We start from the raw sequence: 72089 nt of genomic DNA on the forward strand, positions 1-72089 counted from the left end.
CCATGGCCCTGTCCACCTGCTGCTGAGTAAGGGGCATTCCTGCTACTGACCGAGGAGGACTGGAGAGAGGAAGTGCAAATCTGTTTGGGGTTGCATTGTGGATGTCAATCTCAGTGTTCTCAATTTGGTTATTGTGAAAAAAGGGGAGAAGGATACTCCTGGACTCACTGATACTACTGTGCCTCATCGCCTGGGGCCCAAAAGAGCCAGCAGAATCTGAAAGCTTTTTAATCTGTCAAGAGACAATGTCCACCAGTATGTTGTTAGAAAGCTCCTAAACAAAGAAGTTAAGAAACCTAAAACCAAAGCACCCAAGATTCAGCGTCTTGTTACTCAATGTGTCCTCCAACACAAACGTCGGCGTATTGCTTTGAAGAAACAGCATACTAAGAAAAATAAGGAAGAGGCTGCAGAATATGTTAAATTTTTGGCCAAGAGAAGGAAGGAGGCCAAAGAAAAACGCTAGGTACAAATTGCCAAGAGACGGAGGCTGTCCTCTCTGAGAGCTTCTACCTCTAAGTCTGAGTCCAGTCAAAAATGAGATTTTCTGAGAGTGACAAAATAAGTAAGATCAGACAACCAAAAAAAAGACAAAGTTCTGCTCTCAGGGAATTTGTATTACAAATAGACCAACACGCACATACACATACATACCTTAGAAAATATTTTAAAAAGAAGTAGAAACAAAATAATTTATTTGACATAGATGGTCAATGAAAAGCTCTTTGAGGAGGTGACATTTCACCTGAAAGCCAACTACAGGGGTACCTGGGTGGCTCAGTGGTTGAGTGTTTGCCTTTGGATTAGGTAGTGAACCCAGGGTTCCAGGATCAAGTCCCATATAGGGCTCCACGCAGGGAGCCTGCTTCTCCCTCTGCCTGTGTCTCTGCCTCTCTCTCTCTCTCTCTCTGTGTGTCTCTCATGAAGAAAGAAAGAAAGAAAGAAAGAAAGAAAGAAAGAAAGAAAGAAAGAAAGAAAGAGAAAGAAGAAAGAAAAAGAAAGAAAGAAAGAAGAAAGAAGAAAGAAAGAAAGAAAGAAAGAAAGAAAGAAAGAAGAAAGAAAAGAAAGAAAGAAAGAAAGAAGAAAGAAAGAAGAAAGAAAGAAAGAAAGAAAGAAAGAAAGAAAGAAAGAAAGAAAGAAGAAAGAAAGAAAGAAAAAGAAAGAAAGAAAGAAAGAAAGAAAGAAAGAAAGAAAGAAAGAAAGAGAAATCTTTTAAAAAGAAGAAGGAAAGAAGGAAACAGCAAGCAAGGAAGCTAGCCAGCTGACCTCAGGAAAGTATTTATTCTTCTGAATGGAGATCCTAGTATAGAAAGCAGAGGTAACATCTAATGCAAGATCTTAAGGCAAAGATGAACCTGACGTTTCAAAGAATAAAATAAGACAAGTGCTTGACCAGAATTGTATGAGCAAGGTAAAGGGGACCAGGAATAAGACAGGTTGCTTGATCATACCCAGACCTTGAATCCTGGATTTAGGAATTTATGCTCATTTTCAGTTATGAGAGGCTTAGTCAGAGGGTGAGTATATCCAACTAGCCCTATGGACTTCATGGCCCATGGGAAAAGACAGAGCTCAACCAGGACTAACGTAGGGTCCTCTACAGTACAAAGTCTAAGAAAGTGAATCTTCTTACCAATCTAAGAGTATAACCCCTGCCTACAAGGATTTCCTTCAAGTCTGGCTGAGGGAACAGTATCTTAAATACATGATAGAAAATTCTATTTTTTTAAAAGAAAATCCTTGTTAAGGAATATGCACATAATTGCTTGACCCATAAAAAAAATTACATGGGCTATAAAAAGGTTAGAAAGAATATTTACTTCACAGGTTATTCTAAAAAGACCCATGGCAAGACCTAATATGTATTATATTCCTTCCTTTAAAAATAATAAATGAAAATACATTATACAGCATGGAATAAGAATCACAAAAGAAGGTTTTACAAAATTGAGTCATTGCCTTCACTCCCCAAACCTATTCTTTAACACTACACTTGGATGTCTAGTTCCATCATTCCCTAGCTCTCTGTGTCTCTGGAATCCACACCTTACTATCAGAAACATGGATGTCAGCTTAATCTCTTTATATTACACATCTGTCCAATACTTCAGATCACACTTGCCAACATTAGTGTGAAATATCTATTTATGATTACATTTGTAAGATATGGATTCAATCTCCCTTTGATTATCAATTACAGCAGTAGTGTGATTGAAAAACTGCATGCCAAGAAAAGTTATCTAATTTATGGTATGTGTTCAAAGGCTAAAAAAAAATTCTTTATATTACACAGAGAAAATGAGTACAATTTTACAAAATAACAAAGACTAAAATTTTAATTTATATCAGGTAGTCATTCTTTTTATACTTAAAAATTCAAGCACATTATCATTGTAATTCAGTTTTTCTTGTTTTTAAAATTAAAAACAATTTGGGTTTTACATTCCTATTACTTTAAGATGAATGACTGATTCAAACATTTTTGTACCTTGAATCTTGTTTTACTCTTCTTGCTAGATTATCAAATCTTGAAACTTGTTTTACACTTCTTAGTAAACATCAAATGCTCTCTGAACCAAAATCACTGGTGAAAAACATGAACACTTGTTTTCCTTTCATAGTCTTCGTCTCCCATTCTCTATTATGTTTCTGATAGCAATGCTTCTCACTCTTCTCCCCACAAAAACCCACAAACACACATGACATAGAAACTATTTATAAATACACAAACAAATCATTTCCCTTCACTGTTCTGCAGACTAAAATAATAACTCATCAAGAACAGCTTAGACAAGCAGTTATTTGAAGGGCTCAAAGCATCATGTCTACTAAATGATGATGATTTCCTTATATCATGTAGAAATTCATTTTCAATTTTGCAGTGCTGGTATATCAATCAATATTTATTTAGTTTTGGGAAAAAGGAGCACAACAATCAAATAAATGTGTCCAGCAAATATTAACACCATATATATATATATATATATATATATATATATATATATCCATGATTATAGATGTTTATTCATTCAACAAATATGTATTAATCTCTTACTATGTTCTAAGTGCTTTATTGTACACTTGGGACAAGAAGCTATGTAAGACATAATGGTAGAGACAGCAGAAGGCTGAAAAGATTAACCATCTTACCGTTGCCGGGTGGAAGGCATCAGTGAAGATTTCATATAGGAGGTAAAACATAAAGACCACTGAGATATAAAGGAGAAATGGAAGGTTTACTGGTTTACAAAGAGAGAATAAACAATAAATGAGAACAGAACTGAGACTGAACAGAAATGTGTGAAATGCTCTCATGCAATCTGGTCCAGCAAGTGTTTTGGTTTTACTGAATCCTAGGTCTTTGTATAGTAATGATAGGAAATAGAGCTGAACACATTGGCAAAGGCCAATGGCTAAAGAATTTTTTTTTATTTATGCCAGATTAAAGTGTTTAAAGTTAACCTTGGCCATATGGAGAATTATTAAACTGTTCTAAGCAGAACTGTGGCTGGGAAAAACTCATCTGGAAACACCACAGAAGCTGAATTGATCAACAAAGAAATAACTCAGAAGGCTCCCCTAAAAAAAAAAAAAAGAAAAGAAAGCTCCCCTGCCTGACCACTAGAATACAGTTTACATCACAGGAGGGATAGGATGGACTCCAGAGACATAGAAAGTAGAACAAATCATGTTCCTAAACAGAAGTCCCAAAAGTTAGACAACGAAACCCCATTATTGGGTGTCCACACTGGGGGGTTTTATCAGTTTTTCCATGATAATGTCCCAGAGAAATGTTATTTTTTTTTGCCTCCATTCATACAGAGATTTTACATTATGGTTCCTACATAAGTCTCTACCATCGTTCAACCTCCCACATACATCTATGGCTCAAACACATTATTTCATAAAACTGTCATCCTTAGACCTTGAGACCATTTAGACATTGCCAGTTCTTTCATTTCTATGTCACAGAAAATATGCATAAGATTCCTAAATTGATTGCATAACCCTATCCTAGGTAGTGATCAGCATTCTGAACAACAGCAGTTTAGAAAAGAAGAGCGTCTCGACTGCTTGAATTAAAGGTTGCCTTTGTCCAGGTCGAGCCACATGTATGCTGGCTTTAAAAAACAAAAACAAAAACAAAAACTGCTAAATAAACAGATCTGGAGCAATCAGCACATGTCCAGTCAGCTGCACCTGATCCCCAAGAAAAGCCACTGTTTTTGAATTAATTCTATTCTATTTATAGACACCATATCACTACCTACCAAAGTATCAGTGATTAAAATAACATACTTTCTGTTTTACTAAATCTTCCCTGGGCATATCAGATAATCATATTTTAAAGTGGTTTAGCACTAACTATAGAGATACTATGTGTTACATGAATTGGATCAAGTTCTAATTGCACTAATTTTTATTTATAGCACTTGAAAAATATCTACAAATATGTGATTGTCATGCATATATATGCATATATAATACACATACATGTATATATGCTATAGATATTTTTAATACCAACTATAAATTTCATTTTTATTCTCTCAAACACAAAGCAAAGATTTATTTTTACCAGATAGTCTTATTCTATGGAAATTTTATTATTTTTTTGTCTTCCTGAAATGTTGCAAATAGCTAACAACAATTATTCCTCTTCCACTAGAACATCAGTTACATGGAATCATCTGGAAATATTTATTCTTCAACCATAAGTTTCTCTGTATCCATTAAGAGCCTATATTTTTACTTAAAAGGAAGCTTTAAAAAGCTTTTCCAACCTGTTTCTATAGTGGAAACTTTTCACTATCTTCCATAAAAAAAAAAAATCACCTGCTTACATAAAGTAAAATACCTTACTGTATATGAATAACCAAACCTCCTCATTGTCACCTGCCTCATCATATACATATATTTAGTTTGTTAGATTGATGACTGAATATGATTTAGATTGTGTTTAATCCATAAACCATATTCTTCTTTTCTTAAAGATTTTATTTATTTATTCATGAGACACAGAGAGAAGCAGAGACATAAGTAGAGGGAGAAGCAGGCTCTCTGCAGGGAGCCTGATGCAGGACTCGATCCTAGGACCCCGGGATCATGACCTGAGCTGAAGGCAGATGCTCAACCACTGAGCCACCCAAGTACCCCAAACCGTATTCTTCTTTTAATTAACTTATATCTGTATTATAACTTAGTGTTTCAGACCATAGATCTGTAATCAGACAATTGAAAACTTTGTGCCCCCACTTAGCCTTACTTGATTATGCTAATATTAGCTATTAATTTTCTAATTAATAATAAGTTAAATCCCTTGTCTGTTAAAAATGGAAATAATGAAAGTATCACCTTATGGAGTCATTATGAAAATTGAATAATTCATTGCATATAAAGCACTTAACACAGTGTTTTTCACATAGCAGGTGTTTATTAAATGTAAGCTATAATTCTTGTTACAGAAATGTGTGACCTGAGTGCCTTGGCATAATATGTATCTAAATGTGTCAGCTTCCGTTTTTCATTTTCTCTGATATTGAAAAGCTTTGGTGAACTGCTAGAGTTCACACAAAGACTGAAGGTTGTCAATGGATTCTATCATTTCATTAAATATTTAAAATAATTTCTAAGTATTCAAGTTCAAGTCATTACCTATTATTATGATTTAGTATTAATTTCACAAATACAAATGCTTATATTACTTACATAATGTGTTTTCTCAGTGTGTTCATTCTTCATCATTCTCAGCAAGACTTTGCAAACCAGCAAAGCCCAACTAAATATATATATATATATATATATATATATATATATATATATGCTTACCCAATGTATTATTTTCTATAGCTTTGCACATTGAAAGCCATTTTGGTTTACACAGCAATGTTTTCTGTAATGGAGAAATACAGATTAGAAAATTTAAAAATTATAATAATAAAAACCTGTAATACCTGCTTTAATTCTTCAGATTCTTTGATTCTATTCTCTCCATTTAGTATAAAGACAGACATATTGTCTCTGAATAACTGTAGCATCATAACGGTTTGACTTGGAACATGATGTGTTTCAAAAATACTTTCATTGTCATTATTTTCTTAGATTCCTAGAAAAATTGTCATAGAAGCTAATGGAACTTCTATTACTCCTCCACCACCTTGCCTCATCTTTGTCTTTTTTTCTTTATCCCTTTCTGACAATATTTAGTGGCTCATTTGGTAAATCTTAGTCACAGGCAGAACTTCCAACTACGGCTTAAAATTCTTAGTTCTCAAAGTCAAAGATTTTGCAGATTGTTCCAGAAGCTTTGGCATGGCACTGCTCCCCAAGAGGAGCTCAGGGGAACGCCACAAGAAGAAAGAGAACATCTTCCTCATTCAACTCTAAAGGTAAAGCCCACACCAAATTATCTTTAGTAGACTGAGTGAAGTCCTCAGATATTTTTCAAACCCATTCACATTACCTCTTGATTTAAAAGTATATATTCTTTACCATGTGAAACAGTATTTCCTAGTGTTTGCTCTTAAAGTCACACACTCCCATTTCCAATTAAAAAAAATAAAAACTTAAATTATTCTTTTAAAACTTTTGATTTTTAAAACTCTGTGAATTCGGTGGACCTAAGGTTCAAGAACTTACTCTTCCTCTGACCTGTGGTCAGATTTCTCATTACTCAAGACTCAATTTCTTCTCCCATTAAGAGAAAAAAATATATTCTGTTTTACATGCTTATTGGGAGAAAGTAAGTGAAGAAGGATACGTTTTTTAAAAGAACACACAAAATAACTATGAATATTAGAACATTTTTTTCATTCTAGAGCTGGGCTTCTTGATACAGTAGCCACAAGCCATTTAAACCTCAGTAATTTATGATGTATTTTCAACCGTCACCTTCAGAGATTCTTTGTAATTTTATTGTAGAGCACCCTTGCTCCCTTCTAACCTATTGCACATTGCTTGGCATGTCTTTTCATTTTTCTTATCTTCTGAAAACGCAGAAACCATAATAGTACACACCATTACAACAGGTGCATATGAGTAACTTATCCCTTACCAGCAGGGTAATAGTCTGTTTCCAGTGCCCTTTCTGATAATTGCCATACTTACACAGTCATGGGTAGAGCTGAAATGACTGGGGGAAAATTCGTTTGATTTAAAAGACGTTTCTTGATCCATTCAAGCCATTGTGCTGGGCCAAGCTATGCAATGACAGATCAGGACAACATAGCGATAATAAAGACTCAGCAGAGGCAAGGCAAATGTTCTAAGTGTGAACTATGAGCCAAGAATAGGAATCAATACCTCAGAGGCCTTTTTTAATGCATACAGTTTAAGTGTTTTATTTCTCACCACTTTACACTGCACTAGCTGCCTCTGAAACTCATCAGGTACTTTTCTGCTCACTCACCCAGATACTTAGGATATTCTTATAATTTATTCTTACAAGACTGATCCTGCATTTCTAAAAATCGGGCAAGGTCAAGTATAAACTCAGAGATCTCACTAGTGTCTCAGCCTACATGTAATGTAATTTCAAAGATATTTATTAATACTTATCCTCAAAAAAAAAATACTTATCCTCGATGTTTATAATTCTCTATAGAAACAAGTACAGCATTATAGCTATCCTTTACCTAATTCAATTGTCTCCATAAAAAAATCAACAAACAAAAGCTGCCCCATTCCACATATTCAATTTTTAAAATTTACCTTTAAGGAAAAGGATTGTAGCATATTTTTACAAGTATCATATATCCCAATCCATATTTATCTATGCACAGACATCCCTCCCCCACAGCCCTGCAAAATGGGTTAGGGGTAGACCCTTCTCTTGAGGAAACAACGTGATCTTCTATGTAATGAGTTAATACATCTAAATTCTAATAGGGTTCACAGAATTTGTTAGATAGCTATGGCTGAGAGAGGGCAATCCTCGGCATCAAATCTGCATGAGATTGAATCTTGGCTAAGGATTTATCAGATGACTATTTCAGAAAATCAGGAACATTCCTGATCATTTGCATCACCACATTAACAGATACATCACATCTTAAAATATTTCTCCTTTTTTTATTAACTTTCTTTTCTTTTCCTACAAGTTTGGTTTTTTTAAACCTAGTCTGCTTACTTTTACTGCTCTATTTTTAACAATTCATCTGTAATCATCCTATCAGTGGTCTCTAAACTTTGCCTTCCTGTTTCATGCATAGAATTTTCTCCATTCTTTAATTTATATAGATTTTTCTCCACTCTTTAATTTGTTGGAAATATTTAACTTATTCCCTCTTTCATGAACTCTTTCAGGTTCCTTAAGAAGCCTGCACACCGCTTCTGTCTGCTTTGCTACATCACTTGAAACCTGCTTCTTTGGCAACTGCTCTGAGATGCCCCCAGCAAGCAGCTGAGGTGGATGGCCCTCTTCCTTCAGTGACGGCCTAGTGACAAAGCCACCCTGCCCAGCAAGTTAAACTATTAAGAAGTGTTTTTATTTGAATTTCTTAGAGTCTCACATCATTCTTGAGAAATGGAGCAAAATGCAGTATAAAGAGCAAAACCCAAACGGTATGCTGTGTGGCCACTCTGCCTTAAATCAATTATTATTTTTCTTGAGTCTGTAACATTTCTTTGATAGAGTCCTTACGCCCAGTAGTGACAACTTTATAAAGATATTTACATTTTTAAAAATCCTGAAGGAGGAAGACTATACTTTCAGGGATCGTTTCTATAGTTTGTTACTAGAGAAGTTTCTCTGAACACATAGAGCACCCAAAATCTTTGTAGCTGCTAAAAAAAAAAAAAAAAGAAAAGAAAAATCCTGAAGGAAGGGTCCAAGTGAACTTTGACCTCCATAGCAAAGGGCTGTTTTCAAGGTCTTCCCATAATCTATCCTTAAAATGGTTCCTTTTGAAAAAAATCACCTGCATTTAGACCAACTCATACTTGACTAGATTTACTCAAATTCAATCATATTTTAGGTGGGTTATGGTCTTCCTTTGCATGCTTTATGAAACACTGGCTTAAATTTGTAGTAAATCCCATCTTACTTTTTCCACTCTTTAATACTGTCCCATGACCATTGCCCCACTACATATATCAGTGCTGGTTTTGCCCTGCACAACTCAAGAGAGCACTTTGGTTATAGAAAAAAAAAAAAAAAAATCTGTGTATCTTTGTCTATGGGCTTGGCATGGGCAGTAAAGCCATTCTCTTTATTTTTTTTTTCATAAATTGCCCTGACGTACCTCTCTAGCTCTACCTCCTTCTGCTTGTCCTCAATATACACTATATTTGTGCCACACTAAACTACTTTTTTCTAAATGTGTCATGCTTTAATGTTCCATGACTTTGCAGTACAGCATGCTGGAACTGTATGAAATGCTGCCATCATTTTATCTGCCATTTTCACTTGGTCTTTAAGTTTGACTCGTCTCCTCTGTAAAGAATTCTCTATAAAGATTAATAGTCTTTTCTCTCCTGATTATCTTATGCCTAAATCAAATTTGCATTTATCTCAGTGTTTGTTCAGTCTCTCCTCTAGATGTTAAGGCCTTCAAGAGTGGACTGTGCAACATTCATTTCTGACCCATAGTGTGTGGCATGGATCAGACACAAGGGCTGATTTGGCAACTTTAGGAAGCAGGCACCTTTGTTGGCTCCAGTCTCTCTCACTCACACTATTACTTAGTCAAATTACTTAACTTTTCCATGACACGTTTTCTTTAGTAGTAAAATGGAGTTTGCAATAGTATCTGCCATATAGGGTCACTGCAATTAGTAAAGGAGTTAATACATGTAACATGATTAGGATGGTGGCAATAATCAGCACATTTGACATTTCAATTATTAGTAATAATAGTGCTGTAATTATTACTTATTGTATTATTGTCTCTTTCATAATATTGCCAAAGTGTAGTTCTTAAAATCTGGCGTACATAAAAACTATTAGAGATAAGCTTTTAAAATTCAGAATGATGATCTTTAGAGTCCTGGGATTTGCAGTCTTACAAATAACTCATTTTTTAGACATGTTTCCAACACTGCGATGATTGGGAGGGCATAAAATGCCTTGAGTGATTCTAAAATTCTAAATTATCATACTTCTTATGGTGATTGATACACACATGCACATACACACCATTCAGATGAGAAATCCTTTTGATGTTCAAATTAAAACAAACTTTTTGTCCTAGATAATCCCCAATGTCAGGAATTTATATTTACCTGAATATGCATTCTCTTTCTTTACCATATTTGGTTATTTTAAAATCTATTTTTGGTATCTAGCATTTATAACATTAATAGTAACATCTTACATGCTTATTTGAAGCACTTTGCAATTTAAATTCACTGTTTTACTTGCTTTTTTAAGTGATATTAAACATCTTTCTATATAAATCCAGTCATTCAACTAAGCAACAACAAAATGAAATTAATTTTTGGAGTGTTAATGATTAAACATGCATGGAGAAATCAATAAAACATCACCATCTTGCAAGTTTTCTTTCATCATAGGTAGAAAATAAACTATCCTCCCCAATATTTGCATTTCAGTGAAGTTTTGGAAAGTTCTGTCTTCATCATTATTATATTCAAATCCAGGTTTGTTTGTTCTAAAATGCTATATTACCAAATGTTTAAGGGAGAGAGAATTTGTAAAGCCTGCAATTTTGAACAACTTTGGACAGAATTTCATATTGATATTTATTTGGCATATAAAATCCAGTATAAAACTCAGACAAGATATCCCCCCCCCAACAAGATATAGACACATACATCTGCAGTGTGTTATATGCTTATAGGAATAGCCAGTAAATAATTATGTAGAAAATACAAGGAAAAGAAAAATATAAGTTCACTATTAGGACTGAGAAGTACTATGTATTTCTGCAATATGTTGCTTTTGAGCCAAGACAACAATCCCAGGCCAATGTTTCTTCCTTCAGACCCTCTATGGTAGCCATATGCAGAAATGATGAGAAATTAGGGACTACAGGAGAAGTTAAAAAAAAAAAAAATCTTTATTAGGAAGAGATGGTCCAGACTTAATGTTAAGCTATGATTTTCTCTACATTGAATTTTAATTTAAAATTATCCATTTAATATCAAAGGCACAAATATCTAAGAGATATGAAATATAACATATAATATAAAGATATGTTAAAGATAATAATATAAAGATATGTTAATATAAAGATTATTTGTAAGTGGAACAAATTAATTTTCATAACATAACAGTTGGTTATATTGCTTAGCCTTCTATTTTAGATTCCACCTTATTTGGCTTTTGCTCCTAACAGCATCTTTTAAGGATCTATTAGAGTCTTTCTCCTTTTCAATACATATGTTTTCAGCAACCACTCCATGCTGAGCACCGCCGTAGGTGCTGAGAAAGAGGAAAAGCCGGAGGCCCTGCCATCATTGAGCTTATACTCCAGTGCTCGAAACACATGTCAACATAAGGATACCTGAAAATAAATCAGATTCCATGAAAAATGCTATGAAGGAAACTAATTCAGAGTAATGAGATGAGGGAAGGATAGCAGACAAGAGAGGGGAGTATGGACCATCCCCCCAAAAATGTCATTTTATTGGAGTTAAAAAAAAAAAAAAAGAAAGGAAAGGAATTGGTCTTGTAACCATTTGCGAGAATAGAGACTGAAGCCATGAGACTATGTGCAAGGAGGCGGACTAGCAAGGTGCAAAGGCCTGAAGGAGACATATGTTTATGAAATTCAAACTTTGGACTTCTCCATTTGCTGCCTCTGGCCACCCTAACTACTTGGATACTTGGACACATTAATCATCTTCTAGTTTTACACTTTTTGTCTCAAAGGCCTAAATTTTATCTTCTTTTTTCTTTTTAATAATTTGCCAAAAATAATACAAAATCACCACATGACTTCTGGTAAAAATTAAAATTATGTAACAAAGTTCCCCTTTGTCCTAGGCCCATTTCATCTCCCATTTTATAAGTAAACACTTTGCCTACTTTCTATACTTTGTTACCTCTCATTATTTTTTCCTTGCATGGATATGCATACCTATACATACCACAATATATCTGGAAGGTTTCTGTGTGTTTTGGATAAATATGGCCTTATTTTTTAATATCTAAGTCTCTATCTATGTCAGATCCCTCAAGCTATGTATACTCTAGAATTAGCAGTCATTTCTATTCAAAGTCAAGTAAGAAAAATAAATCCTACTGCTCAGACCCTATTATTTCTATCTTGTTTGTTTAAACATTGAATTTACCATATTTATTCCAAATAGGTGCGAAAATTGAATCTCTAATTATATATACCTATGAAAAACTTTATTGTGGGTGTACTACCATTGTGATCCCCCTCTGTTCATCTTGCCTTCTGACTCTAATTACTAAATCTCTGTTAAAATATTTCCTATCAGAAAATATCTGCATGTTCATGATGCTTCATGTGGTATGATCTCATGACCCCACATGCTATGATTTTCTCTTTCTACTAACTAGTAAACACTGCCTTGTATTAGACTCCATCGGCATTATTTCTACAATCAACCCAAAGCAGCCAGTTTTGTTTTATTTTGATGGTTACAGGCTTGAGAACAACAAAATAATTTTGCATCTTTTGTTTGCTTGGCTCTTTAAACTGCCCAAGGCTTTGCAAAACAATTTTAAAATATAGTTATGGTGGTTCTCTCAAAGCATATTTTAACGTTTCTCATAAATAGTTTTTCAGATTGTTCCACCTGACTACTACAGAGAATCAAAAAGCAAGGGATCATTTTTTAAACTTCCATGATGAAAAAGTTTTAGGTTTTAGTAGGCCAAAGGATTCTAAAGAATTATTTTTCTTCCAGTTTCATGTGCAACTTACAAAAGGCTCCTACAGTATTATAAATAATGCTTACAATTTCTTTTTTTTAAATTTTTTTTTTAATTTTTATTTATTTATGATAGTCACAGAGAGAGAGAGACAGGCGCAGAGACACAGGCAGAGGGAGAAGCAGGCTCCATGCACCGGGAGCCCGACGTGGGATTCGATCCCGGGTCTCCAGGATCGCGCCCCGGGCCAAAGGCAGGCGCCAAACCGCTGCGCCACCCAGGGATCCCAATGCTTACAATTTCTTCCCACAACTAAATGAAATACAAAACTTGTACCCACAAGCACCCACAATGACCACGGAATGATGATGAAGTGGCCTATGGTCAACAGTGATTCATTATCCCTAAAATGTTTGCAATTAAGCTTAATGGAGGGGAAATAGGCCTCTGTTTATAAGCAATTGTCCCCTTTTCCCCCCACTGATTCAACCACATTATTAAACACAAATAAGAATACATTTTCCCTAAAATTCACAATTTGATTCAAGTGTCTGTTAACTCAGGTTAACCCAAATTAACTCAACTGTCTATTTTCAGCAATATTTAGAGAAATAAAAAAAAATAGCTGTTGTTGATTTAGATTTTTTAAAACTGAAAGATATTAATATGGAATAGAGTGGAAAAAATCAGGATGAAGGTACAACCCAGCAGAAAAGAAGCTATAATTATCTAAACACACTGTGGCAAATCCAGTTCCAAATTATCATCATAGACACCATAAAATATAATTGTTTACAGTCTTTGAATAGAAGTGCTATGATCAGACATTCCTGTACATACTTTAAAGAATAGGAAATTGAAAGAAAAACAAAATCAATAGAGTAGAATATTCACCCATAAACAATATCAAGAAATAATCAATTAGGCTGACCGTCATAATTTTTATCAAGACTTTAGGCTAACAAAGTTCCCATGAAACCAGAAAATAGACATAAACCACACCTCTGCTGCCAGTATCTTCTTCTGCTCTCCTTTGTTTTCCGTTACACATGACATGAAAGGACCACAGAATGTACTAATAAGTTGTATACTTCTTAGATATGTAAAGTGAACAAACAAGTTTCCCTTTATACCCAGATCACACACAAAGAAAAATTCCTGTTGCATTTATTCAAAAGTAAGAACATGGAAAAAGTGTCACTCTTTTGGTCTCATTATTGGATTCTCACTGCTACCTTAAATTCTAAGAATTTAGGGGATCCCTGGGTGGCTCAGTGGTTTAGTGCCTGCCTTTGGTCCACAGTGAGATCCTGGAGTCCCATGATCGAGTCCCACATCGAGCTCCCTGCTTGGAGCCTGCTTCTCCCTCTGCCTATGTCTCTGCCTCTCTCACTCTGTTTCTTTCTCTGTGTCTCTCATGAATAAATAAAATATTTTTTAAAAATTCTAAGAATTTAGAATAAATACTTTTCAGAATATAGAGTAGGAGTCTGCCATTATTTTATAGTACAGTCAACTGTATCCCCAGAAGAGAATATTTAATCTGAAAATTACTGAGTTCTCTGAACAAGGGAGAAAACAAAAAGCAAAGATAGTTTATAAGTTTTTCAGTTCATATTTGCAAATATGCAAGAGTAATTTTCTGCAGTTGAATTAAGTTAAGGACTTTAATAATTTAAGTACCTAATATGATATCAGAAATACTTTACTCATAAAATTTTAGAGTTTTTGTGAATTTTTAATATAATTTTGTTATAATTTTGTATGATACAGACATCTTAAAATATTCAAGACAGAATACCTTAGACAAGCTTTCATACAAAAGCAATACAAAGGTTCCTCCAGCTGGTAGGAAGAGTCAGAATGGATTCTCATATCATCTAAGATTACCTGCTTTTTTTTTTTTTTTAAATATCAAGCATCTGTTATTTCAACTTTTATCTTTTTTTTTTTTTGTAGTTGATACACAAAGTTACATTAGTTTCAGGTGTTAAGATTACATTCTTCATCTTCCCTTTTTCTTTGGCTATTCTGTTATGCTTTTCTAGTATCTTTATTTATTTCATTTGCATGTTGAACAAATATTTACCCAAGACACATATCTTGCACCCTGCACTGTTCAAGCATCTGGACATGTAATATAAGACAAGAGTTTCTGTCACTACATTTTAATGTAACAAAATGAAACATATATTGTGTGGTATTGTCAGAAGCTGATAAGTGTCAGAAAACTAAATCATGAGTTTGGATAGGAGGTGCAGAAGAAGGAGTTGACTAATTATAATTAGTGGTCTAAGGATACTCTTTGTTTCATGGGGCCAAAGGATTGGTTAGTCAGCTAAGAGTAACTAAACATTCTTCTGTGGTCATAGGCCGGCACTTGAGCAGATCCATTTCACCTTTAGTAGTACACAGACATGGATATTTATCCCACACGGCTGTTAATTACATGTGGCTTTCCCCATAATTAATTAAATATGGCCTTGACCTTTGTCTTTTCTTTGCTTCATGTTACAATCTTTACACCAAGCCAAACCATTTTTTTTAATGGATTCTTAATCTCCCTTTGGTACTCTTGGTGGTATTCAATTACATTTTTCAATCTTCTTGTTTTGCTCCTTTTGGTGACAGACATGTAGCACTAATGTGAATTCACTATTTGAAAAATCATCCATTTTCTTATCCAATCTCCTATAGCTAATGAGTTGTCCCATTTTCCAGTAGAACACATGATTCTACAAAGTTGAGAAACTAGAATGAGCCTTTTGCTCAAAGTGAGCCACTAATGCCAGCATAATCTGGGAACATCTCAAAAACACAGAAAAGTGGGCACTATCCTAGACTTATGGAGTCTGAATCTGCATTTTTAACAAGATTCTCAGTGATCTTTATGCATATTAAACTTTAAAAAGCACTGTTCTAGATAATACTCTTCCATTCTAGAGATAAAGTAATCAGGAATATAGAAAGATAATTTGCCTATAGTTGGCACAGCTAACTATGAGAAAGCTGGATTTCACTTTGCCACATATGTTCTTTATCACAAAGGACTGGCAATTTTGTAAGTGATAGGAACCTTGATACGAATTGGAAAAAAAAAATCTCTGCATGAACTAATTAAAAAGAATGTATATTACTGTCAAATAAGAATTATGAAATATTTTAAAATAAATATCATGTTATAGATCAAAAGACCCTGAATAATTAATACTGGTAATAATTTGGTTCTACTCTTAAGAATATACAGAAATTTGCTTGTTTTAAAGATCTTGTACAAACCTTTAAAAACACTTATGTCAATCAAGTTTTCTCAAGTAGACTCTCATATCCTATTTCTTTTGCTTAGTTTTACTTGGTTAATCTTTTTATCAGAAATTGAATAAACATTTTTGTAGCTATTAAGTATCATAAATTCCGAAGCGGTAGAGTTGGCTTTAATGCTATTTTACTCTTCTGGAAAGCTATTTGACTGATGTTAAAACATTTGGATGTAGTTAGGGCATACAGCATGTTATCAAAACCTTTATTCACCAAAGAAATGTCTGGAAGAATTCTTAGCCTAATCTATCCCCACCCAGCTCCATTTATTACCAAAGCAAAGATCTCTGAGCAGGTAGTTTTGTTAATAACAACTGGCTCTAACACTTTTCTGTGGGAATTTCAGCTCCTTTATCTTTAAGGAGAAATGATGGCTACATCTCACCCACTACCCCAACCAAGAAAAATGTGAAAAATCTATTTTCAAGGTACAGAACTCTAAATATTTAGGTTAGGTAACTACATTTAAAATGAGGTAGTTCTGTCACTTATAATTCAAAATTATAATAAAATGTCCTCATATGAAGGCAAAGTGTTACAGTCTATGACATATCAGTATTTTCTTTTTAAATGTTGAATCATTATTAATTTAAGTAAGCAATTATTTGGATCCTAATTTAGTGTTGTAAATTTTCATTTTTTTTCTCCAGTGAACCTTAAGAAATAATTGTTCTCTAAGATAGTGTCATTCTTGTCTTATTTGAACTATTATCACCTTCACTGATTTTAGGTGAACTTTCTTTTTAACAGTTACACCTATGTCAAATTAATTTCACATCAAACATGTTTCCCTGAAATCACATTTTTCATCCATATCCTTTACTGTAGGTTTATATGGTTTTTGTCATAATTTACTCTTCACTTGACTCTTAGAAGATTTTTTTCTCATTTTCACAATCAAGTTATGTTTTATTGTTTAAATCTAAGAATCCTTTTAAACTGTTTCTAAGTCACAGGTTGCAGATCAGAACTGTTTGTGTGAATTCAGAACAAGCATAAAATTTCCCTAAGGAAAAAAACTGACTCTTCAGGAGATAATGAACACAGCTTCCTACTTGTACTAATACATTTGAAATCTCAAACTTGAAATTGAGATCTAAATTTTGTCCAATATTTTTTTAAGATTTTTTATTTATTTATGAGAGACACAGAGAGAGAAGCAGAGATATAGGCAGAGGGAGAAGCAGGCTCCCCACACGGAGCCTGATGCAGGACTTGATCCCAGGACCCCGGGATCACAACCTGAGATGAAGGCAGACGCTCAATCACTGAGCCATGTAGGCATCTCTGTCCAGGGATTTATTTTTATTTTAAAAATAAAAATGCATATAAACAGTTTTGATATGCAAGCTGTCACTTTAAAAACAGCTTGAAAAAATTTCACTGCTTTTCCTCAATAGTAGCCCTTTGCTAACTATAGAATAAAGGGGAACAGGATGGAGAAATGGAAAGAGAAGGATAGATTTGTGGAGGATAGGAGACAGGTAAAAGGTAGGGGTTGGGCAGGTAACATTTCAAAATGGGAAAAGTTTAATAGTTAGAAGTGTACATTAGCCAAATATAAATTTCCTTTGATTACTGTGAATAGGAGAAAGGGGGATGCTTTAAACATCTCTGCTTACATATAACGACCCACACAAACTACATTAAAAGAACATTACAGCTGTTTCAGGAAATTCACAGTTAAGGGTGAAATATACCATATGTCCCCGATACCTACACACAACGGGGTGCATTAAGATAGCTATTAGGCTGACTCCCTGTCGTGCCTAGGTACAGGAGGACATATGGTGCCTTTCACCCTTGACTAACGTTTCCTTCCTTTCATTGTTTCCTGCAGCAACTTGAGCGTTTTCTGAATGTTCTTCAGTTGAAGGCAATTGAGTCTTCACCAACAACTATCCCCCACTACAATACACATATATGCATAAGCATCTTTTTTGCCCAGAATGATTTTTCTCTATATAATATACTGTACTATACTTGGCAATACATACCCGTGACTAATCAATCTGGGAACAAGTTAAACATATAATGATGACAATATTTCTATGTGTGGGCTACAAAATAGAACAAGGTATAATCTCTAAATTAAAGATGGAAACATCATAGATACTGAGAGAAGAAACAAACAAGATGTGGTTAACCAAGAAGGATTAGCAGGAATGAAATATAAGTAATTCAGTATTTTCTTCACCACTTGAAACAAAATGCATTTTCTCAAATTCATTCCTAATGTTCAAGAAGCTACTTTCCATGAGCCTGCTGAATCTAACAATTTAATAATCGTCTCTTTTTTCCCCCTCAGGCAAACAAATACTATATATACACATACTCATGAGTTTCAGCAGGAATGACAACAGGAAAAAAACAAACTAATATGGAAACAAATTCAAATTCTCTAGTAGTCATTGTTATGTTCCTATACAATGGGTATTTGTCCTTCTTCCCTGTTTACTGACACAGATACAGTTTATATGTCTCTCAGGGAGTGTGGTCTCATCCCAACCTCAAGATTCAATCTATTTTATTTAATTGTGAGCATGGAATGTGATACAGGCCAATAAGGTCTTAGGGTTTCTGCAGACACTGCTCCTGGAAAAGGTTGCCTCACCAAAAAAAATAAGTCCAAGCAGATCAGTCTCCTGTGCTGCAGCATGTTGCCATGCCTGAGAAATTCCTGGAACTCTGGCAGTCAACTTGAAACAGGACAGACGTCAAAGCAGAAAGAAGAAAACAGGCCAAAACAATCTCACTTTGATCCTTGCAGACATTGTTGAGGCTCCAATCAAATCAAATCTAGAACTTCCTATTAAATTGCATGACACATATTCAAATCAGTTTAATGATATTGTGATTTTTTTCCTTCGAAAGAAATACTAAGGGATATGAGAATATCTTCTGACAATATTTGTTGAGGCCTAAAGTTTAATATAAAGTTTATGTAAACACAAACTTCCCCCAAATACCCATAGCTTGAAATGTTTATATTTCTATGCATATTCAGAGTGAGAAATAGTGTATAATTCTACTTGGTTTCTTGGTATGTGAGACTAGGCTAATCCATTTCTTTTTGTTCACTTCTTTTACTCACAACTGGGAGATTTATATAAAGAAATAAGACATAAGCTTTACTCTTTTTAAATAACATTTTAGGATAGTACATTTATCAGATTTTTAACCACTTGGCTTTCAGAAACACTGCAAAACTACAATCAATCATGTTCATTTTGGTCGGTGAGAAAGAAAAGAAAAACTAAAATATTTCAGCTTTCTGCCCTCACTTACTTACCCAATGATCTAGTCCTGACTCGTTTTACTTTCACTAAATCTCTAAAGAAATAGTACTAAATGGAGAAAGTATAGAGAAAAGAGAAAAGAGTAAAAAAAAAAGGGAAAGGTGGCAAGAAAAGAAATTGAAAAATAAGTAGACCAATGGGACGGGTGAGAAAAGGAACTGCATGTCTTCAGGGAGACACGACTGCATACTGTAGATTACCTGTGCATGGTCACCCAGGAAGAAGTCCCAGGGACACTGAAAGACAACTAAGAATATGTGTTTTAAGAAAGAGCCCTGGTGGGGATGGAAGAAGGCAGCTTATAGCAGAACGCACGACACTTGGAGGAAAAGGAATGAGTTGAAGTCAAAGTGCTGCTATTTTTTTCTCCATCTGCGTGTGGTCTTGGCCAATTGACTTAACCTAATCTTCAACTGCTTATGAAGAATCTTACATAGGAAGAATCATACTTAAAGCAGAGCACTGTGGGAAGATAAAACAAGATCACCCACTTGAAACACATATTGAAATGCATAATTCACATGTTCAGCACACCCTCCAATCTTCCGTCTCAGCAGCCCTGAGACTCACCATTTCCTGGGAGCTGGTGAAGGTTTCCAGCTGGGCTGCAAAGACTCTCTTGCCAGGACTGGTCCTGAGTATTTACTAAGAGAAAATGAAAATGAAAATATACTAAGTTTATTTAACTATCTTGACTTTCCAAAATATGTATTTTTTCCATGTCATATATGACTTATTCCTAAGCCATCAGGAGTCCTCTAAACCAGATACCCCCACGCACACCCTTTCAAAGCAGAACCCAGTCATGAGAAACCAGGATCCTATTTTAAGCAATCTACATATTGACTGAGAAAGAATTAGAGCCCCATCAGCTAATTCTCAGGTCAGAAAAGATTCAATACATATTTTCAAGTGGGCAGAGGGAGCTAATTTGAGTCACTGATATAGAAATATATCAACCTCACTTTTGCCAAATTATCCATTCAGTAACTGTCAACTTTCATTACTGTCATTCACATGAGGTGATTAGAGGCAGGTGAGCACTATATCTCCTCTTCCCCATAGCCTCGTTATCAAAAAGTACATGAGCCCAGGCTATACCTGAGTTAGAAGAAGAAACAGAAAAAGAATAGGAAAAGCCTAAATCTCAGGGGCTAAAATAACAAAGGCTTATGTCCCCTGGAGGTTGACTAAGGGCTGTGACCTTATGATCGTAGTTCTTACTTGGAGACCTAGACGGAGAGACAGCAACTAAAAGAAACATTGCGGGATCCCTGGGTGGCGCAGCGGTTTAGCGCCTGCCTTTGGCCCAGGGCGCGATCCTGGAGACCCGGGATCGAATCCCACGTCGGGCTCCCGGTGCATAGAGCCTGCTTCTCCCTCTGCCTGTGTCTCTGCCTCTCTCTCTCACTGTGTGCCTATCATAAAAAATTAAAAAAGAAGAAAATAAAATAAATAAATAAATAAATAAATAAATAAATAAATAAAAGAAACATTGCCAAGGGCCATCACAGAGAGTAAAGGGAAAGAGTCCTAGAAGGTTGTGTAGCAGCAACTGAATGCTCAGTCAAGAAGTGACTTTCACCGCTTACTAACCATGAACATCAGAATTATAAAGTCCTACGGAAGATGAAAAGCCAGAAGCATTCAGTGCAAAGCGGTAGTGATTATCTCCAAATTTCACAATGAAATCAAATCTTAGAATAATTGGCCAAATAGGCAAAACAAGCACAAAATGAGTCATATGATAATTTTTTATATTCAACCTTTTCTTTTGGTGGGGAGAGGCGGGGGGTAATTCAGTCAATTCTACAGTCAGGTCAAAAAACGTATTCCTGCATGAAGTAGGGAGAACATTGAACCAATGAATCTCTAGACCTGATTAAAGCTATTTACATGCTGAGCTAGCTGGAATATCTGAGTGGTCTGACCCAAATAATTATGGGGGCAGAGCCAATGATCTATCATAAACATTATTAATTTCATCCATTAAAATGTTATTTCTAGAAAACCATATACTAATTACCAAATTCTCTGTTGTAGATTTCTACAACAATCTTTAAAAATCAGTAGCCCCCTCTGGCAGAGGATTTATGCCTGACACACATCAAATGCAGACAGTTCTTTTGCTGCAAAACAAGTTGCCTTAAGTGTCAGTAGCATACAACAATAAACTAGTATCTGTTATGCATCTATAAAGTTCAGCTCATCTCCAGTGAGTTCTTCATTTACCTGTGGGTTGGCTCTGCTCCACCGTTCTCTTTCTACAGAGTTATAAATGGCCAGGAACGTCCTTCTCTGCCTATGGCAGAAGCACAAATACTCAGTTAAGAAACATGAGAAGTCTTGCAGCCTAGGCTAAGAATGGCACATAGTTACTTCTACCTCCTTCAGTGGACCAAAGCAAGTTACATGGCTAATGCCAGAGCAAAAAGGTGAAGTTCTCCTGAGTCACAGTGGGAGGTTATTATAAAGTCACACACCAAAGCCATCGATACGAGCATGGGTGCAGAATACTTACAGTCATTACTGCAATCTAACACATGCCCCAACTGAACAGATACATCACTTTGTTTTCATACTAGTTTTTAAGTTTCAAAATTCCTACTGCCTCAAGCGTGGTTCTGATATGTACAGAACACCCACAATATGACTCCTAGCCAGGGTCTCTAACAATTATTGCTTTAGTAAAAATTGGTAATTTCTGATAGTTCTAAAATCTGTTTCAGCAGAACAAAGGAAAGGAATTAGACCAACCTTCAAGCAACTTGAAGCAGAATAAGGACTCAAGATAAAGGACTTAATTCTATAGCTATTTTGAGTTAAAAGACAGTCAATTCTCAGAATGTGAAACAAAAAGTGATATGCCTTTTTGTCCCTTTCATGTATAAAATTATACAGATGACTCACATTTGTTTGACCATACACCTGCAGTTCTTGCTTTGCAGAGATGAGGTTAATAGAGAGAGAGAGAGAAAAAAAAAAAGGTTCTCTGTAAGATGTTTAAAAATCAGTGAGCTGGAATGATGCTAGAGAGTACATAAATTTCAGAAAGAATAAAAAGAATCTAAAGAGAATTTTAACTTTGCCTGATATCTGGTCAAATTGTCATAAGAGCCTGCTGGTGTGGAGAGGGTTATGGGGAGTGACAAGGTGCTAAGTTCTCTTGAGCCCTGAGTCTCAGGATAAACGAGAATAAAGCATGTGGTTATCTTGAAAACTGTAAGACGTATCATCATTTTCTTTGAATTTTATTAAGCAATTTTAAAGTTTACTGGCAGCAGATAAAAGCTGATATCACAACCTGGTCCATGCTGGTTTCTGCCAGGCAGAGATCTAACAGTGATTTTGTACAGGAAGCATATGCCCTCTTAATTACACAAAGCATTAAGTTACTTACAGAAGATTCGGGAACCATATGGCCCATTAGAATCAGAAGTCAGAAGGTAATAGAGAATAGGATTTCTGTGCTTTCTAAATAAACGAGGATGCTATGCAATAGGAAGTTCTTGTCACAAACTAGGAACCAGTACAGAATTTCATCTTTTCATTTGACTCATTCAAAAGCTCTTTGCATTATTCTAAGACTGGCCGTGAGAGTGCAACACCCACCTTGATTGTTCTGACCTAATTTGTCACATTTCTGGAACAGCACTTACTAGATCACATCCTGAAGTCACTGTTTATTTGCTCACAGAAGCCTGGGCTCTTCTAAGTCAACCGCTGCAGCTTATGCAGCTGGGTTTATACATACTCACTCAGCAAATTCTTACTCAAAGCTGAGTTCTCTCCAATATCTCTAAGACTCTAGTTGGATGAAGCTTATCCCAAAGCTAACACTATAGTCCTATAAGGAAAGTTGGCATTTTGTAGAAAGAAAAAAAAAATTAAGACTATCATTTGCTTCCTATATGTAGTAGATCCTGATGATGAAGGAAATGGAATGACCAAAAAGAATGAGCTGCTGTAGAAGGTAAAAATGGACCAAGTAGCCTTATTTTGAACTTGATATCTGTACTAAGATTGATTTTTAAGATCTATTTTTCCAAAAGGACTTTAATAAGTCATTTTAATTTCTAAGTCACAAGAAACCTGTATTTACAGTACATTTTCAATTGTATAATGTTGGAAGAAGTTTTGTTCTAGATTTTACAGTAACTGTAGTTAGGGTCCTTCTGAAGATGCAGACACAAGAAAGAAGGTAAGCTTTGATTTTGATGCTGAGTTGTGGTGGAAATGCAAAAAAGGTAAATATGCGGCCCTCTATTTTGCTTTGCAAAGCATTTCAGAATGGGGAACAAGGTATGGGGAGCAAATCACCATATTCTCCATCACATAAGCACTTTACTTCATTTTTTAGCAGTATTTCATTAAGTTCAAAGAGATATTTAGAAACACCTTTTTGTAAAAAAAGAAAGAAAAAAACCCCTTTCTGTGCTATATACAGTGTTTCTTAGAAAAATCAAATTTGTTCTAGTCCTGACACATCAAATGACATTTTCAAATAAAGGATTTACATGAGTATCACTAATCCTTTCAACAAATAAAAGCAATTTAAAATTGCCATTTTCAAAGTTGTGAAATTGTCTTTTTAATGTCAAAACTATGCCATGGTCTATCTCACATCAAATAATCATAATGTAAAGATATGTTTAATATAAAAAGTGAATGATGGTAAAAACATACTGAAATCAACAATTCTTTAAAATAATGTGTAATTTTATTAACTATCACATCATGAAAATGCATGTTTACACATTTACAAAAATAGCATATCTGTTTGTGTGTCAGTGTACTATGATGGAAGTACAAGCAGATATTCTTAATATGCATGTAATTTTGGAAGCAGTTTATAATAGTTTTGATGCCTGTTCTCTGTCAGAGCTCCAGGTATTAAAATTCACTGAAAGGAATATATGTAAGACAGTAGTAGTACAAAGACACCATTTTGTTCAAATGTGAAAATTTACTGATTACATTTTATTGGCTTTTGCCAAATGTGATCGTAACACTTATGGTTCCATTTCACTAGGTTTGGGGTTATGAAAAGAGTCTCTTCCTGAAATGAATTCGCAGGTTCACTGCTACAGTAGCCATGGCCAACCAAGCCCAGAGGTCTCAAGGTCCAACTGTTCATGTTACATTAAGTATTTATTGGAGAATAAAAATACTAAAAGGCAGTATAAATCCATGGTAAGTTTACATGGGGTCCCCATACTATGTAAGTCTCAAAGAGCATAAAATTAGGGAAGAAGGTGAAGAATTACAATGAGGTATATGTACAAAAGGTTTTCTCCAATGTAAAGAAATAAAGCACATTATTTACAATAAGCATTGTTATTTAAAATGGAAATTTTATTTCTCAGCTTTATTTTATTGTCAATATTTTTTATTCTCAAATTTATTTGTCAATTCTGAAAAAAATATGGCCATTAAAATTTAAGTAATTAAAAGTAATTAAAACCAAGGAAGCACAGATTGAAAGGTCATATTATCTTTACCATAGTAACATTTTACAGATGTTATTCATAAAAATTTGCATGCTACAAAGGTCTCCATAATGTATGTTGAACCCCATGTTACATTTCTGCTATAATTATACACCATAGCCTGTATTTTAGCAGTACCAAACTACAAGCAGATATCAAAATTAGTGTCCTTATCCCCATCTTTACACCTGCTGTGCCTGGAATTTTCTTGGTAACTTCCTACTCATATTTCAATATCAGATCAAATGACTCCATTTTCTGAAGCCCATCCAGGCTTTTTTGGGCATTAATTGCTGCCCCTCACCATACAATACCACATGCTCCCTCTGCTACACTTCCTATGACATGTAAAAGTCAAGATTTTCACTCTTTTCACTAGATTGTAAGCCTCTAAATATAAACACTTCATTAATCTTTGCATTTACAGTATCTAACTCGTAATAGGCCCTATAAAGTCTAATTAAGTAACATGTATATATTTGAGAACAAACCAGCCAATTTATCACAGATGGAAAGTATATATCAAAGATAACAATGTTTGCAAATACCATATTATTTTTAACAAATATAATTTAAAAAGTATAGAAAATTTCCAATTCCTCTATTTTAATACAAAATAGTTTTCACAGATAAATACATATTTAAATTTGCATATAAGTAATATAATCAGCTCATTATATTATGCCTCTGTAAGATCATTATAATATGCTAACATCAACATTTATCTTTCTAATATGAAGCACTAGCTTTACTCATCCTATAAACTCCCCAAGCATATAGTCTGGGCCATAGAACTTCATGTCACAACAAACTAACTCAGTGATCTACAAAAATAAACAGCAATAAATGCTTAATTATACTGATGTTGGTGATATGCAAACTGACATGTATTCTCTAATTTTTATGCAATGTAAATAATTATATGTTGTCCTCTTGTTTGGATGTCTTCATATTCTCTAGTCCAGTTAATCATCACAGAGTAACTGCTCCTTTTGTCTGATAATATTTTACTTACATTTGAAGATTCAACCTATTCCTTCCCAAGCAAATTGTCTCTTTCTAACCCTGACCCAAACTAAATTAAACACTTCCAACTCTGTATTTTCACTGGACTTAATAATATGTACATCATACTGGACTATAATGGTTATCTCAAAATAGAACTCCTCTCCTTGAAAAAGCCCAAATGGTCTTCATTTGTATATCCCCAGAAACTCGTGTAGTACTCTGCCTGTTGTAGATTCTCAGTAAATGTGGGTTTAATGAACTAACGAATGGATGATGTTAAAGACATCAGCATGCAGAGGCTGTTTCAGTAACATCATATGACTAAGCAGAAAGCCGTGAGCAAAATTAAATGTATAAGGCTGCTTCCAAAATACTGTTTAATCACTGCATACCACCTGAGTTTTAAGTATTAGTTGAAGTCCCTTGAATACTGTAGAAACTCAGTAAGTAATAAAAAATGATGAAAAGGCTATTTTACTAAATTGACTACATATTCTAAACCTTGATCTTTTTGAGAAAAACACATTCACATCAAAGTAAGTATCACTGACATAATTAAAATTCAAAGATCAAAAATATGTTCATGGTTATTATAGCATACATTATTAGGATATAAAGAGGATATAAACACTCTTGCTTGCATGATATCCAATAGAAATTGGGAAGAACGTTCACATTCACATATCAATGTGAGTCACCAAAAAGAACAGTTATGGAAAGAAATCTTTACCTATTACATAAGAGGAAAAAGAAAAAAATTTGAAGTCATATTGTTTAGTAGAAGTAATGGTTGAATAAAAATGGCATGCAGGCTCCTATCAATTACACTTATTGTAAAAACAAAACTTCAAATGTGACCCAGTTGCCACCTTATCTTTAATCAACTTGGAATACAGCTCACAATAGAAGGTAAAAGAAAATCTTTGGCACTGGCTTACATCACAGGTCTCAAACTAGCAAACTACAGAACTTAAGAACATATATTTTTGTTGTGATACATTGAGCAGTCTTTTACAGAGTCCTGAAACAAGGTAAATGACAATAAAAACAGTCAAATACCTACTGCCTTGCAAAATGCTGCTTCATCTGCCTAGGACATGAATTTGGGTTCAGGACCAGTGGTTTAAATAGAACTTCTGTTTCCTTTACATCCCTTTGTATATGCCAACTGCCTCCCCTCCCTTCAACTGCTACAAACTAAGAGTCAATTCCATGGGAAAAAACAAAAACAAAAACAAAAAAAAACAAAACTAGACTGCTTCTATTTGGTTCACGGTGAAATATTCAGTGTTCAGCACCATATCTACCCTATAATAAACACTCAAAAATGGCCATTGAATGAATTAGCAAATAAATAACTGAATGAATGAATACATATCATCATGTTACATGGTATAAATCACTGGGAAAAGCGAAATGTTTAGTGGAACACTGGTGAGAAACCTATTTTATATATGGGGCTTTTGGAAAATGTTACAAAACCATTTATTCCCATAATGTACTATGTTTACATGGATGTGTTGTATCTGTACCTTATTTTCCTCCTGACAGGTAAGGAACTGAGGCATGAAAGGTGAAGGGGAACAAGGTGAGACAACAGATTAAAACAAAGAACAACAAAACCACTGACCACAATTTCAGCAGTCAACAAACAAAACAGAAACCAACTTAAAAACTGTCAATACTTATTTTTATTGTTAAACCTCTAGCGAAGATGGTCAGGTATGTCAGCAGAACATAACTGAATTCCGAAGGGAGAAGGTACTCTAGGCTATATGTAAGCGCTCTGTAATTCAGGTGGCTCAGGCTCACCAATGGGTGGCCATATTTAAATGAAGTCCATTATTTTGCTATGAAACAGGAAGGAAACATTTTTCATTTCTGTTCTTTACATATAAGCTTTAGCAACTTAAGTAAAACCCGAAATGCACTTCAATATATATTTTCCCTTGTGGTTTGAAGTTATATATTAGGCAAACATATTTTTTACATATGTCCACAATTCCTTGTTCATGTAAATCAGGTAAAATAGAATTTGACTATGTTCTAGCTCAATTTTAAACAGAATGTGTTCAAATGTATGAGTACATTTTTCAGAGCTCACATTCTGAGAAAGAAAATTGGTCTGTTGACTTAATTATAGAGGAATTACTTAACCACCATTTATTCAATCCATCTTTAATAGTTTAGTTAAAAGCATAGTTTTGAAACATATATATTTTATTCTGCTTACATCTCACGATCGGAATGAGAAACAGTCTCTACAGCAAACACAGATATTTCCAAAGTAGGAACTGTTTGCTCTTTTCTGTGTTTACAAATGCTTTGTTGGCAAATGTTGAACTTTTATCATAACATTCCTGAATAATGCAGTGGCAAGTTCGTATTTGAACTGTTTATCTGTGTTAAACTTTGCATATTTCTTCTCATTCATTACAACCGGAAAGCCAACTTGTTAGTACTTGCTTGTCATATAATTTTCTGTAAGGAAAACAGTAGAAACTACTTAATAGTTCCCCCCTCCCCATAGATACCTAAATTTATTGAAAAGGGTAAGCCTTTGTCTCAGAAGGAGAGGTTAACAGAAGGAAATGCTTTTTAGAAATAGGAGAAAAACAGGAAGATTTCCTCCTGGTATGGACAGAGTATAGGATGCCTGGTGGTCTAAACTGGGTTTAAGTTCTAAAATCTCAGGTCAAAAAAATAAATAAATAAATAAAATAAAATAAAATAAAATAAAATAAAATAAAATAAAATAAAATAAAATCTCAGGTCAAGATTCTAAAATCAAGTTCTAAAATCTCAGGTCACAAGCTTCCCAAAGCCTCAGAGAAGAATGGCTTTCATGGTGCATATATGAAGGCTAACCCAAGGCCTCAAGCTCCCAGATTTGTGCAAATACCACCACAAATGGCACAGAAAGTTCAGAACTAATGAACATGGGAAGAAAAATGGGCTGAGATACTCTCAGCACAAATATTATACTATCAAGTTCAAGGAAAAGTAAAAGATGGTTAAATCTTAAAATATCATAGTTTAAGTTTCTTAAGAAAACTTAATGCTACAGATCTTACCTCTCTAAGGATAGTGAAGTATTTTGATATAATTATGCAGATCGAGCCCATATACTACTATATTGGAATAGAGAGTTTGCATAGATGTTTCTTTAGATAAGAAGCATCCCGACCAGGTTAGAGATTATGTATGCATAGAACAACCAATCCAGATAATTTATTTTACTACTTCTATTGATCAAAATAAATGAAATCACCTGACCTTAAATCCATATGGCCCACAGACAGAAGACATCATAAAATTTAGTTTATTAGTGAACATGAAAACTAAATAGGGTAAATATAACCCAAATATAATTTGCATGTCTATTTTTTCTACATCTTGATTTTGGAAAATTCTACATCTTAATGATACTAACTGATGTACCCTTACACTTCTACACGCTTTCAATTTTTTCATGGTGTGTAATGGTTCTTCTACGTATATTTTAAGACAGATTGAGTTTTTTGTAAGCCTCATAGTAGGCATCTCATCAACATACACTGAAAGAATGAATAATATACTGGCAATAAATAATCACTGTAAAATATTCAAATACTTTGGAAATACTTAGAGAAAAATATGAAAACTTCCCTTTATTCCTTAGGTGAAAGCACTGTTAGCGTTCTTTATAGGCATTCTCATGCTTCTGTATAAGCATTCATATGTTCATGTATTCATATTTTTACCTAAATGAGCTCAAACTACAGATTTTTCCGTAACTTGTTATGAGTTACGAGTTGCATTGTGTCCCCAGAAAGATATGCTAAAGTCCTAACCTCCGGTGGCTGTGAACATCAGTTTATGCAAAAATAGGGTCTTTGTAAATGTAATTAAGTTAAAATGAGGTCATTAAGGTGAGCATTAATTCAATATGAGTGGTAAAGAAATAGGAACACAGAGAGAGAATGCCAATTGATGACAGCGGCAAGACAGAAAATGCCACGGATTACTGGTGCTACCAGAAGCTACAAAGAGGCAAGGAAGGATCCTCCCCTTGAGGCTTTAGAGGAAGCATGACCCTGACAATATACTAATTCTGGACTTCCAGCCTTCGGAACTGTGAGAACATAAATTTCTGTTGTTTTAAGCCACTTAGTTATGGTAATCTGTTATGGCTAGTCTAGGAAGCTTGTTCTTTTCACAAATAATAGTCATTGGACACACTTCTAGTCTCCCTGTGTATATAGTTCTTCCCTATTTTTCATACAATTATACTTACTGCAACACATTTTTAAATTTTGTCATTGTTGTTTACTCAAAGCTAGTGAATGGGCAGCTCTTTTTAAGGTGTCTTTTTAAACATGTTTCATGACTTAAAGTACGTTCTGCCTATGGTGAATGTACTTGAGCATCAAACTTTGCAAAATATGCATCACAATTCCCAATTCCCATAAATGTAAACATAGCCAAACATGTGCTCCCAGACAATCATTTCAATAACATTGCAAACTTACTTACATCACTTGGATTTATTTTCCCCTTGAAATTTAAAACACTAGATCAGCCTATCACTACTAGGTTATTTGTGGGTAGAAATAATGCTTTCTCTTTCTTCACTTATGTTTTTGTGAAAATGTATTGTAGAGGCTATAATGTTAACCACTGAATGAACATCCACGAACCAAATGTGGCTATGTGATGAGAACACATATGAAGAATGGGTGCATTGTCGGCACTCCTGGAACCATTCCCTTGTTTCTCTTTAGTTATTACCAATATCTGCCCCAAATTTGTGGTTTTATATCTGGTATAAACCAGAGCTGTTTGGTAATGAAGTCTCTCTCTCTCTCTCTCTCTCTTTTTTTTTTTTTTTTTTTTTTAAGATGTACTTATTTATTTGAGAGAGAGAGGGTGCCCGCACTTGCACAAGAGTGTGTGTGTATGGACCGGGGACAGAGGGAGATAAAGAATCCTTTTTATTATTATTATTTTTATTTTTTTAGAGATAAAGAATCCTTAAGCAGAGCAGGAAAATCCCTGTGGAGTAGGATCCCAACCTGGACCTTGATCCCAGGACCCTGAGATCAAGAGTCAGCACTGGCCCAACTGAGCCACCCAGATGCTCAATTAAGTCTCATTCCAACATCCCCATTCCTAAGCGTTCTAACCAATAGTCCACCACCCCTACTGGGCCCTGCTATATTCTCATACTCATTTCCTGCCATTTGCTACCTCCACTGTGCCCTCCAGCCATGGGACACCACCACCACCCCAGAAACCCACTTAGTTCCCTCCTGCCCCTGAATCACTGCTTTGGTCATTCTTTGTTTCTAAAACACCCTTCCCTAACCCTATTGCCTTTTTCACCTGGCTAGCCAGTACAGAATTACTTCCTCCAGATCTCTTCCTATGTCGTTTCCAAAGTTCTTTCAGGGTCCTCTTCTACGCCCTTCAAGAACATGCTTCTTTTTTTTCTTTTTTAAAGATTTTATTTATTGATTGACGAGAGACACACAGAGAGGGAGAGAGAGAGGCGGAGACACAGGCAGAGGGAAAAGCAGGCTCTGTGCAGGGAGCCCGACGTGGGCCTTGATCCCAGGATCCCCTGGATCCCCTGGATCCCAGGATCCCCAGGGTCATGACTTGAGCTGAAGGCAGACGCTCCACCGGAGCCACCCAGGTGGCAGAGGCACATGCTTTTCCTTATCAGCCCTGCAGGACTCACTGCACTTCAGAAACTTGCCCAGATCCTCACTGATGCTTGCTCCTGCAAAAGGACCATGAGGATGACCTACTGACCAAGCAGAGCCAATGCTCTTGCGCTGCAACACTTCTGGCACCTTGACTTTGGTCTCAGAAGGAAGAGGTCAGCAACAGGTGTTGTGCCCAAGATTGCAAATCTGAGAAACCACCAAGGAGCCGACACCGATGCAAGTGCACGAGGGTTTATTAGCAAGCTAGAGCTTGGGTCCAAGTATACCCGACACAGTGGAGGAGGGAATTGGACCCCGAAGTGGGTTATAGCCGGGTTTTTTATGGGCTGGTCTAGGGGATTTTCAGAAGGGGTGGAGGAATTTCTCAAATTCTGTTTACATTCTGATATGGAGCTTCCAAGGGCACTGAGCTCTGTTCACATTCTAATATGGGGCTTTCAAGGGCATTGAGCTCTGTTCTCATTCTAATATGGGACTTTTTACCATGCACGTGGGCTTTGTTGTCTTTCTGATATGGGATTCCCTGCCGAGGACATTCTGCAGTTTTTCCTGTAAAGTTCAGCTCTTATTCACAGGGGCCTAAGATGGCTATACTTGTGCTAATGCTAAACTTGAGGTGGAATGGCCTTGATTTTTCTCGGTCTCCACATTTTCCCCCTCTCAGAGGAACCTAAGGAAGGACCCAATCATGGGTCTGGGTTGCTCTCAGAGAGCCAGGGGGAATGATTAAACCAGGATTCGAATCAACCTTGTTGCTATTCTCCCTCCCGTTTACGTCTAGCCATACCTTTTCTGACTTTTGCCATAGATTCCCGGACTATTCCTGAGTGGTCAGTAAAGAAGCAACACTTCTCATCTGGGGCAACACATAACCTCCCACCACCACCCCCGCCCCTTGCTTGCAAAAGCCTCTCTACAGTTAAGATGCTCCCATCTTTTAAACCCTTAAAAGATTTTAAAAGCAAGGCTGAATTGGGTGCATATTTTTAAATGGCTAATGGGGAAGCAACATTAGTGGGGTAAGTGAGAACGGCACAGTCTTAGCTTTAGGGGATTGTCCTTGTCTGGTTGGCCTTTCCATTCTGGAACAAAGTCCTTGAGAACGGCGTGTGGATCAACTGGCTGGACGTGGGTGTAGTGGACCCAGAGAGTAATCCTGTCGACCTTGAGAGTGGTGGGAGTGGTCGGGATCACAATGTAGGGTCCCTTCCAGTGAGGTTGAAGTGTCTGGTATTGGTATCTCTGCACGTACACCCAGTCACCCAGCCGGTATCGATGGGGGCCCGGGGTCCGGGGGTGGCCCAGTCTCATAGAGGGCCCTCAGCTTAGGCCACACCTTAGAGACGAATCCTGGGCCTGTCTGATCCAGTCTTAACAGGAAAACCATACCTCTGTAAGATGTCTTCCAGCAGTTTCTTGGTCATGGTCTGTGCTGTTTCATGTTTGGTGGGAAATGCCTCTGTCCAACCTCATAGACAGTTTGCGGCTGTGGGATCCTTAAGACGGTTTCCTTCCATGCATCCATCAACCATCTTTGTCCATCCTTTAATTTGTACCCAAGGTGTGAGCTCTGCAGATCTGGGCTTTTTTAGCTGAGGCCCGGTATCCTAGGGCCACTATGGTCTGGAGCAAGTCCCTGGTGCCTCGCAGGCATGTGTCCTGGTCCTCCGGCGCCCACAGGATATCATCTACATATTGTAATAAAGTCAAATGAGGGTGCTCGGAACAGAACTCACCCAAGTCTTCATGTAAGGCCTCATCGAAGATGGTCGGTGAATTTTTGAATCCTTGTGGTAGTCGAGTCCAGATGAGTTGGCCATTGATGCCTTTCTCAGGGTCCATCCATTCAAAGGCAAAAAGGTCTTGGCTCTTGGGTGCGAAAGGCAGGCTGAAAAAGGCATCTTTTAAATAGAGGAGGGTGTATGGGTTTGGGACCATAGGGTGCATATCCTTTACTCACCGGTTGACTTCCCTTAAGTCCTGGACTGGCCTGTAATTGTTAGAGTGCGGTTTCCAAACGGGCAGCAAGGGAGTGTTCCATGCCAATAGATAAGGCCTCAATATGCTGAGTCCAAAAGTCTCCATGTGGGGTGTGATTCCCGTAAGCACTACGAGGCATGAGGTATTGGGGGACCCAGACAGGGTCTGCCCCCGGCTTTAGTTCTATGTATATGGCCAGTTGGTGCCCGGCCAGTCCAATTCCCCCATTTTCTGCCCACGCTTGGGGAAATTCCCACAGCCAACGGTCAATGTCAGTCACTGGGGCTGAGGGCATTTGGTGGAGACTGATATTTGTCTTCTAAACTCAGGACAAGCACCTGAATAGGGTGCCCCTCCTTGTTTAGGATTTTTGCCCCTTCGGGGTGGAAGCAAATTTGTGCTCCCATCTTGGTGAGCAAATCCCAACCTAACAATGAGTAGGGACACTCAGGGATGACCATGAAGGAGTGGGATACCTGACCCATACCGAGATCCACAGTTCTCCGGGTAGTCCATGAGTACTGTTTTGTGCCCATGGTCCCTTGCACCCATGAAGTCTTGTTTGCCAATTTCCCTTGAGGTTGTAATAAAACCAAATGTTGTGCCCCAGTGTACACTAGGAATTCAACAGGTTGCCCCTCCACTCTGAGAGTTACCCTGGGCTCTGGGAGGGGTGACGAACCCCGACTCCCCTAGTCGTCCAGGTCCTCCACCTCCAAGATCTTGGCAGGGGCCTTGGGTCTTTTGTTAAGACAGTCTTTCATCCAGTGGTCCTCTTCTTTGCAATAAGCACATTGGGTTTTTTTTTTTAGCTTAGGGCGCTCTTGACTGGGACCAGGGCCATCCTCCTTACCTGTCCCTGAAGCCACCTTCTTGAGGTGCCTCCGTCTTTCCTGTGGGTCATCCATGGTTGTGGCCAGCAGGATCTTGGCCGGGTTTCAGGTCTGCCGGTCACTTAGTTTGGTTTGTTGCTCTTCCGGACTTTATTATTATAGACTCTTTCTGCTACTATAAGTCCTGCAAGCTCTTCTTTCCTAGTATTCTCTCTCTAAGAAGGCTGCTGGACTCTCATCCTTACCCTGTCTTACATAACCATACCTAGGCCAGATTGGTAGGCTTGCGCACGGCAGCCTGGAGACCTGCCATTAGAGTCTAGAGGTGGACCCGGAGTCTCTCCTTACCTTCAGCCGAGTTGTGCACTTTGGGGGGTAAAAATGGTTTTAGCTAAGGAGGAGAATTCTTGATCATGTCCTGTGAGACCAGGATGTAGAGCACCTGGTCAGGGTGGCCGTCCGTTTTGTCCCTGAAGATCACGGCCTTAACCTGTAGTAGGTAGGTGGAAAGTTCCTTCTCGGGGCCATCCCACGCCAAAGGTTGGCCATTCTGACATGCAGTAAGTTTGAAATTTCCCTCTCCTTATGTAAACAGTTATGACAGTTAACAAAGACACAGTAACACAACAAATGCACAAACAGTTAACAAGGACATAGTAACACTGACAAACGTTCCCATGCTGCAGCAGAGACAAAACAGAAAGTAATCTGAAGGGCTGGCAGCCGGCCCTCCTTATAGACGAGGACCCCCGTCCCCCTTACAGATGAGGACCTCAGTCCTCCTTACAGACGAGGACCGCATCCTCCAGGTGGGGGCAAGGGACGTCTCCTCAAGACCCCCGGTCCACGGCCCACCAGTGCATCCGCCTAAGCCAATGCCGACCCAACACAGATTGGAATTCCTACAGGAAAAAGTACAGTATAGAGCTCTCAGAGAATATGCATGCAAAAGGTGGAAAAAGTTGAGTACACTCACCACGCATAAAACCCTCTGGATGGGGTCCTGGAGGTCTCTCGGATCCGGGACAAACCCCCATATGTCGCGCCCAAGATTGCGAATCCGAGAAACCCCCAAGGAGCCGACGCCGATGCAAACACAACACACGAGGGTTTATTTACAAGCTCGAGTGTGGGTCCAAGTATACCCGACACAGCGGTGCAGGGACTTGGACATCGAGGTGGGTTTCAGCTTAGTTTTAAGGGCTGGTCTAGGGGACCTCCAGAAGGTGGGGGGAGGAATTCCTCAAGTTCTGTTTATATTCTGATGTGGGGCTTTCAAGGGCGTTGAGCTCTGTTCTCATTCCAATATGGGACTTTCTACCAGGGGTGTGGGCTCTGTCTTTCTGATGTGGGATTCCCTGCCGAGGACATTCTGCAGTTTTTCCTTATGGTTCAGCTCTTGTTCCCAGGGGCCTAAGATGGCTGTACTTGTGCTAACGCTAAGCTTGAGGTGGGATGGCCTTGATTTTTCTCGGTCTCCACACAGGTACGGCTGAGGTCTTGGAATCCGGACACAAGCAGCTTCAGGTGCATCTTCCACGGAAGGTCAGGGGAACCTACTGGGCCTGAACAAGGTTTGTGATCCCCTGCCGGACGCGGACGCGGACGCGGACGGGAGGCTCTCTGTCACAAGCCTTTTTAAAAAGTCGTTGTTTCAAAAGTGACCTTTTTGCGCTGATGGGTAACTAACCTGTGATCCTAAGACGCAGGCTTATTCCCTCAGGAGACTACTTTCTTCGTCAGGTAAAGTAGGTTTCAGGTAGTTTTAGAAGCAAAAATGGAGTTCTGTGCCGCATGCGCTCGGTGACCGCAGACCAGTCCTGGCGAGACCTGGATCATCCCGCGAGGCCCTCCGGGAACCACGCACCCTGCCCACGACCACGGCTGCCCAAAGCCCACCCAGATTCCTCTCAGCGGCTCCTGCTCTACCTGGCGGGGGAGGGGGGGGGGCGCCATCTTTAAGTGCCAGGGAAGAGTCGCCCTCGCCCCTCCGACGTGTCGCGAGGCTTCCGAGATGTCGCGATGCTTCCGCGCTCTCGCGAGGTTTCCCGCTTCTTGGAGCGGCTTCCCAGGGAGCCTTCCGGTTTCCTTCCGGCGTCTCGGCCTGTGTGGGTGGAGCGTGCGAGCTGCTCGCTCTGAGGCGCCCACGGTTCGGCTGGTGTCGACCTCGGTCTGTGGTGACCAAGCGACCTGCAGGTGTGTGCGCGTTAGCAGTCAATACTGGGTGCTGCTGTCATTTTTGGAAGACTTTTAAGTGTAATGATCATAATCGCGAGAATCCCAATCCCAGGAGCTGTGAGGATCTGGTTGTACCGGGGATGAGAGAGGCCGGAAACACACCTGGTAAGTGGCCGGGCCCAGGCCCCCTGCTCCGCTTTGCTCCGCTTGGCTTGGCCCCTCCTCTCCCCTGTCCCCTGACCTCTCCAATGAAACAGCCAAAATTTTGACCTTTTTGTTAGGATGTATTTTTGGTTAAAAAAAAATAAAAGTCACACTAACAGTTTTCTTCTTTATGTCTAAATACTCAGCCAGCTTCCATGGTTCCTGTCCTACAGAACGGGGTTTATCAGTTGGTCCCCCAAAATATTTGTATCAGCAAAACAAGAAAGATGGTATTTGTTTTCTTATCACCTGAGCCTATCTACTCAAGCCACTTATCCTTTTTTTTTTTTTTTTAAATCATCTGTGTCCAAAAGCACTATATCCTGTGTTTTGGATGCCATTATCATTCAAATCGTGTCCAAAAAAGTCTAGAAATATCCCGAAGCTAGAAAGCGTCTGGAGTGTGCCAAGGCCGACTACAGCTCTCGCGGCAAGATAGTTGCCAGTCTGATTGGAATGTCTGAAAAGAATGATTAGAATTACAGTGTTCTGCTTGATTTGAAGAGGGCTCCCCAGAGTGAGGTGGAGACCAGGAAATCCACCTGCTACATATATACACATATTTTATATGGGTGTTTAGTGGATTTATACAGAGCTATGGAGGAATTGGTAATTGTTTTAAAATCATTTTTAAAAGCTAGGGTCATATTATATACACTTTTCTGGCTTTTCTCTCTTTTTTCCCCATTGTGAAGATCCTTGGCGGCAGCTCTCCCAAGAGGCAAGGCCAAGAATCTCCTGGATGCCTTGTCAACTCAAGTCATGGCAGAGAATATGCAGAGAGGTAAAGGTGACCACAAACAACGTAAAGGCAGACGAAACTCCGTTCACTCTGACTTTCCAATGTCGTGATCCTCAAGGATAATCACTGAATGTTGTCAACTAGGACACGTTTAAACCCACTGCTTATGGGAGCAAACTGACAAATAATATAAAGATTAACTTTCAGCCACCTAGGTGGCTCAATGGGTTAATCATCTGTCTTAGGCTCTGGTCATGATCCCAAGGTCCTGGGATCTAGCCCCATCTGGCTCCCTGCTCAACAGGGAGTTGGCTTCTTCCTCTCCCTCTGCCCCTCCCCCTGCACTCTGGCTCTTTCTCTCTCTCTCAAAAAAGTAAATAAAATCTTAAAAAAAAAAAAAAAAAAAACCCTCTAAAGGAGTGGGGTTCAAAGTGAGTAGAAGCTGCTGTGAGCTACAAATTAACCAGAGAATGTTTACCGAGAGTACTGTCACTATCTCATGCCTCCCTAGAAATGCCAAACTGGGGGAAATGGAATTTAAGGTGAATATTGAGTGAGCTGAGGCCAAGGCTGAGACTAACAGTCAGTGGTATGGAGGGAGTGGGTTAAAGAGAGGTGGCTTAGAAGTCAGAGATCAAGAGCAAGCATGAGAGGCTGACAAAACCATCCGGAGCTAGGAAAGGTGTAGCAGCTGAGGGTCACCACCTCCCAGAAGACACCGAACCAGGAAACTATTTAAAGGTATGAAAGCAGCCATTGCTCCCTGGAGATGGGCGGATCTGGAAATCCAGGACAGGCTGACTTCAATCGAAGGCTTCTTTTACTTTTTCCAGTGTAGGAATTGTTCAGACTGTAACACATTTTTGCGACTTTGCCCTAGGAAGCCACGTGGCTACGATGCCACATCTGACAGCGGCTAAAGACTCTCAGCTATCCTCGTAAGGAAAAATTATCTGTCTGTTCTAAATCTCTGATTAAAACTTTTAAAACCCAACTGATTACATTTCAAACAAGGAAGACTTTCGAGACTCATATAACCAACTGGGACGTCTAGTCTGCAGAGAGAATTAATAATTTTAGGATTTGATTCATGCCAGGGAAGAGAAAAAGTTCCAAAGGCCAAGGGAACTACACACTTTATAACATACTTATTTCCCACAACAAATATGAGCCAGCAAAACTTGAGCAGTGATACAGTAGAGATGGGAATGGATGAACAAGAATAGCATCTGTAGTTTTATTAAAAATGCATATTAACCCAGATTAAAATTACATGGGCTATCAATCCTCTTGTTTCATAGAATGTTGCATGCCAGCTGGGTTCAAAGAAAAAAAATACCTTTTACTCTCCCTGCTAAGCTCTATTGTTGCATGGTTTCCCAGGTGCATGAGGGACTTGATCTGCCCCTGGGGAATAGAGAACAGGCCAAGAACGGGAGTTTGACACCCGACCTGAGTCCTGAGATGGCTCAAAATCAACTCAACTTGCACCCAAAACTGGAAGGGAATGTTTTTCAAGGTGTGGTTGTCAGTGCTCACAGCTAGGTGACTTTCTCACTATACAATTGGTTGTTAACAGAAAAACGAAAACAAAAAACCCCAAAAACAAGCAATGCAGAGAAGCCAAAATGTCACACTAAAGTCAGCTTCCTGCAACAGAAGAGAGGAGGCCAGATATCTGATGTAATTATGTAACTGTCTCAGGTAAAGAGATTTGTTTAAGCTGTTATGTCAATTACCTGAGTGTGTAGAAATAGTTCTGTGCCAAAGAGCTCTTTGTCAAAGTTAACAAGGCATTAATCTGTTAATTCAAATTGAACGTTAAGAAGACTGAGTTTGACTCTATGACCTGATATTTTGATTTGTGCAATGAGGCAGGAGTTCTGTTTTAATTTCTTCAATGATGTCAAATTTGACTATATTGAGCTAAAGGGACTAAATGCTTCTGATCCAAGTAGATGATGATCATATAACTCAGGGTATAAAATTAAAAAAAAAAAACTATATAATAATATGACTTGAACTTCCTTTATTTATGAAACTGACCCAAATACATGAAATATTAGGCAATTTCTCAGTAAAATTGGTTAAGGCACTGTTTGCCCTGAATAGAATGTTTAAAACTGTCTTAAAATTTTTCAGATGTATGAAATTTCTCTGGTCTCAATTTTAAATTTTTAGGAATATAACATGCTAATAACCAAAACTATTCCTTTAGTCAGACCCCATGCTGTCAACACATTTATATTTTGTGAACCCTCTTCTCTGTTAAGAATTTTCCCCAACTTCTGCTAAGCAGGATAACCCTCCAGGGAAAAATATACTTTTTTGAATTCTCCATTTTTTTTTTTAGAGGATTTTGGGTAGTAACAGTTTCTGCCTAATTGCATTTGCAATTAAGCATTACGTTCTAGAACAATTTGTTTTTTAAGACTCCTCTCATTCTGATTCTCCTAGTACAATGAATAGTTTTCTTGTTTCTTCTCTCTCTCTTTTCCTTGTAGAAATAGTAATAGTAGGAATGGTATGGCCATGAGATAGAAAAATAGAGTTGTACCTTTGAAAGTTATCAGATATAAAAAATCTGTGATACAGTACAAATATGATTTCAGACTCCTTAAATCAGGAGGGACTGTGACCTAGGCTAAATCTCTGCCCCCCACCCTCTCCATAAAGCTACAGTTTTTATCAGCTGATTGGCCTATATAGAAAGTAGAAAATCTCAGAAGTGTTCAGAAAATGACAGGTAAATAAGTAACTGTTGTAGTAGGTTATTGAGACAACATAACACTGCTGATTGACTTAAGAGCTGGACCCTGCCCCTCGTCTCGTCTGTCCTTGGAATGTATTCTCTGCCCACCATTCCCGTAGTGTGAGCTACTCTCAAGGATGCAGCTTTGAGAGAGCAATGTATTGTTGAGACCACCTGGACAGGATACATGCTGACTGAACCCAGGTAGGGTCTCAATATAAACTTTTAACATTCTGGCTGGTAGTAGGTATGCAGATCTACTCAGCTTGCAGCTGCCCAGGACAAACTTCATATGTAATTTCCTTTGCTTATTAAATAAAGTGGCCTGTCTCTTTCTCCCATCTCTCCTTGCCCCAGAGTAAGTTTCAGGTTTCACTTGGGAAACTCCCAGCATTTGGAACCAACGATAATTAGCTCCAACATTACTTGCCTGCACCTTAAGACAAAAGATTGCACCATATGTGTGATTCCAGGTAGCACTCTTGCATTTTGTGACCTTTAATGGCTGCAATTAACATAAATATGTCCAAAAATGACTTCAAAACTTTGTTTTGTTTGTTTTGTGTTCCTTTTCAACCTCCTCAGAGAACAGCCTGTTTTCGTACAGGTGCTAGATCCGGGCTCCTCACGATTTTCTTGTGTACCCCTCTTACTAGTACTACTTGGGTAACCAAATTGTTATCTGGTTGATGGCACCAAAGGATCTTCAGTGATACTAATCAAACTACATTGTATTTTTGTTTTTGTTTTTCCACAAAATGTCCAACCCGTTTAGAACATTGTTATTAACTTATGACTTAGGCAAAATGTGGCACTACATAGAATGCCCCTGGGTAGCCCACCTTTCATCTTTGTATTAGCATATGCCCTGTGCTCTGGTCTCCAGAGTGTTTAAGGAGAGCTAAATAATAACCTCTATCCCACATTCTACTTAATTAAAATGTTATCTAATTAGCACGTTCCCTAACCTAAAGAGCATGAAATAGCTCTTAATCCAAGACATAGGCTATCATAAAATAATAAGCTTTTGTCATAAGCAAAATATATAATTTACCCTCACACCCATCATTTGGTGCTAACTTGTGAGCCAGTTCTCATCTAATGAAAACATGAGATGTTTGACAAAGTATACTGCTTTGTCAGCCCCATTCTCATTTTTGCTATGCCACAAAAAAAAAAAAAAAAAAAAAAATCTTACTATATCAATCCTATCCCCTTCAATATGAAAAGGAAACATCTACTCCCAGCTAAGTGCAAAAATTTCTGAGACCAATCCTTCAGAGTGTGTTTCATTATGAGTGAGTACAAACCTCTACATTTGATTAAAATAAAAGTTGAACACACTGATGTAAATTATTGCAGAACACAAGGGTTCATAAAAGCTAGAGAGAATCATTAGATTATAGAAATGATTTTATAAGAGAAATGATTCTCTCCCCTGCTTTAAATGTCTTTTATGTACATATATGTGAGCATGATTATGACTTTAAAGTTTATTGCAGGAAACATCTATTCTTCCCAGTTCTGATATTTTAATTCATGATATTTTCACATTTCCTTTTGCCTTTGTTCTGGCATTTAGCTCTCTGGAGCCATTATTCAAAGTGATACTTAATAGCCCCAATAAGAAAGCAACATCTTTCAGTAATGCACATGACTGCTTAATGATGCAAGATCATCTTAATTCCCTCTCCCTGTGTTTTATTTTCCTTTAGGGGGCAACAATTCTAAAGGCTTAACTCTGTCTCAGCTGGTGAAAGTTGAATTGCCCTGCTGAGTGCCGTGGCATTCTTTCCCTCCTCAGTTGGTCCAAGGAATAAAAATCCTAATGGTCTTTGGAGAGTGAACCATTTGAAGAGTGTTAGTGGTTTGTGTCCAAAACTTTGTTGCTGGGGGAATTGAGTTAAACGTGAGGGGACAGAGAGGCTGCTGTTTCCAAAACCTCTTAAAAAACATAAAATCACACCAAGTGATATGTCATTTTACAGATTTCTCCCTTTAACACCATTTTCCCAAAGGCTGACCTGCTACTTAAATCAGGAAAGTAGAAATATGGCCGATCGCTTGGAATATAAGAGGAAGAAGCCCAGAGAGCTGGAGTGTACTGAATTCCAGGTCTGTTACAAAAGAATGAATAATGGGTATGCTGCAGGCATGATTAGCCCGGGGTTACTTTTTTTTATGAACATCCAAACTGCTCTGGCTCCAAACCCCATGTGTTAAACTGTGGGCACCCCTCCTCTCCACCATAGATTTTGTTTTCCAGATAATTCCTAAGTTCCCCAGAGGTGCTTGATTCAATCCTTGCTGTCACTCTATTGAAGCTGAAGCAGAGATTCTGACATGCTCATCGAGGCCAGACTCTGTAAACTCAGTCCTGCCTGTTCCCCTCTCCCACCACCCCTGGAAGTCAGGTGTCTCCAAAGTCCTTAAGACCTCCCAGAATCATATGGTGGACAAAAAAAAGGGACTGGTCCCTACAGCTTCAGCCCTTGGATTGTTATGGGTCTCTGACCAGTCCACAGCCTCCCTTCCCACCCAGCAGAGTAGCATGTTGGCTGATTGTCCTTGTGCTGATGCTAATGACCTGCTGGCCAAATGGCCCTTCGGCTAGGCTTATCTGAATATAAGGGAGCCCTTCCTTCAGCACTGCCTTTCTGCCTGAAGTGTGAAACAGACTCAACCACTAAGATGAGATTTACCTTTACAGAAGATTTTATGCAAGTGCTTCTGGATAAGATCTTGTCCAACTCCCCAAGACTGAGGGGAATCTTGACAGGTTGCTTTACCTCACCAGGTGCAGCCCCTGACCCTACCCCAACCTTCACTGCTGGTTTCCTAGAGCCAGCACATGCACAAGAGTAATTACATATTGAATGCAATTTAAACTCCCCTACTAAAAAGGAAGCACATTAAATCCTATAGCTCTACCTCGGTCATTTGAGTTTGTGTCACTAACAGAGCTCAGATTTGTTCCATCTGAAATGGTACATGCAGGTTAATTACAACTCAGGAGGAGGAACACATCCCCATCACTCTGAGTGCATGTGGACAAAATTCCCCTTGAAGACAGACTATTCTGGGCCTCACTTTACTCCCACAGCCCTTGCTCAGTGACTGCCCCACTGGTGATGTACACAGAAGGAACAGAGAATATGTGGTTCAGCCCACCTTGGATATCTCCGGTGTCCGTTCCGTTATTTGCAGGGCCTATTTTAAAATGGACAGGTAGACAGGTCTCTTTTTCATGGTGCCTCTGAGGTGGTAGGCTGCTTCAGGATGAAGGTGAACATCTTTTTCCCAGCCACTGGCTGCCTGAAACTCATTGAAGTGGATGATGAGCGCAAACTGCATACCTTTTATGAGAAGCCTATGGCCACAGAAGTTGTTGCTGATGCTCTGGGGGAGGAATGGAAGGGTTACGTGGCCTGAATCAGTGGTGGCAATGATAAGGCTTCCCCATGAAGCAGGGTGTCTTGACCCATGGCCCCGTCCACCTGCTGCTGAGTAAGGGGCATTCCTGCTATTGACCCAGGAGGACTGGAGAGGGGAAGCGCAAATCTGTTTGCGGTTGCATTGTGGATGCCAATCTCAGTGTTCTCAATTTGGTTATTGTGAAAAAAGGGGAGAAGGATACTCCTGGACTCACTGATACTACTGTGCCTCATCGCCTGGGGCCCAAAAGAGCCAGCAGAATCTGAAAGCTTTTTAATCTGTCAAAAGAAGACAATGTCCACCAGTATGTTGTTAGAAAGCCCCTACACAAAGAAGGTAAGAAACCTAGAACCAAAGCACCCAAGATTCAGCGTCTTGTTACTCCACGTGTCCTCCGACACAAATGTCGGCATACTGCTTTGAAGAAACAGCGTACTAAGAAAAATAAGGAAGAGGCTGCAGTATATGCTAAACTTTTGGCCAATAGAATGAAGGAGGCCAAAGAAAAATGCCAGGTACAGATTGCCAAGAGACAGAGGCTGTCCTCTCTGAGAGCTTTTACCTCTTTGCCCAGTCAAAAATGAGATTTTCTAAGAGTGACAAAATAAATAAGATCAGACACCAAAAAATAAAAATAAATTAAAAAATTAAATTAATAAAATTAAAATGGACAGGTGGAGCCCCTTGTCCAAAGCAAAGGGAAAAATGTAGCATTAAAGCTACTAAAATATACAACTTTTTATTTCTTTTGTGGTCCTTCTCTCAACCTGTCATGATGTCTTTTATCTGCTGTTTCATGTCACCCTCCCTCGGGTACGGTGGTAGTCACAAGGCTGGTGTAGATGTTCATAGGCTCCCAGGCTTAGGCCCTGCTCTATGATTCTGTGATACACACAGCAGCACACTGCTTACACATTTCTCCTCCCCATAGCTGCAGGACTGATGCAGTGCGTGGGGAGGGAATGGAGACCATCTCCCCTTCCCAGTGCCTGCCACCTGCCTTTTCAATCTGTATCAAAGGGTGACCACCAAGTGGTTGCAACCTCCCACATGGGGACATACTCTGTGCCTGAATCAGGAGTGGGCAAGGAGACTGATCCTCACCCCCAGCCCCTGGTTAAATACTTGGAGCTCTGAACCAGGAGGGCCACAGTCATGTCCTATCCCAAAATGTGGCAGAATGATCGTGTCTGACCCCGATCTTCCCTCCCTGTCCCTAGGTCCAGGCCCATACAGGATGAGTTTGGAGATGCAGAGGGAGGCAGCAGTGGGCAGGGGTGAGGAGGGGAAGGCCAGATGACCCGGGATGCCATGGACTCAAGCAAAAGGCTTTCCTCAAAAAGGTGAGAAGAAAGCCAGAGATAGGCCATGGATGAGCTGAGAGCATATTTGAAAATTAAATTATTTAGAATTTCAAGGCACTGGCCACAGATCATTAAACTCCAAGCCAGGACCCTTCTGAGCATAGCAGCTCTATGTAAAAGCATGGGTCACATCCCTTTCAATGGGCCTCATTCTGTTCTCCATTCTCTTGGCCAGACTCAGCAAGACTGACTCAGGCCCTCTGGAGGAGTTAGAGTGGGGCTATGCAGATTTGCTTTGACAGTTTGAGAAATGTTAGTCATGCAGAAGAGTGTTTGCAAGTCCATGTTCCACACACCTAGTGTCTGTAAGGAATATAGGTGACATTTTGATTTGATACTCAACTGCCTGGATTCTCTCCTGCTCTTGCTCTCTCTCACACAATGAATTATGAAATCCCTTGTTCCCTCATGAGACCAGGACAGCCATAAGGAGCAGTAGTTCTCCTCTGATATTCCATGGCATATGTGGTACCTGAGAAGCTCCCCCAAGGCAAGGAGACCCCCTCTGGCTCAGTGTTGCCTGTTACTGGGAAGGCCAGTCTGCCTCTTCTGTTTCTCTTATTTCAGATCATCTTCAGTATATATGAGTGGAGACTGTCCAACTCCTCAAGTGGTCATGCAGAGAAGCAGAGGTTGTCGGCAGAAGATACCAACTGATCAGCCAATCATTTAAAAATTATATTTCTCCTCAAAGTTATTACCAGCTTAAAACTAGTGTCTTTTGCTATAAGCTATCTTTGTTGAAGAGTTCATCTTCCCATGCTTGCAGTAGTTGCAAACATCTGCTTATGCTATGTAAGTTTTACCATGTAAATTGGTTACAAAATTGCTTTACCTACAAAAGATGGAAGATTCAATAGAGTAGATGAAGATGTGGGAAAAGATCTCAAATATCAAGGACATCACAAAGAGTTGGGCATGTATGTACAGCACAATTGTTGGGGTGGCATTCTCTGTGTAAACATCATAGTTGTGTATTTATTATGAACATTTTGTCTTAGAAAGGAGTGCTTTTCTTTTTCCTTTTTTTCTTTTTTTTCTAGTTCAACATGAGTTCCTGTATGGCCAAGCAATAGGGCTGCAAATCATATACTACTCCATTTCAAATGAGAATTGGGCAGGTGTAAGCCAGCTAACCATTTCAGAAGCTATACCTAAGGAGAAAAAAAAATAGTGTGAATTGCAAGAAATTAAGACTCACGGGAAAAATATAATAAAATTATCAAATGTCCTTGCCAATGTGACTCTCTTGAAATTAGGACATTCAAGTCAAATGTAAATTTCAGAACTCAAAATATATCATCACATAATTTAATAGGAAAATGTTTACAGAAAGTACTAAGATATATAATTTTCTGTTAATAACAAGAATTGCTAAGTAGCTTGAAAATAGAACCTGAATGATGTTTAACAATATACAAAATAAACATCGTTTTGTTACTTTTATTTTTTAAGATAAAACAACCATGAAAGCTTCTGTTCCATTTTGTAAGAAATATTTAATTTTCACTTTTAGCAGATTAACTTGAATTAACAATTACATCATTACATGTCATATCTTATAACTTCACCACAGACTACCTCAGAACACCACAGTGCCTCATACTATATCCTCAGCAGTGATGATCTACTCATGGTTTCTTGAACAAACTATACTAAATCAGGAATTGGCATCTAGTCATGTCATTCCTTTTACTTAAAATACTTCCTTTCACTCAAGGCCATTTACTTATCATCCTTTAAAATCATGTTGTTAGGCTCCACTTGCTCTGAGAAGCCAATGACACTTTGCCGGCCATAACCCTTCCCCTAGTAACACACGAATAGCACACGTGTGTTCAGAGCAATATGTACATGCAGCATGTACTCCTTTGCTTGCATTTACCACCTTGTACTACAAATATTTATTTAAATGTTCTCATCCTTGCAAATCTGTGAGCATCTAGAGTAAAGGGAATATGTATCTATACACTTGGGTGCCTATCATTATTTTAATGGGCCCAGAAGAAAAATGAGAATATGCAACAAAAGGTCTAGTCTTTCCTCCAAAAGGTTTAGAGCTAGCACGAGTCAAAGGAGGCCCCCTGCTGTAAAACCCGATTGTCATGTTCCTACTAGATCTTTAGATCCTAGATGCAAGGCTCCCTTGTAATGAGATGACTAAGACTCCAGGGAAACAGATTCCTTAAGGATGGAGCTAGGAAAGCACTGCTTCTTGAAGTGGGGTGAAAGCTTCATTTCTAGGCTACCCACAGACCACATCCTTCACAGACCACAAAACCTCATTGTTGCTTTTTTTAATTCTTGCTCTCTTAAAAAATAATTGTCAGCATATTTCCATGTCCAACTTTGTATTGTCTAAACAACAGAAAGTCTCGTAAATTTGATGTTTTCAAAAATGGAATATAAGAAAATCACAGTATACATTATTTCTATTTTTAGCACCTTCATAGATAACTTCATAAAGTTGCTTTTCGCTCTTAGTTGAATGAGAACAATGTCTGCCTATTTTCTTCATCTGTGAAAGTTTCTCTCCTGTCCTTTATTACTTCAAGACAGTTGCATCTAAGAATTTGAAAAATGTATAATCAGTTATTCTCAAAAAGGAAAAGAGGTAAAACAGTGTGCCACACCCAGGTATCCCAAGAAAAAAATACAACAAAAAAGATCTCACCTTTATGGCCTGCAGCCAGAAAATAATCTTAAGAATGGACTAAGGTAAAAATAGGCATAAGACAATTCAATAGAATAATAACTCAGATCCAGAAATCAAAGAAGAATTTAAGTTACTTATAAGGTTGAGTTATAGGATGATCATAGAAAATCAAACTGGTTAGGCTTAGAAAAATAGTAAGAGTAGTTTACTTATGTACTGGGGATGGGATGAAGGTGGGGAGTAGAGGAAGCTGGTTAATATAAGATGCGAGCTGCAAAAAAGGTGGAAGAGGAATATAAGTGAGAAATCAAAATTGAGAATTAAGTTGAATAAATCATCCGACATTTTTCTTTAGCGATAGAAACCAGGGTAGTTTAAAGCAATAATACTAAAGTCCTGAAGAATATCTGAATCATCTGCAAATTATTCTAATTGAGCTCAAAATAGTTTGGGTAGATTGGAATTTATTGGCTCAATATATCCAGGCAAAGTATGAAAACAGAATCATAAAAGGTGATATATATATCCAGTCAGTACTCAAGAAGAAGGATGACCAATGGCTTTAACACCTCTGAGACTATAGCTCCCTCCATCTTTGGTCTGTGGTCTCCTCTGGCTATCAGATGACATCTCTTGTCAGTGTAGTTAGGCTTCCACTTCATAGGGAGGAAACAAATCCACAGCCCACCTCCCCCTTGAGACTCACTTCTCCATCCACAGCTTCTACTTTCAGGGGAGAACATACTCTGTCATATTCTGGTTTGAAATGTTCTGGAAAAGACCAAATTTCAATAAACTAGCTCTTGGACTGATTTGGAAAGAGCTGCAGGGTGTTAACTGTTGTGTGCTAAATTGCATTCCCCATGAATGTGTATATTAATGTTCTAACACCGAGTACCTCAGAATGTGACAGAGCTTTTGTATTTAGAGAGAGCCTTTAAAGAGGTAATTAAGGCAAAAGTAGTTCATTTGGGGGAGCCAAAAATCCAATATATGGCTAATGTTCTTAAAATAGGAAATTTAGACACAGATGTACAGAGGGAAGACCATGTGAAGATACTAAGAAAAGACGCTGTCTGCAAGCCAAAGACAGAGGCCTCAAAAGAAACCAATCCTGCTGACATCTTGATCTTGGACTTGTGCCCTCTGGAACTATGAGAAAAAAAAAAATTGTAGTTTAAGTCGCCTAGACTATGGTACTTGTTATAGCAGCTGTAATAAACAAATAGAAAAACAGAACAACAGTCCCTCCTGGACTTCATGCCCTCATCCATAGTTTTTTATTTTTTTATTTTTATTTATTTTTTTTTTTAGCTTCTACTGTCAGTACAGAACATGGTCTACCATGTTTTAGCCAAACCTGAGTCAGTTAACAATTCTTGAATTAATTTGGAGAGGGAAGCGGAGTATATTTTGGGCTGGTGACCTCTACCTGGACAAATCACCTGTGGCTAAAGAGCTGCAGCCAAACAAAAGGTCATCCATTGGATGGATAGGATTGTGTCTGTGGAAACATTCTGAGGAAAAGTGGTGCTGTTTCAAGAAGAATAAAAATTGAGGGTGTTAAAAAAAATCCACTACAGAATTTTATCAAAATTTTAAAGACCACCATTGGAGGTTCTGATTCTTTACATAAATACATCTATATGCTTAGGCAGATTTACAGTTGATTCCAAAAATAAACTAGTTCAGGAATCACTGGTTTATAGTCAAGATGGAGGTGGTTCTCTATGATCTTGTGACCAACAAAACTGCCTTTAACATTGTTTCCCTTCATTTGGCATAAACAGCCAAGAATATACTAATTTCAGGTTAGTGGTGGGATGTTATTTCCCAAATCAATAAGGTAAAAAATGATTAAGCTTCATGAGTTTCATTTAAATTTGGCTCTGTCTTCCATCTTGCCAGGAATCTAAGCTTAATGTACATTGAATAAAATATTATAAAAATAAAGGCAATAAGAAAACATATCTGGGCATCACAGAATGCAAAATATAGCCATGACTGCGATAAAGCACCAACTGATGGAATAAAGTCCTGAAATTATTGTTAAAATTTAAGTCCAGATAGCTTGGTTAGATATCCTAGCCACTTCACAGATCAATAAAAAATGAATTAAATTTCTGATACCTTCATGTAGAACAATATAATAATTTGGTTTTAGTTAAAAAAATCAAAATTTTAATTAAACTATTTTTACATATTTTTGTAGGGATATTTTTTCTTTTTCCTCTCCTGCAGAGTTTAATCACTCATTTTATTCCCACCTTTTACTTATGAATATTTTATATGCTTATAATGGGAAAACATTAGGGACTTAAACATTGAGAGCAACATGAAAAGATCTTCTTCATTAGCATTAAGATATAAAACAAGTTAAATAATCAGCCAGCTCTTCATAGTGCTAAACTGTGCCTAATATCTGCATCTGGGTAATAAACATTAAAGTAGATTTGGGGACCTGAGTTACCTGAATCACAGCATAGTGAATTGTAGGTATCTGTAACCCTGTTGCCACACATGTGGCCAAACTAGAGGCAGAAGATTGCATCCAGACTTGTCACTCTAGAACTCTCTGGAGTAGGTAGACTGGTTAAGGAAATTGGCTGCAGCATATCTGTTCTGTTGACACTGCACAATTGATATACAGTGGCACCCATTCAAAAATGAGATAGCTGAGGACAATACTAATCATAACCATAAGGGTGAGATGTGACTGAATGACACTAAGTGCGTGACGCAAATAAGAGATTCAGAAATCCTGCATTAGTGGAATGGACCCTGCTATAAAACAGCAATGTTATAAAGTAGCTTTTCCATAGCTACTTAGCTGTCAGTCATGAAGAAGAAATTTGGGAGGCTGATGAACTGCATGGCCAAAAATGTGAAGAAACCTGCTACCAACCATAAAATGAGAATGAATCCAAGGTCAGCTACATTATGTTGAAGGTTTATTAAAACCTTGATGCTAATCCGCCAAGGTAAGAGGGGGCCCTATTCATTCATTAATTCTGGGTGCCCATAACAAGAGGGAGATGGTTATCAAACTTGTTGCCCACCATAGACACTCACAGGTGTTGATATGAACAAAGAACTCTACCTGAAGCCAACTTCCCTGCGAGGAAGGGAACCAAGACTAGTTTTATTCACTAGTCTTAGCTGGTTCTTAGCACAACACCAGCATATTTTAGGGGCTCAATAAATAATGAATTCAGTTAATAATTCAAAAGTGAATCAATGAATGATGAAAGAATGAATACATGGATAAATTTGGAAGCATCACAGGGGATTATGAAGCTGTAGGCAGCAATCTTGAAATTATAAGAACAAGGAGATATTTCAGCTCCACTTTGGAAGAATACTCACTATGAGAGTAGCGGACAGCTGGCTGAACAGATGTTTTTGAAGAATCAGATTTGGATTTCTAGTCCAAGCATAAGCTGAGGATTGGAATAATGGGCTCTTGGCAAGGCATAAAGTAAATCTCAAGAGAATATAATTGAGTATATTTATCCAAAAACTAACTGCCCTGCTCACCAGGCTTTGCAATGAGTCCAGAGGAGAGGCCTGTCCTGATAAGTTAAAGCAGTCATGATGGATCATTGGCATGCTCAGACTTTATATCTGTGGTTCAACTATAACCAAGTAACCCAAAAGTCTATAACTTGTATAGATTTTGCATATTTTGAGGTATGAATTTGAATTGGTAGCCCTCTCAGTTGCTGAGCAGTTGCAAGTCACGTAGCTTAGGAGTGAGTCTATCACCCTTGGGAGTCATCATCTCAATAGAACTTCCTTTCCCCACTTCCAAGAAGCAGAAGACATTGTATTCCTTTCATGTGTAAGCCATGGATTCACAGCCTGGGACATGATCAAAATGGCAGAAGTATCCTTTCACATCCTATGAAGTCTTAAAGGATTTCAATCACTATTTTTCTTCAAATATTTATTAAGTGTCTAGTGCATAAATATTGTTGTGAAAATTATGAATGATACCAGATAATAAGACATACTATCTTCCTGCATGGAAAGTAGGCTCTAGTGATATGATATATAGGTGCAAAAGTACGTGTAATATACATTAAAATTAAAGCTCTGCTAAATATAGATTAAGAATTGCAGTTCTGGAATGGAAATATTATTTTCTTCTAGGGAGCAATAAGGAAGACTAAATAATGAAAATAGCATTTAGTGAACTATGAAGAATGGGTAAAATTTGATCTTGCCAAAATAATAATAATGGAAGCAACTATTTATGAGCTCTCACTACATCCCAATCGTTATTCTTCTAGACTGTGAGGAAGACAGATAGTTAAGCTAACTTAAGCTGTTGTAATAAAGAGATGGCAAACATCCAGTTTCTTAAAGTCCAAGAATTTTCTATCTCTTTAATGTATCACAGGACTCTCAACATCACATTAGCTATTGCTTTTTAAATATAAGCTTCAATCTGCACTTCTCTATTCCTGTCTCAAGTACTCTATTTTGCTAGTTTTTCCTGCCTGGGAAAAACGTTACTCATTATCTGTGTGCCTTGATGAGACGAGATGAACCTCTTGACTAGGGTAGCACCATAGGAACAGAGAAAAGAAATAGATACATTTTTTTTAATCCAAACTTGAATTTAAATACAATGAATGAGATGGAGAAAGTAAAAATATATGACCACAGGTTCTGAGACTAGAAGTACATTGGTAGAACTACCAAAAAGTGCATAGGAAACAAAGACCTTTTCACTATATATTACTCATTTAGTAAGTGAAAAATAAATTGTGTATGGATGAATAAATATGAGTGGATAATTAAGCAGGGTAGACACAGGGGTGCGTGGGTGGCTCAGTCTATTAAGTGTATGCCTTTGGCTCAGGTCATGGTCTCAAGGTCCTGGAACCAAGCCCTGCATTGGGCTCCCTGCTCAGTGGGGAGCCTGCTTCTCCCTCTCCCTCTGCTGCTCCTCCTGCTTATGCTCCATCTCTCTCTGTCAAATAAATAAATAAGATCTTTTTTTTTTTTTTTAAAGAGGGTGGACAGATTACAGACAAAGATAAAATAATTTTTAAGAGGGTGAAAATTCTGGGTATGAAAGTGTTAGAGACATTCAAAGTCAGTATTTCCCTATCAAGTAAAAATTTAAAAAGCCACACACAGTTTCCTAAACACTAAAATTTCCCATTTGCGATTTGCTATTTTAGTATTTCTAAAATTTTCCCAATTTACTTTATTAAAATTAAAGATCGACACTCTAAATAATCTTTTTTCTTTTACAATTTTGAATGAATTCATTTAGAGTAAAGCCTATTTTGTCAAAAAGCTGAGAATTTTATCCCTAATTAATTAGTTGAAGTAGAAACTTTAGAAGTCTACATTTGAGAGCCTCTTAATAGATACATAGTGTTTTAAAATAAAACATAACTAGAGCAACACACTACAGAATTAGAACCCAATAGAGACATTTCTGAACTATAAAATAGCTCAGGAAAGAATAAAGGAGAAAGGAAAAAAATATACACAACATGTCTCCCATTCTGTATCTCTAATGTCAAAAGTTATTTCACACATCTTATTGCCCTTTCAAGATGCAATCAAAAAGTAACATCATTCTTTGGGGGATTTGGAGGATCTAAAATGCCTCTTAATTCTACAATTTACAGTTTTGATTGCTTTAACACTGTCCTCTTTTATAGCAGTTACAGCACGGGTGGATGAGTTCCAAAGGATCATGACACAAGAGTAGCTGTTCCACAATTTGTCAGAAAACTTGGAAGAGCCACTCTTAGCAACTTCTAAACAGATTCTGAAAATCTGCAATATATTCAGTATTGAATTTAGGGTTCTGAAGCAGCAAATTTAGGGAAAGCTCTCATGCCTTAAGTTCAGTAGGGCAAGGGTTAGGGGAAAAAAGTGAAAAATGCAACTTTAAAGTGCAAAGAAGATTTTTTGTAAAAGAGTCTGAGGGTTCCAAGTCAAATGCTATTTCCCTTGCCCCCACCCCCAAGGGAGAAACACGGGTATTTGCATGGTTTTAAAGTGACAGTATAAGCCTATAAGACAAAGCAATACAGTCATTAGTCATTTCTTGAGAACTAAGAAAGAAATACAGAACTTAAGATGAGAATCTGAAAAAGGAAGAGATCTAGAGAGTCAAGAGAAAAAAAAAAGAGATAAGAAAAATATGGGCTATGAGTCGTGAGTCAAGAAGGCGCGGTGCATTTATAATACAGTCACATGCCCAATAAGGTGAAATAGTAACTGATATTGACAGCTTTGAACTGTTGTGTGGAAAGATACTGTCTGTCAAATGGAATGATTCAAGGCAGAATCAAAGTTAAGCTGGATGGGGAAGGAGAATGAGGGAAAAAAAAGTTGGAAAGAAGATCCCTAAGTAAATGTACAAAGTGGCATATATACTGCTTGCAAAATGAGGATGGATGAGGATTAATGGTCTGCAGATATTTTGCCCGTGCTTTTCAGGAGACGGTTTTGCTTTATTTATCTTGGCTGCCACAAAGAAGTAAGGCCTGGGCACACTCAGATGTATCCCACATGGCAGTAGGAAGCATCTGCTTTCAGAAATAACTCTGTACTCACGTTAGAGAGGCATATTATCTACATACATATGATGGACTGAAATTGCAAGGTAATTATGTTTCTTGATGTTAATTTGTACCTTTTATATGACACTGATTGTGGTTTTGTGCTTTCCTTGATTCTTTTGGACAAATCTCTCCTCACAATTAAAAACAATCGCTGATATTTACGCGTTGCAGATACATGATATGTGGTGCTGTGTCTATAAAAGCCGTCATAGGGGATCATTAACAGATTCTAAAATGATTACTCTGCTGAAGTGAGCAATCAGTTAAAAATGGATAATATGAAACTGTTATCCTAAATCTATAAAATGATTATTACCCAGAGCCAGCAGAATACAGATGATTAGAAAAGCAGACAAGGCCCCAAACTATGTGGTTAGAATCACAACTTGCAAAAAGCTGATTCCAATATCTTCTTAGTCTAAACCGTACATACCACAAATAAAAATAAGTTTGAAGATATTTATCATGCAGACATATCAAATGCTAAATTGTAATCTGTTTATTAATTTTCTTAAGCCTCATTTTAAATACAATCCTGAAGATAAATGTTCAATTATAAAAATAAAGCATAGGTATATGCTTTGATTTACAAAGAACCCATAGTATATGCATCTCATTTAATCCTCAAAAATCTGTCACGTAGGGGACAGCTGAATGGCTCAGTGGTTGAGCATCTGCCTTTGGCTCAGGGGATGATCCTGCCATCCCGGGATCGAGTCCCATGTCGGGCTTCCTGCATGGAGCCTGCTTCTCCCTCTGCCTGTGTCTCTGCCTCTCTCTCTCTCTCTCTCATGAATAAATAAAATCTTCACAAAAAAAATCTGTCAAATAGGAATTATTACCTTTAATATCTTTGTTGTAAGAAAACTGAACTGAAATTGATCAAGAGCTATCTAAAATGTTTGACCTAAGAAGTAGAGATGCTGGAATTCAATCCACATTTGTCTAACTCCATTCATTGACTACAGTGAGTGAAATTTGAGCACCTCTTCTAGGCAAGGCAGCATTCTGGGCCCAGGTGATATCATCATGATGGAATCCAGAAGGCCCATTCCCTCATGGACATTATATCTCAGTAAGCAATTATCTAAACATTTATTTAAATATGCTTTGATAACTATTATAGAAGACAAGAAATTTAAAAACAGTGTTATATCAAGGGACTTAATTTATTAGGGTTAAGAAAAGTTTCCTTGAGAAAGTAAACTAAGGTAGAAATCTTGTGATGAGTTATTTAACATAAAGATAAGTGCCACTTGGGGCAGAGGACTCTGAAGCTGGCATTATTGTGACATAGGTGAAGAATGAAAGATACCTCTGTCCAAGGAACAGAGAGAAGGAAATGGTTGGTACCAGTGAAGGCAGGTGATGTGGGCAGAACCAGGTAGTATTGTTCTCTTATCTTAAGAGCAGTGGCCAGCTATTGATAGCCTATACTCAAGGAAATGATGTAGTAGTAAGATCAGGTTTGGGTGCAATGCAAAGCAGAGAACTAATTGGGAGTGGGATAAATCTCTATACAAAAATGCAGCATCTTTGGGGGCCTATATAGTATGAAGGGCTGATAAACTATCCTTCACCTGCCTGCTGGGGGCAGGAGGAGTAACAGCTAGAGACACAGTGTAGAACTCTGGAGGTTCTCGCATCATACAAAACTTTTTTGACTTGAGCAACACAGTGCTGCGTTATGCTGTGAAGTTATGCTTTAGTGAAGCCCAGGCTCTCCCTTACTCTAGGCAGCTGAAAATGATTGATGGTTCAATCACATGCCAGTCCCTAAAACTTCTTTAATCTTGAAATTATTAAAGAAAATTGGGGTGGTGGGAAGGATCCATAGGTCTAATATGCAAAGAGTTGCCTAAAACCAAGGCAAGCCACTCATGGAAGCAAGATAGACCTCTAGTTATATTTTATAATGCTTTCTCATAAGGGAACACTAAAGCTTTTGCTCACACTATTTTTTCCACCTGGAATGCTCTTTCTATAAATTTTATACATTCCTCATGGCCAATTCTTATTCACTCTTGGAGGCTACCACATCTGCAAAGCATTTCCTGGTGATCTGGAGCATACTCCACCTTCAGAATTCTATGATTTGAATGTAATCATTTCTGAGGTTTTTTTTAGAATATACAGAATGCATATAATACATAATATACAGAGAGAAATGCATATGAAGATGTATGTATGAATGTATACATGCACACACGCGCGTGTGTACTTCACTTAGAACCTTCATTTGCACCAATACTTGTACTTTTTTTTTAAGATATTTTATTTATTTATTTATTCATGAGAGACATAAAGAGAGAGAGAGGCAGAGACACAGGCAGAGGAAGAAGCAGGCTCCGTGCAGGGAACCTGACGCGGAACTCAATCCTGGGTATCCAGGATCCCGTCCTGAGCTGAATGTGGCGCTAAACCGCTGAGCCACCGGGGCTGCTCATACTTGTACATTTTTTTTAAATATTTTTTTTAAATTTTTATTTATTTATGATAGTCACAGAGAGAGAAAGAGAGGCAGAGACACAGGCAGAGAGAAGCAGGCTCCATGCACCGGGAGCCCGACGTGGGAATCGATCCCAGGTCTCCAGGATCGCGCCCTAGGCCAAAGGCAGGCGCCAAACCGCTGCGCCACCCAGGGATCCCACTTGTACATTTTTTAACAGATATTCCATGGAAAAGATATAAAATGATTATTTTTAAAAAGTGCATGAAATTTCTTATATAGACAAGAATCCTTAATGAGTTGATACTCTTATAAATAAGTATAAATGTATATAGATATATCTCCTCTGAGAATTCTGCTGAGGCAGAGGAGGAAGGAAAGCTTGACCCTTGAACCTAGAAATTGTTCTTGACTCCAATCCAACAATTCAGCCTCTGGAAATCCATAATCTCTCCTGCAAATGTATGCTTAGTCTCAGGAGGTCAAATCCCCATCAGGTTCTCTCTTCTTCAATGTACCTCTCTTTGGTCTGCTTTGGTGGATCATGTGCTTCTTCAGATTATGAACTCATCTTTTGGTCACTTTACAACCACATTTAATTCTACTATATGTTTGTGAATTCTATCCATTTTTTGATGTTTTGAGAGAACCATGAAGAGAGTCCATGTCCCACAGCAGTTTTATGGTATTGATGTCTCCCTTAGCTCTGTGTTCCTTCCACCTCTGCCTCACTGCCCATTCTGTTCCTCCCAGATTGTCCATGGAAAATCCACATCATTATTATTCTCTTGTTCAAGGCAACCTTTCTTTTTCACTGTAGTGATTATGAAACCCAGGGGTTAAGATCCAAGGGCTCAGCAAAACAAAGGACCTTTCATTGGAAAGGATTCAAGCTGACTCCCATTTTTAGGTGTAGTCATGGAAATAGAATAGAGGCAAATGCTTCCCCCCCGCCACACCAGCCCCCACACTACAATTTCATTTATACTTATATTGAAATTTAAGGGATCAACATGTGCTTCTTCACCAGCACAAGAATGATGCTTCCAGAACTGTAGCTATCAGTCTCTCAATGTTTATTGATTAATTCTGACTGACAAAAATAAGAGAATAAACTAATAAACAAATAGCAAATTCCTCAATTCCTCAGGGCTGGAGAACAGCTGTGTATCTATTACCCTAACACACTGCTGGGTCCATGTGAGCTACTTTTCAAACATTGCATGTAGTTGGATACAGAACTAAAATTTGAAAGACATTATTATTTGTATTTTTAAACATGCTTTTGCATATTTTGCAAATGTTTGTAAATCAAATTAACTGTTAATGCCCCTGCACACTGTGGGATTTCACTGAACTCCTTAGTTATTATGATTAGTTATCATTTATTCAGTTCTTGATGTTAAGAAGGCTGTAAACAGAATAACACCCTGCTGTCCTAAACATTTTCAAATATGTGCCTCTTGCTTTGAATTGTTTGCAATTGGTCATAATCCAATAGTAGATAATTGTCACATAAAAAAAAAAAAAGGACCATTTATATGTCTTGATTTTACTTCTGTTCCGGTTCCTTTCTCCTTCCCTTTGACTTCTGATTTTCCTTACAGCAGAGGGGCAAAGTCTAACTGGCTTGACTGCTTTTGTTTTTCTGGAAATGATTGATGTATTCTTAACCCTAGCTCCCAGTATGTCTATACAGAACTGACATGTGCACTTGATGGGAGTGAGAATCCAACACGGTGTCAATCAACGTTGTTCTTCTGTACCATCCACCCTCTACCCCTGACCTGCCATATGCCAGCAAGGTGCTTTCTGTAACTTTTGACAAAATGAAAGTAAATAATGTTTTAAAATTTTAAAATTCACTCTGTCTGTAGTTTGCCTTAGCTTATAGAAACACAATGTAAAGATTCACATGAATTACTGTTTTATTGACAAAAGGCAGTTAAAAAACGAAATAAGGTTTCTAGTTAAATATAGTGATCCTATAGAAAACCAGACTGATACTTTGAAACACCATTTTTTTAAGGACTTAGACCTGGGGTCAATTTATCTCAATCTTCCATCCACATAGGCCTTATGTATTATTTTATTTCTCTATAAAGTAATTCTTCTCCCTCCTCTAACTCAGACATTAATATAACCAGTAATAGCACAATTATCGTTTGTTCTTTAAAAAAAAAAAACTTTATTTATTTATGAGAGACACAGAAAGAGAGGCAGAGAGAGAAGCAGGTTCCTCACAGGGAGCCTGATGCCGGATTGGATCCCAGGACCCCGGGATCACACCTTGAGCCAAAGGCAGACACTCAAATGCTGAGCCACCCAGGCACCCCAAATGCTTCTCATTCTTATCTCATGGCCCCAGCGAATTGTCCTGACATTAGTGAACCCAGGCTCTATTCCAAGCACTGTGGTCCGATTTGTGCTCATTTTCTCCTTCACACCTCAGCATAACCCCTTCAGATGGGCATTACTAATGTTCTTCCGCTTTTATAATATGAAACTGCTGAGAAGTTATTTGCCGCACATAAGGCTAGAAAGTAACCTAGTAAGAATTCATATCCAGGCTTAATGGATATTTGAAACATCAGTAAGATTAGAATGGTGTACAGAAATATAAATGGGTTATTTTAGCAGATCCAGAAAACGAAACAAAAACTGGTAGTAAGAGTAAGCTATGCCTGAAAGAAGGGAAAAAAATAGGCAATGAAGTTTTAAAGATTGATCATGCTATTAAAGAGAATAGATTATTTATGGATATTATCTTAATTAATCCTCACAATTATTCTCTGAGTCAATGGTGTCATCATGAATTTACTGCTAGGAATTAAATAAGGTTGAGAAAAGTTAAGTAACTATACAAAATCACAGAATTTTAAGCTATAGAGCAGGGCTTCAATCCAGAACTGCAAAGCCCATGAGACTATCCATCACAGTGGGGCTATTTATGGTTATCAGTAATGACAAAATCACATTAAGTACTATAAACACAGATTTCTCTAAAAATACTTGAAAAAGTGCCTATGCCCAAGAATTTGTTGTCTGGGTGTTGGGCATTATTGCAGCTAGTAGAATGATAAGCAAGAAGGCAATACTGTTACTGCTATTAAAGAACAAATATTTTTTTAGATGCAAAAATGAAAGAGCAAATAAGTCAAATCCTAAATAAATTTTTTAAAATGGAGAAAAAAACAAAACAAAACAAAAATGCACTGGCTAAAAGTATGGAAGAGGGCATTCCAGGAAAGAAAATTGGCCAAAGCAATTTTCAGAGTGAGACATCGTGGGAGAAGATTGTCAAAGATGCTGCTATTGCCCAAGAGAAGTGACTGTTTTAACATCTGTGGAAGCTTACATATAAAACATAAATACAAAAGAAGGAAGGAAGAGAGAAAGAAAAAAAAAGGAAAGAAAGAGGAAGAAAGAAAAGATAAGCAATTATGGAGTGTCGTAAATGACATGCAAGGGTTATAATTGATCTGCTAGGCAATATATAGGCGCAGTATAAGATATTTATAATGATTCTTTAAAATACCTTTTAAGACTTTGGGAGGACAAGGCTCCTACAGCTTTCCTTATAAATTCTGTTCAGATTGGCCCAGGGAATAATGCAGTCCCTTGAATTAAAAATGAACTTAAAGACCATAAGTAAAAGATAATGATTAATAGGTGTTAGAGCCTTCTGGGGGAAATATGGAGTGGACTTCTTCAGGTTTGGTGCTAATGATCTATAAGAGGGTGCAGACAGCATGTTAATGAAATTTTTTGATAACATTAAACTGGGAGAGGCTGGAACATAATTCAGATCAGAAAAATATCTGTTATAGAAATGACTGTGAGAAAGTTAGGAACATGAAGGAAATAATAAAATGCATCCAGGGATACTAAATTCTGGGTAATATATCACAAGATAGATCTCTAATATAACCAAAGTAGAGGGTATCAGTGGAAGAATAACTAGAACTGTCTTGAAAGCTGAGGGTATAAGACAAATTATCCACAGGACATATGAGCATGGCTGGTTTTATATGACCCAAATAGGGTATTGCAACTATTGGTCCTTGGAAACGAAATATTTAGGGGTTCATGAAGGCCTATTGTTTGTGTTGAAAACTACTATAGGAGTGAGAAAGCCCCTGGAAAAGGGAGCATCAAATTTATCTTTTACAGTATTACTGTACAAATGTATACGTAAATTCATTTCAGGCAGGTAACATGAAAATGCTAGTTTTCGGAACAATCCTGTGCTCAAAGGAAGAATTATGACCTGGTAGGGGAGTAAAGCATCATAAAAATAAAGGAATTTTCATATTATAATAAATTAAGGCCAAAAAAAGGACTTATACACTTATAAGGTAACTGCAGTAAAATGGACTAATTCTAAGTCTTTAAAAACAAACAAAAAAAGTGGGGCACTTGAGTGGGTCAATCGGTTAAGCATCTGCCTTCAGTTCAGGTGATGATCTCAGAGTCCTGGGATCGAGCCGCAATCAGGCTCCCTGCTCAGTGGGGGATATGCTTCTTCTTCTTTTTTTTTTTTTTTTAAGATTTTATTTATTTATTCATGAGAGACACACACACACACACACACAGAGAGAGAGAGAGGCAGAGACACAGGCAGAGGGAAAAGCAGGCTCTATGTAGGGAGCACGATGTGGGACTCGATCCCAGGCCTCCAAGATCATGATCTCCAGGGATCCCCCAAGAGATCTGCTTCTAACCTCTCCCTCTGCACCCCTCATCTGCTCATGTGCACACTCTCCCTCTCTCTCAAATAAATGAATAATATTAAAAATAGTATCATGCAAAATTCCAATGATAAAGCTTTCTTTCTTTCTTTCTTTCTTTCTTTCTTTCTTTCTTTCTTTCTTTCTTTCTTTCTTTCTTTCTTCTTTCTTTCTTCTTTCAATACTTATTTATTTATTTATGATAGATACACACACACAGAGAGAGAGAGAGAGAGAGAGAGAGAGGCAGAGACACAGGCAGGGGGAGAAGCAGGCTCCATGTCGGGAGCCCGACATGGGACTCAATCCCGGGATTCCAGGATGGCGTCCTGGGCCAAAGGCAGGCACCAAACCGCTGAGCCACCCAGGGACCCCCAAAGCTTTCTTTTTTAACTAGACTTTAAAAATTTTTTTTTCTTCCTTGCAAGTAACTACAGTGACAAACATTATCAAACAACTTATTTTTACATACAAAAAATATTGTTTTATTATTAACAATGGCTTGTTCAGAAATGTTGACTTAGTATAGCACTGTAATTGAAGATAAAGGTTCTAAGGCCCAATTTGAACTCAAATTCTAGGTCAACGAGTTACGCAATCTTGGGCATGTAATAGAACATTTGCAGCTCAAAGTTCTTAATCAGTATACCAATGTGACTATCTACCTCAAGGACTCTAAGACTTTTGAAATTCAGCAAGAAAATGCATATTAAAAAAAAAGAAAATGCATATAAAACCTTGAACATAATTTCTAGAATAATGTAGATGCTCCACAATATTTATATGGATTGTGTTTGCTGAACATAAAAATCATCAAAGCCGTGGTTGGAAAAGATTTTGGTGATTATGAGCCCAACCTCCCCAATCTATAGATGAAGAATCTTAGAATAGAGATACCATCACTTTCTTCAGATTATAGAGATAGTTGGTGAGAGAATAATGAGGAATTCGGGTACCATAATTTCTTATCCAGGGAGATTGTATAGCCATGCTATGATACATACATCAGATACTTATGGATAATTTTAGAAAGCTTTAAAATGCAATAATTTTATTCTTTTCCATGGGTTCCACTGATCTTATCTTCTGTTCCATCATCCAGAAACAATACCTCAAGAGAACAGTGAAATGTCCTATGAAAGGCTCTATGAAGGCATCTGCTCAGGGACAGCATTCTGTAGGAATAGTACACTGTCTTTCGCAATGCAGTCTATACACTGAAGCAGTGGCCAGTAATGGTGCTCAACCCCCATTGCTAGAATATTCAAGTCCAGGAAATGAGAGGAAGATAAAACATAAATCTCTTACAACACACTTCCAGGGATAGGCTGTAGAATTTGTACTTTCTTATCTGCCTTGGATTCCTTTGGGCTAGATAAATGTATTTTCATAGGATACTTTTACTTCAACTGAACTTGCAGTTAAAACTTTATGTTAATATTTGGATTCTTCTTTCTAGGAGTCTTTCAAGCAAAGAAACATCTTTCCACACTCGGTGGGATTGATCCTGATGACCAGAGGAAGTAGTGACATCGCTGCATATGGAGTCAAGAACGACTGTGTCTAAAACCTAGATGATCCGCAGGGTATCTTTATTGCAGTAACAATGGTGAATGGGCAGTTACATGGTACAGGGTCCAAAATGTGCAGGGTAGCTAAGGTTCAGATCCCTTCAGCTTGACGATAAGAGTCAACTTTCAGGCAAGCAACCTACATTCGATGAAGTACTGAGGTAGAGTAAAGGAAATCTAGAAAAGGGGAAGAAAAGGGTAATGAAGAACATCAATCATGGGAAAGATGTTTCTTTACTAACCCTCTTGTATTAAGTATTTGCAGAGATTTTGATCTTGAAGGTTCCTAATGCAGAAGATAATTAAGAAAGGCACACACAAAAATCTAAGTAGTAAAAAAAAGGAGGCTTCTTGCTCCAGTGGCTTCTCTTGTTTCAACAGCAGGACTTCTGTGGAAACCTGCTTGACACCCAAAAGGGAATGACAACCAATGGAAACACACATAATCTTTTCTCCCTCCAGACCAGATCTTCCTTAGATGCATTTCAAAACATCCCTCAAATCAAAGAACAAGTGATCTTTATAGGTGACCAATTCAATAATGTGGGATCTCTCCTTATCTCTCTCCTCCTGTCTTCACTCTTGCTTTCTGATCACACTCCCCATGAATTGCTTTCATTTTGTTGGTGACTCAGTTATAATTTCTGGAAATTCCAGGCTAAGCCAATATCTAACAATAACCCCAAGTATGGCTCAAACATCCTCCTTCCTCAGTTTCAACTGTCTTCATAAATAGCAACTTCAGCCTTTCCATCATATAAGCCAAAAAACTTTGGAGTCATCCTTATCTTCTCTTTGTCATAGTTCAGGTCCAGCTTGTCATTGTATCTAATTGTCACCACCTTAAAAATATATTCAGAATATAATCCCTACTATGATCCTGGTCTGAGTAAAAATTATATCTTACTGGATTTATGTAGTAGCCTCCCAATTCATCTCCCTAGTTTTATCCTTCCCTCTAATAGCTTACTTTCACCACAGCAGCCAGACTGATCATTTTAGAGCTTTAGTAAATTGTTCCATTCATCTCAAAACCTTCCAAGGTCTTCCCATGTCATTCTGAGTAAAAGTAAAAATCCATTCAGTGGCTCACATTTATAACTTTGATCTCCTCTTCTATTGCTTTCCCCCTAGATCACTCCACCTACACCACATTGGCCACCTCATTGTTCTTTGAATACCTCCCTCAGGACCTTTGTGACTTCCTGTGTGGAATATCTTCCCCATACAGCCACATGCCTCATTCCTCTACTTCCTTCAAGTTTGTCATATATGTCACTTACTGTTTATAGTTGGGATTCTTTTCAAGTACTATGGCATTCCCTATCTTTTTCCCTGCTTTATTTTCTTCATAATATTTATTACTACCTAAGGTATATTGCTTATAAAAAGATGCCATAATAATCTATTTTATCTTTGTATGCACGATCATTTTCATTGGTTCTTTGGCTTTTTCCCACTAAAAGAAGGAGTCTATTTTTTTTATTCATTGAATCCAGGTCAGCCTGATGACTTGCTTTGGCCAAAAGAAAACTGCAGAAATGATCTTGTGGAAATTCCAAGCCGAGTTCTCAAAGGGCTTCATAGGTTTACATTTTCACTCCTAAAACACTGCACTGGGTACACTATGTGAAGAAGCCTACTGGAGGTTGAGGCAAGCTTTCCAAACTAAAGCTTGCTGGACCAGGTAACAACAGTCCACACCAAATGCAAGACATGTGACTGAGGCCATTTTAGACCATACAGCCACAGATGAACCACTAGGTAGTTGTGGCTACATGACTGACCTCAGGAATGGCCAAAAGAACCACCCAGGGATGCCTGGGTGGCTCAGTGGTTTAGTGTCTGCCTTTGGCTCAGGGTGTGATCCCAGGTCCAGGGATGGAGTTCCATGTCAGGTTCACAGCAGGGAGCCTGCTTCTCCCTTTGCCTGGGTCTCTGATTCTCTCTTTCTGTGTCTCTCATGAATAAATAAATAAGATATTAAAAAAAAAAAACCCACCCAGCTGAGCCTGCCAGAGTTCTAATCCACTGAATCATAAGCAAATCAAATGGCTGCTGTTTGAAACAACTAAGTCTACAATAATTTGCTGCATAGTAATAAATGCTGATGTCATCATTTAAATTAAAATATATTTTATATTTACAAATTGTTAACTCTTTTTGTCTCCTCCAAATAGAATGTAAGCATCATAAAACAGATATTTTGAAAAATACGTTTTCTGTTTTTTTGTTTAACTGCTATATTCTCAGAACCTAGAACTCTTCCTGCTACATAATATGTGCAATAAATATTAATTAAATAATAAATGTCTCATGTAAGTATACAACCTAATGGTCAGAGTAGAAATTCCTAGATGTGCTAGGAAATATTCTATAATGTGAATATAGTTCCTTTGATGAACATCGGTTAGGAAAAGAATGAGTCTTGCAAATCAGTGAAATGGAAAAAGATTTAGGCAACTTTCATTAGGTTACAGTCTTCTATTTCCTCAAAATCTCTGGTGGTAAAATAACCACTTAAGTAATTTCAGAATCATTTTGTTTTTATCTTAGACTCATCTGGGATAGTTTATGGGATTATACCAAGCTTTTCCCATATTATCTAGCCAACCATATTGAGTTATTTTTTTTATTAAATTAAACATCCAAAGAACTATCATCTTTGTATGTCATTGAGGTGGAACATTTTGTTTCAATGTACAAACCCATAACTATTTGAATCAAATAGACTGGAAATACATTCACCAGCTATATTCCCATGGATTATATATAGGCCAGCTGGGAAGTAAAGTCATTGATCTCAGGTCTGCAACTAAGCATTTGCATTCTGTCAATTCTTGAGGAAAAAACTGGAAATTTCATGGATATTCTAGAAATTTCCAAATTTGTTTGTTTCTTACACCTAGGTAAAGCATGTGATATTTGCAAAATCTTTCAGACTTTATCAGTAAGTTGGGTCTTGTGAACTCAGATATGTTTACCTCAAGCAGGAAAAATCTTACCTTAATGAATTTTAGCTGCACTTAAATATTCATATAAACATGTTTAATCAGTCACATTCAGTTTACAGACAGTACATTAGAGCTATAACCCCAGTAATTGAAAGGATGGTGGTGGTGTCATAATGGCAACCTCGAGGCATGCATATTTCTATTAGCATTTTGCTATTTTCATCATTCTAATTCCTGCTATATTTAGCACTGAAATTATATGGTGAAACTGTATTCCCAGTAGAACATAATTTTTCCTTCCTTTTTATTTTATAGAAGCTTATAGCTTAGCCCAAGCTTTCAGGCCATTTAAATTATTCCTTTATTTCTCTGGATAGATTTTTGTCAAATTATGTATTTGCAATTAGTACCAAAGAGCAATTTTCCCTCAAAAATAATGTTTCCCCAGGCTCAGAAATATGTATGCAATATTTGTATTATGAAATCTGTGAAGAAAAAAAGGAAATATCCAATCTGGTAAACTGTGTATGTTTCCAGGAAGGGTGGAATATAAATAGGAACAATGAGTTGATACGTAAAATGTCTAACTTTAGACTAAATTTTGAGGGGGAAAAATAGCATCAAAAGCTCAAATTATCAATAATCACCCAAGGGAAATAGTGAAAGATTCATTAGGCAAATCTTAAAGAGCTACTGAACACTTGAAAAAGCTCCATTTTGGCAGGAAGGTCCATCATAAGAAAACATCTTTGGTTTTTATTTTTCCAATGCTTTTGATTCCTATGAAAAACAGAAAAAGAAGACATCGAGATTCAGAATTTAGGCAAAATAGCAATCATAGTCATTTCTATATATTTGCTAATACTTACCAACTCCAATAATTTTTTGTTTACTTTTAGGAATAAATGAATCATAAAAAAATAATCAGAGCTTGGGTCTGGCAAAAGTCCATCTTTGTTATCATTACTGGCACTCTGCTGGCATGTGACCATATATACCAGTAATACCCTAAATAAACGGGAAATAAACGGGTGTAGTTTTTATGTTGATCATAGAAACAGCTGGAGGAGCAAATGACCTTGTTTTGGTTGTATATTCCTTCGGTCTAATACTGCATACACCCTCTTTGTACAAATAGCCATTCGTATTTCACATAAAACTGCCAGCAGGGTTGTCAATAAATACAACTCCATTATCTGGGCAAAGTATCCCTTGATTCAGGACTCAGTACATGAGTGTGATCCCTGGGACAGTTCAACAATAAGTAATATCTCCAGGTGTAACTGTCAAGTTTACTATCTCCCTGGTATACCCTTTTGGATAGTTGAATTTAAATAAAAGAGTGAACTTTGTTTCTAACTATAGATCAGAAAATGTATCTTGTATCAGAAATATGCTGGTATAATAATGCTTCTATAAACAGCCCAGACAGCAAATGGTTTCAAATGATTAACTGTAGCATTAGCCAAGGTTTTCCTATGAATATATCTGTAGATAAACACTTTCTTAGGACCAGAACAAGTCTATGTGAAATGAAAAACTTGCTTTTCTTAACTAAGGATGTTTCCTCACTGCTGGGCATTTAAAAGACTGCCAGTTGGCTCCCCTATCACGACACAAAACTGTATACTTGGCAAGCCTATGATTTCTAGTGCTTAAAGGGATGGTATTAAAAACATCAAAAATAAATCAGATTCACATTGAAAAGAAATGCTGTGAAAAAATAGATTTTTTAATGAATATAAGAGTTATTTGATAAAGATAGCAGCAACAATGACCAATATGTATTAAGCATTTATAACATGCCAGGCTCAGTGCTCATAGCTTTACAGATACTGTCTGGTTTTGTCTCACAACAATCCTATAAAGCCAGCACGATTATCATTATGTCCATTTTACAGATAAATTCGCAAAGGTAGGGAATTTTCTCAGGGCTACACAGTGGTCACTACTGGAACTGCACTTTGATTCCTATCATGCAGTTACATAAGTAGTTCAAGGATTCTGGCACTTTTCCACTCATTCATTATTTTGCTCATTTAACCAATATTTATTGAGCACTTACTCATTCAGGGTTGAGCGGTTATGAACCTAGGGTGAGGACCCGGAGCCTGGCTACAAGCCCAGATAAAGGCAGGGATACTAAACTGCTCCTATTTCAAATGTCAACTCTGATAAATTGGCAGCAGTTGTCTGAAAAGTGTGTTATGCATTCCATAGCTTGGGTCAGGTCAGAAACAAACAATAGAGTAGATAGATGATCAAAGTCTACAATGCATGATGATGTGGGAATAGCCACACAAGTCTGAAGTATTTGATTTCCTTGAGCCAGTGGATAACAGAAAAATACGAGAAAAGCTCAGAAGTCAGTGGCCAAATGGAGCTAGGTAAATGGGAATGTGATTACTTTAGAAGACTTATTAAAGCAATATATAGGGTTATTAAAAGCAAGAGATAAAAACAGAACCTACCATGCAAGGCCAAATCAAGGGTAAGCACAAAACAAGGCAAATAATGAATTGGGTACTAAATAGAAAGGTGTGACACAGAAGTATGAACCTTTCAAGAGAGTGGTGGAAGTGCAGTCAGGAAAATGGGTTCTCCCTAGAAAAATAAAAAACAAAACCAAGTATTCCAGAGAGACAGTGTGTGGCTTCTGAACTTGGATAACTAAGGTTTAAAGCTGCTGCAGGTTCAAGAGACAGATGATCACTCCATCATCTGTCTGGACTACGAGGTAATAGAGGGCTGGTTGGGCTTTGTCAGGTTCATCTTAATGTTTCTCAACTAGCTTTAGCAAAAAGTTTACTCTAGCCCAGCAGCGGGACAGGTTTAGTTTCTCCAGGTCTGTTTTTTGGCCACATAACTTCCTGTTTTTCATATTTGTTTTGGTAATGCACCACTCTCTTCTCCCAGGTAGATATCAGAGTTGACAGCCATTAATCCCACTCCAGTATAAATAAACCCTGCCAGGGCTGGCAACGAGCAGGTGCATTTCCACTCACCTGGATCAAACTAGAGTCTCCTGAGAATATAATTTGTGCAAACAACCCTTATCCCACTTGGCAACTGGAGGATTTAGTAAAAAAAATTGTGGAACCTAGAGCCTACAGTTTAAGACAAGTGGCCTGGAAGAGAGATAAGCACACACTTCTAGGTGTGTGTGGTAATTAGCTCCCAGCAGCATCAGACATTCAACTCTGAATGATGAATTTTAATTTTATTTCAAAAGCTTTTTCAAGGGGAAGGTGTCAGAGCTTAACATTTGCTATCAGGTTTTACATAAATGGCTACTTGCCAATTAGAATCTGTTTTCCTATCATTTGTGATCTAATATACGTAATGAATTATGTGGTTCAAGATGAAATAAAATCTATAATCCTCTGTCCAGTGCTGAAATATGAAATCACACTGAAGGGGTGAGCAGCAAAGAGAAACAAGTTGGTGATTTATACATAAATAACAAGTGTGTTGTGCAACCAGATCTCAACTGAGCTAGCAAAGCATTTGGCTCGTCTTCCTATGGGGAAAAATGTGGATTTCTAAAAATTTAGGGGCAGAATTCAGTATATAGAAGAACAAATCAAGTTATATTCCTGGACAGAAGGACTCAGATGATGAGTCTGGTAGAGGTATAGTTAGTGGAAGGAAAGAAGAAACTGTCAGTCTGCCCTCACTTCCTAAGAAGCGTGCAGCTGCACCATCACAGAACCCGTGAGCCTGAGCATGGCCCCACATTTTTCTTCTGGGGAAGGCATCAGACAGAAAGGGACAGCTGATCTGGTGCCTCAGTGCAACACATTTTAAGACAGCTTATTATTTATTGCACCTGGAGGGCTAAATGCACTCAGTTATACTAAGGCCATTTTTTTTATCTTAATTCAAACTGGGTAGAGAATCCCCCAGGACTCTGTGAGGTTTGTATTCTCTAATCCAGTGTCTTTGAAAGCTTATTGGATGCATCCTGATTTAAATTGTGTCCACCACAAAGATCTGTTGAAGTTCTGACCCCCAGGACTTTGGAAACAGTCCTTGCAGATGTAATCCGGTTAAAATAAAGCCATACTGAGTTAGAGGGGGCCCTTAATCCAATATGACTGGGGGTCTTGCAAGAAAGGGACAACTTAGAAGCATACAGAGGTAAACAAGGGGAAATGTCATGTGACAATAGAAGCAGAGATTGAAGCATGGAGGCCACAAGGCAACGAACCCCTGGGGTTGTCAGAAGCTCAGAGAGGCAATGAAGAATCCTTTTTTTAGAGCCTTCAGAAGGACTGTGGCCCTGTGCACACCTTGACTTCAGACTTCCAGCTTCTAGAACTGTGAGATGATAAATTCCAGAAGCTGTAAGCCATCCAGTTTGTAGTAGTTGATTAAGACGGTCCTAGAAAACTGATAGTTATCTTTATTCTAAGAAAATACATGCAGTACCCCCCAAATACTAAACAAATATTAAACAATGTTGCTGTGTTCAAAGTTGATATGAAAAGTCACAAATCACCACCCGATAGGTTTCCCAGTCCATGGTCCAGTGTGAAATCTGAGGCCCTTCCGAGGAACATTTAACTCTCCGAAGGGCATGAATTAGCACATGCTGACTCTTTTATTTTAATCTTAAAAAATATATTTCTAAATTGTTGCATATCAGGAGTATTCTAAATGAATTTCCATAAACTGAAGACACCCATGTACTGAGCACACTCATCAAGCATTGTAGCATTACCGGTACCCCAGAAGCCTTTCGTATTTCCTTCTATACCACCAATGGAATCTTCTCTCTTAACCACTAATTGCCATGTCCTTTTGGTTTTTTAAGTAATGGACATCTCTTAAACCATTCTTGGAGGCAGTGTGTTGAAAAAAAAATCAACTGATTCTCTGTCAACTTTCTTAGATATCAAAAAAAAAAAAAAAAACTTTCTTAGATATCCAAAAATCATCTCTGTGTTTATCATAATACCTGGAAATGCGGGCATCTTCTAGTCTGTAGCAATATCAAATTCAAATATGTCAATTTAATTTAGAAATATAAAAATTCCACTTAAGAAAGTTTTAATAATTATCTCATACGATCATATCCTGTTTTCCCTCTTCTTTTTCAATTCTATAAGCTTTCACTAAGTTGTGCCTCTGTATCTTAAAAAACGATCCCGCTGTCTTGTTAGGTGGGATATCTTCCAAAAAACACTTTTTAATCCTATTTTTAGAATACTTTGCATGTGTGGAAGTTATGTATAAATTAAAGTAATTGAATCTAATTAACTAGTTTTAATGTATTTATATGTGCTCTCCTGTCTAGATGAAAGCTGAATATGCATAAAGTAATATTATTATTATTATATCTACATCTTCTCACAAAATTGATAAAGTGACTTTTAAAACTATCCAGCATTTGAACAGTGTTCATTTTTTGTCAAGTATTGCTCTAAGTGCTCTTACATATTTTAAATTACTTAACCATATAATGACCAAATGAGATAGAATGGCTACTTATTCATATTTTACCACTAAGGAAACGGGTCACACAGAGTCTGAGTAAATTTCCTAAGGTTATAGATGATTGAAGCTCACAATCAAATAGTGAAAGGGAATATAAGGGAAGGGAGAAGAAATGTGTGGGAAATATCAGAGACTCCTAACTCTGGGAAACGAGTTAGGGGTGCTGGAAGGGGAGGAGGGTGGGGGGGTTGGGTGAATGGGTGATGGGCACTGAGGGGGGCACTTGACGGGATGAGCACTAGGTGTTATTCTGTATGTTGGCAAAGTGAACACCAATAAAAAATAAATTTATTATAAAAAAACAGTTGGAGTCCATAGTCATCTTATTGTACAAGCTTTTAACAGAATAACACTCATTACAATGATAATTTTATAGAAATAAACATAAAGACAAGGAGAAAATAAATATAAAAAATCTAACCACAAAATTCCATGTGTTTCTGAAGTTGAACTCCAAAATGCTTTTATTTGCACTTCTTCACAGTAATCATACAAACAACCAAACAAACCCAAACC

At 37.6% G+C, this 72089-nt stretch overlaps 1 long non-coding RNA gene and 3 pseudogenes across 3 annotated transcripts; 3 read left to right on the forward strand and 1 right to left on the reverse strand.

Annotated features, from left to right (window-relative positions):
- Nucleotides 1-553, forward strand: part of LOC112657450 (40S ribosomal protein S6-like) — a 13523-nt pseudogene extending 12970 nt beyond the window's left edge.
- Nucleotides 554-8697: 8144 nt separating this feature from the next.
- Nucleotides 8698-8809, forward strand: LOC112658222 (small nucleolar RNA U3; annotated as a pseudogene).
- Nucleotides 8810-10511: 1702 nt separating this feature from the next.
- On the reverse strand, nucleotides 10512-36369 carry LOC112657451 (uncharacterized). 3 transcript variants are annotated; one of them, XR_003135025.3, is made up of 5 exons: nucleotides 36134-36369; nucleotides 21655-21724; nucleotides 20647-20840; nucleotides 19993-20067; nucleotides 10512-11465 (listed from the first exon to the last, which is right to left on the reverse strand). It is a non-coding gene; the product is annotated as an uncharacterized LOC112657451 (long non-coding RNA). The 3 variants fall into 3 exon arrangements; XR_003135026.3 differs by lacking the exon at nucleotides 10512-11465 and adding an exon at nucleotides 14251-18932; XR_007412460.1 differs by lacking the exon at nucleotides 10512-11465 and adding an exon at nucleotides 18940-19884.
- Nucleotides 36370-42440: 6071 nt separating this feature from the next.
- On the forward strand, nucleotides 42441-44966 carry LOC112657504 (40S ribosomal protein S6-like; annotated as a pseudogene).
- Nucleotides 44967-72089: the final 27123 nt, after the last annotated feature.

Source organism: Canis lupus, chromosome 8 (genome assembly GCF_003254725.2).
Source record: "Canis lupus dingo isolate Sandy chromosome 8, ASM325472v2, whole genome shotgun sequence".
NCBI classification, from domain to species: domain Eukaryota; kingdom Metazoa; phylum Chordata; class Mammalia; order Carnivora; family Canidae; genus Canis; species Canis lupus.